This window comes from Maniola jurtina, chromosome 9, assembly GCF_905333055.1.
Source record: "Maniola jurtina chromosome 9, ilManJurt1.1, whole genome shotgun sequence".
Classification (NCBI taxonomy): Eukaryota; Metazoa; Arthropoda; class Insecta; order Lepidoptera; family Nymphalidae; genus Maniola; species Maniola jurtina.
Window position 1 is genome coordinate 5110911 of NC_060037.1, and position 72089 is coordinate 5182999.

The 72089-nt window shown below is 36.6% G+C and overlaps 4 protein-coding genes across 6 annotated transcripts; 1 reads left to right on the forward strand and 3 right to left on the reverse strand.

The window, feature by feature from the left end:
- Positions 1 to 5024: 5024 nt before the first annotated feature.
- Positions 5025 to 5863, reverse strand: LOC123868321. The gene is made up of 2 exons (XM_045910796.1): positions 5765 to 5863; positions 5025 to 5632 (listed from the first exon to the last, which is right to left on the reverse strand). Exons 1-2 carry the CDS (start codon positions 5805 to 5807, stop codon positions 5043 to 5045), a joined length of 633 nt encoding a protein of 210 aa, XP_045766752.1. The 5' UTR covers positions 5808 to 5863; the 3' UTR covers positions 5025 to 5042.
- A 252-nt stretch (positions 5864 to 6115) lies between these two features.
- Positions 6116 to 16135, forward strand: LOC123868317. 2 transcript variants are annotated; one of them, XM_045910791.1, is made up of 6 exons: positions 6116 to 6339; positions 7170 to 7338; positions 8275 to 8387; positions 8764 to 8856; positions 13819 to 13949; positions 15860 to 16135. In XM_045910791.1, the coding sequence occupies exons 1-6, from the start codon at positions 6205 to 6207 to the stop codon at positions 16050 to 16052; spliced, it is 834 nt and encodes a 277-aa protein (XP_045766747.1). In that variant the 5' UTR covers positions 6116 to 6204; the 3' UTR covers positions 16053 to 16135. The 2 variants fall into 2 exon arrangements, with proteins under 2 accessions (XP_045766747.1, XP_045766749.1); XM_045910793.1 differs by having other exon boundaries at positions 6117 to 6339; positions 7173 to 7338.
- Positions 16136 to 16915: 780 nt separating this feature from the next.
- Positions 16916 to 26754, reverse strand: LOC123868310 (palmitoyl-protein thioesterase 1). 2 transcript variants are annotated; one of them, XM_045910781.1, is made up of 6 exons: positions 26584 to 26754; positions 26244 to 26370; positions 24918 to 25155; positions 23487 to 23651; positions 18711 to 18987; positions 16916 to 17167 (listed from the first exon to the last, which is right to left on the reverse strand). In XM_045910781.1, exons 2-6 carry the CDS (start codon positions 26323 to 26325, stop codon positions 17042 to 17044), a joined length of 888 nt encoding a protein of 295 aa, XP_045766737.1. In that variant the 5' UTR covers positions 26326 to 26370; positions 26584 to 26754; the 3' UTR covers positions 16916 to 17041. The 2 variants fall into 2 exon arrangements, with proteins under 2 accessions (XP_045766737.1, XP_045766736.1); XM_045910780.1 differs by having other exon boundaries at positions 26588 to 26750.
- A 2237-nt stretch (positions 26755 to 28991) lies between these two features.
- LOC123868326 lies at positions 28992 to 58236 on the reverse strand. The gene is made up of 2 exons (XM_045910805.1): positions 57714 to 58236; positions 28992 to 31079 (listed from the first exon to the last, which is right to left on the reverse strand). The coding sequence occupies exons 1-2, from the start codon at positions 57869 to 57871 to the stop codon at positions 30770 to 30772; spliced, it is 468 nt and encodes a 155-aa protein (XP_045766761.1). The 5' UTR covers positions 57872 to 58236; the 3' UTR covers positions 28992 to 30769.
- Between the last annotated feature and the right edge of the window lie 13853 nt (positions 58237 to 72089).

The window sequence follows — 72089 nt, forward strand, 5'->3', positions numbered from 1 at the left end:
AATACTACTTCTACTTCATTTTCTTACTTTAGTAAAAACGATTTTTGTTTCGTGTTTATTGCAGTAGGCAAATCATATTTACGGAAACTTTGCAAGGCGTTTTGGTTGATTTTTCGTGATTTTAGCAATGTGTCACATTTTTTCTTTGGATAAATATGGAATTTTCGTCAAATCCGAAAGACTCTAAAAGAAGATCACCTTTTCAACTTGCTACACTATTTTTTGTTTCTCAAAACGTTTCTGTTTAATACATTAAACAAGGATAATTCGTGAGCATGTTTAGTGTATAGGACCGTTAAGGTGGAAACGGACTAACTTGAAGTGATGTTGTAGTTTAATCATGTGTTTAATCAGTGTAATCATGCGTTTTCTTTTAAAACTATTAAATTATGTTTTCACTTGTAGATACACTGATTTATATTATTTTAACAAATAAAACAACTACAAATAAAAGTTGTGATAAATATATTTTAGGCAAATAATGGGAACCAGAGTAGGTAACCAACATAGCCCTTCATTAGGTGGATCAACATCAAATAAGTTGCAGGCAGTCACTGGATTCAGGCGAAGCAAGATCTACGAGAGACCTATATTCAGCAGTTGACGTTTATCGGTTGACGATGATGATGGCAAGGCAAATACGCCAAAAACTGGCAAAAACTGTTCAAGTATCAAACGATTTCGTCGAACTACAGTGTCCAGTCGGCGCGAGCGACTTGGGCAGTTTCTTTCATTCGAGGCGGAATTCACAACTAATTGTGGCATTAAACAATAGAACCTCTTAGCAATGCAAGTAACGCGCTTCCATTGTGCATTTATATACAAATGTTTCGCATTGCACATTCAAAGAATAAAATTTTTGCGAGAAATTGTTTGGAACTCTTTTGAAAAGCGGGACCGAGGTACAGGTAATGATGAGCGGTATTGTTTGCATTAAAGTGGTTTGTTTTTTAAATTAAAAACTAGAACTAAAATCTTTGTTCACATTTCGCGTTAAATAATTGCTTTTTTTAGGGATAATCTAAATTAAAATTTCATATTGAATTCAGCAGGGCTATTGATTGATTGTCAATGGAGTGGTGGTGGGCTATTCCCTAATTTTTGAACTTTTACCTACATAATATTTTTCTTTTGAGGAAACATGATTAATTTAAGAGCTATTTAGTTAGGCATAGACAGAGATTTTTGTATACAATATTCTTACGGGTAGTTCTATTAGGTATATGTCTTTGCCTACGACCGAAATCGCACCAATCTCTAGTCTAGACTATCATATACCTATGAATGATAACATGCTAGGTATTAATATGTATATTTGTGTCTAAGAAATAATCTTTGAATTTTGAATACCTAAAACGGAATGTAGGAAGTAGAGCCCCTGGGAAAATCCCCCAGAAAAACGTCCCAAGAAAAACCTCTGAAAATTTAGAAAAGGTCACTTTATAATTTATTATAAAGTCTCCTTTCCTAGCAGGTTATTTTTACATATTTTTTTCAAACCTCTTTTTAACAAATCCTATTAATGATAGGTATAGCTAATTTATCAGTGGCAGGTTTAGAACAATGAAACTTCGTTGGTATATTATAAAAAATAAGCAATTCAATAATATTAATTAAATCTAAGCTTTATTTCTGAATTTCTGGTTACCTTTGGGTTGCTAGGTACTTGCTTTCTTCACTTCTCAATCAAAATTAGATAATAGGTATCATAAATCAGAATCTTATCAGAGATTTTGCACCACTCTTCGATTACACCAAAGTTTCAAAAAAATCCCTGAAATGTTTAGCTAAACAAACTTAGCCTGTAGACTTATAATTACTCCTATTAGCATCCTATCCCATTAGCAAAAAAGCAGGTTTTAATTAATTAAATTCATTGAAACATCACTTACTTACCAATGATTCCCAGACAAAGCTCAAAGTGTATTATTTTATGGACAAATCAGAACTTCGAGCCTATATTATATAAAATCATTCAAGCTGTAATAATCTTTACATATATAGCATTAAAGTACAGAATAATAAATTAATTAACAGTAGATAAGTCATTTCGGTATGCTAAATCAATATAATAGGGATGGAAGGGGCGTGTCCGTGGCTCCTCGCAAATATAATCAAGAACTGAAATTGCGTTGGAGAGGCGAATCGTTTGCGGTGCCTACATTTATATTTAACCCCCGACCCAGAAAGAGGGGTGTTATAAGTTTGACGTGTGTATCTGTGCATCTGTGTATCTGTCTGTGGCGTCGTAGCTCCAAAACTAATGAACCGATTTTAATTTAGTTTTTTTTTTATAAGTGGCTTGATCGAAAGTTAGCTGTAATCCAAGAAAATCGGTTCAGCCGTTTGAAAGTTATCACCTCTTTTCTAGTTACTGTAACCTTCACTTGTCGGGGGTGTTATAAATTTTTAATTTGCACTTGTAAAGTAATTACCTAATCTTAAATAATAAAACTAAGTATTAATGTGCTGTTTAATTCTGACTACCTTTCTAAACTTTCCTTGTCCAAGGCTAGGCGGGATAGTTCACCGATTGTTTTTATTTCAGTCCACTCTCTTATGTTTTGCAGCCATAACTTCTGCTTCTGCCTTCTATCACATTTGCAAAATATCATAAAGTAGAGCATGCCCGCGACTTCGTCCGCGTGGATTTAGGTTTTTTAAGATCCCGTGGAAACTGTTTGATTTTCCGGGATAAAAAGCCCCTATGTCAATTTCAGGGGCGCAAGCTACCTCGGTACCAAATTTCATACAAATTGGTTAAGCGGAAGGGTTTTTGAGAATCCCGTGGGAACTCTTTGATTTTCCGGGCCGGGTACGGGCCTATGTCCGTCCCCGGGATATAAGAAAGATTATATCTATACTAATAAATAAAATTGGAGTGTCTGTCTGTAATTTCGAAATAACTACCTCATATTAAGCTCATATGGTTATTTGAACGATACCAACACTGAATCACACGTTTTTAAAATTTTTGTCTGTCTGTCTGTCTGTCTGTCTGTCTGGCTGTTTGAAAAGGCTAATCTTCGGAACGGCTGGACCGATTTTGACGGGGTTTTCACAGACAAGTAGAGGATTGATCAGGGAGTAAAATAGGCTACTTTTTTAACCGACTTTCAAAAAGGGAGTTGTGTTTTTCTTCCTATGTACACCGAAATCTCCGAGATTTCTGAACCGATTTGCGTATTTTTTTTTTTAATCGATAGAGGAACTTTGTGACAACTTTCCCACGGGATTTCAGACCCTAAATCCACGCGGGCGAAGCTGCGGGCATCAGCTAGTATAAGATATAAAGAATCGGTTAAACTGTTGGGCCGTGAAAAGGTAGCAGACAGACAGACACACTTTCGCATTTATAATATTAGTATGGATATTTCCAAAATAACATGAACGTGTCGACTCCATGGCTCTCCGAGCACTAATCAGCGCTACGTCTGAGCGCGGCTCTATCACAATGCCGCTATTACATTTGCTCAATAATTGCCACCCCCCTGATGCCTTCTCCACCCCACCCCTGCACCCTCGCAGATGATCGCGTCTCAATGGCCACGTGGATGTGTGGGGTGGTCAATTTGTGCGGTTAAGGTATAATCAAATCTGGTAGGTATAGTTCACGACAGGTCGACATGGCAATCGAGGTGCGGACGCCCCGCACACCCGAACAGCCCCCGTGCTAATCCGGTGCGGGATAGCGCGGGTAACGTGCAGGTGTGCGGGGCGTCCTCCTGCCTCCGATTGCCATCTCGACCTGACGCGTACTATACTTAAGTATATCCTGTAACGAGCCCGTACTCTTATTATTTTCATTTTATTTGGAAAATCAGTCATAGATAGGTACTACCCAGCAAGATATGTCGGTTTTTTTTTCGGTTATTTGGATGGTTTGGTACTTATTCGAGTCCTTACTTCATTTATCCTACTACAAAACAATTAAGTAGTATTTTGATGTTTAGGTAAGTATTTAGTCGAGGCGATACTTAGTTTATCTACAAGAAAACGATTAGTATTTGGTGGATTTGGAAGGTATTTTTGGATAGACGAAGAATTATAAAAAACGGAGGCACATAACTAGGGATCGGAAAATTACCTATTGTTGTTTTCCAGAAGTTGTCTATACCTAGTCAGAGATTTTTGATACTTTTCAGAGCTGCAAGTTACAGAGGTTGGAGTTATCTATAGATAGATAAAAATCCGTTGATAAATTCTTTATTATCATTTGATTATCATACAAAATATCAGATACAAGGAAAACAAACAATTACAAAAATAAAGTGCGCAAAGACTTTCTTACCATCAACAGCTGTAGAAGAGCGGATTATGCACTGGCTACCACAGTAGGTGTGAGGTAGACACACAAAGGAAAAAATTAAGTGACTCGTCCAACCAATCCCGTGGGAATTATTTATTGAAATAGATTGAAATCCCGTTTGTATAGTAGATTTGCGGTGTGCGGTGCAGGTGGGTTAATTCATTAGGGCCTGATTAAGATCCATGCCACTCGTTTGCCTTGATGTCGCTAGACCGATATTTAGTTTAATTTCGGTTAGTTTGATTTGATACAGTTTTTGAAAATAGCCCTCTACTCTAAATTCCTCATCTCTTTAAATTACTTCTCGAATTAGGTATACATATAATTGAGACTCTTGACTTTCGTACTTTCTAATATGTAGTTCTATCAAAGTAAGTATCTTCTTTCGTTATTACTATAATATATATACGTTATTAATATAGCCAAACGTGGATTGAGAATTTTAAAGGAGGTAGACGAGAAAACAAAGAAGAAGAGAAGACATAATGCTTTTGTACTTGATATCACAAAAAAGAAAGTGATAATGTGGCTAAAGATGGAACATACTTGCCTAAAAGAAGCTTTCTCTAAGAGCCCGAATACATAGGTCTCGGTCCTTATCTACTTCATATTTATTTGAGTCGTATTTAGGTAAATCGTATCAAGGTATCATATCAAGGTAATCGTAATCGAATAGACGTAAATCTAATTGTTTGAAAGAGAAAGAGATCTTACATTAAAATTTACATCAACACTATTTTAATAATACCATTCTTTTCTTATTATCATCAGTGTGCGTAGAATTTAAGAACTGAACATGAACTTCAATGAGTTGTCGAATAAGATGAGTTGTATCCACATTGGTATGAACAATCAGTTCAAATATCTTCAACTGCTCCAAGGCCTTCCAATCGTCCTTATGTTTAACAGCTACATTAAAGAGCTCGCTTAGCATATCCTTCGATTTCTTTATCATACTCAAAATGAAACCAGCTTTGTAAGGTCCTTCATTACGTAGCTGCTCCTTCACATGAGAGATCAACTCTATTTTTTTATTCGTATCATGAACAGTTTGGTCTACAAGTGCCGAGATCTTTCTTTTGAGATTCTCGTCTTTTTCTTTTTCGTTGATGTCGTCTGATATCTGTGTAGATCTCAAATGAAGGTTTGGTGTGACCAGCCAATTTCTCCTGCCTTGTTCTATTTTCTTGGGATAATTTGGTTTACGGAGGCTATCGTCATATTGGCTGATATCAGAATCTATTTCTGTTTGATTTTTGTCATTTTGAATTTCTATGTCGATGTATTTTAATCCAAAACCATTTTGGATTATGCGAAGAAAAACTACAATTAAAATTAAAAGTTCACTAATAGTTGCTTTATTTTTTTATCCATTATTATTTATTATAGATAAAAACGATTTATGAAAAAATGTTTGAGCAGTAGTTAATATATAAAATTATGTTAAATTCTCACCTAAATATAGAAATAAATAACAACCATATTGTAGAGCAAACATTGAAAACGATGTTAATTAACTATCCAATTACATGCTGTGAGTTATGGCTGTGAGCTGTTTATTATTGGCACTTATTGGTACCTATACCTATTAATAATACCGAAATAATAAATAATTAATTAGAAATCTTGTGCCTCTTGTTGCTGGTGGTAAAAAAAATCACAATGTTTTCACCAGCCGTGATTTGAAATCTTCAGGACTCAGAAAAAGGATTTATTTAGACTCGTACGTAAGTATTAAGATCAGGTACATGTCAACCTAAGTACAGATCACAAAAAAATAAAACTTTGGCGTGGTTCTACTTGACAGAAAGTAAATAATAACAAGACCAAGACATTTCCAATTTTTACCAGAGTTAACTAGTGAACCAAAGGGGAGAAAATATTGTTATAAAACAATGCCAGTCTTGAATGAAATAAGACCTATTTACCTTTCTAAATTTTTACCAACAATTGCAAAAAGATTTCGTTTCATACAGAAAAGAAACTGCTATAGCATTTTTGGGATTAAGGATTTAGTCCAACACGAAAAAGTATGTATCAATCTAGTAAAGAATTAACAATTTATAGCATAGGCATTCCCAGGCAGGTGTTTTTTGCCGTCGTATACTTATTCTCCTCATTGCTGGTGGTCGTGACCCCTTCCCATTATTGTTAGTGATAATAAAAGTGTTAATCTCAGTTAATCTTGTAAGATAGTACGGAACCTTTCTTGTGCGAGTCCTACTCGCACTTGACCAGTTTTTAGAATTGGACTCTTTATAGACATAATCGCGGGTCAGGATCATTTTAAAAATATCGTTAAATAATAATCTAATGGCATCGAATCTGGGACCTTAATCATTTGAACCGATATGATAAAGAAACCATCACAGAAACCTCTACCAAAACAGTTTATTTGATTCGGAATCGACCGAGCCCCGTAGAAAACTGAGTAGGTGTTCGTAATATTATGTTCTAAGAATTATTTCTTCAGCCTGTTTAATTTTCCATTATACAATTGCAAAGCTCTAGCCATGAGAATATTATGCCTGATGGTCCGTAATGCCAGTCCATTTTCGTGATCCTTTCATTAACAATTATTAAACCCTCTAAGGATTATTTTTTCAGTCTTATTCATTTTACATTATACCAGTGCAAAGCTCCAGCCATGAGAATATTATGCCTAAAGGTCCGTTATGTCAGTCCATTTTCGTGATGCTTTCGTTAAATTAAACCTTCTAAGAATTATTTCTTCAGCCTTATTCATTTAACATTATACCAGTGCAAAGCTCCAGCCATGAGAATATTATGCCTGATGGTCCCCATAAGTCCATTTTCGTAATCTTTTCGTTAACAATTAAACCTTGTAAGGATTTTCTAGCAGCCTGATTCGTTCTCCATCGTACCAGTGCAAAGCTCCAACCATGAGACGGCAATCAGAATGGCGAAGCGCTATTTCCTCACCGAGCATGTTTTCGTGCGTGCTCGACACATGGACCTGAACAATGATCGCGCTATCGACGAATACATTATTGGTCTTCTTAAACAGGGTTTGTTATGTAGTTTAATAGACACGTACTAGCTGATCCGCATAGAAGATAACATGCACGGTAACGTGGCTATAGTTTATTGGTATTTATTATAATAACTCCTCATTCCACACTCCTTTTTCTACAACCGCACCGCACGCCACCGCAAGCAATTTCACTCTAACCACCTGGGTAAGTGGGTAGGTAGGTACCTGGTGCATATCCTTTGTTCCACGCACATGCAAACTGTAGAATCAACTCCCTTCTGCGGTGTTCCCATTAGATTACAGGTTACAACATTGGGTTATTCAAGAGGCGAACGAAAAGTTCCTCTGGTACTGTAAATTTTCATGGGCGGCGGTAATCAATTGACATCAGGAAACCCGCCTGCCCGTTTACGAGCTATTTTTATTTAAAAAAAAACTAGCTTTTGCCCACGATGTCGTCCACAAAGACTCGATGCTTTAGCATAAGCGATTAGCGATTTTGCGCCTGCATCGATGCTACATCACGTTTTGACACCTTCTACGTTCAATCGCTGTATTGAAATCGCGTGGTTTAGCGATTGTTTGGATGCTGCATCGCGTTTTGACGACTTGCTACTTTCGGTTGCAGTAAGTAGGTATTGAAATCGCACTGTTTAGCGTTCGAATGCGACATCAAGCTTTCGAAAATCGACTTGATCGCTGTCACTGGAGATTGTACTAAGTGTGCGGAGTGGGGCGATTAAACGCTGCATCGAGCTTCCAAAAAACAAAACTGCCAAACGCTAATCATCTAAAAACATCGTGTCTGCTTTGGCCCTTAGACGGATAATGTAGAACCTGTTAATCAGTGAAAGAATTTTTCAAATTGGATCATTAGTTCCGGAAACTATCCCCTTTTTCCGGAGATTTAGGTACATTGAAAGTCACAAACTAAGTAATTGTACCTACTTGTTTTTCAACTTACTTGCAGGCAATTCACTGTTCGCAAAAACAGCAGACGGTACGGTTGCGGGTTTCTGTATTAACTTTGCTGCCAGTCCAGTCGATCCACAAAATCTTCGCAACTATGCATATTATAGACAGGTAAGTATCTAAATTGATTCTTCTTTTATTAACCCCCAACCCAAAAAGATGGGTGTTATAAGTTTGACGTGTGTATTTGTGTATCTGTCGTGGCATCTTAGCTCCTAAACGAATGAACCGATTTTAATTTAGTTTTTTTTTGTTTGAAAGGTGGCTTGATCGAGAGTGTCCTTAGCTATAATCGAAAAAAATCAGATAGATAGATAGAAAGACTTTATTGCACACAAAAACACATGTAAAGGAATACAACACAGAAAAAAGAAAAACAGAAAAAACAATTGTGTGCAAAGGCGGCCTTATTGCTTAGAGCAATCTCTACCAGGCAACCTTTATATTTCGTTATCACAATGAATTTATAGAATAACTTTGTTACCAGGATCCTAATACGAAAGACTTTTTATATTTCACGGCAAAGTTGCAAGAAACCCCACATCTTTGGAATATTTTCAAGGAAGATAAAGTTTTTGAGGTAGGTAACCCAAACATCTTAAAAGAAACACTTTGTCTTTTTTTACTGACTAGATGATACCCGTGACTTCGTCCGCGTGGATATACGTTTTTTTTTAACGCGAGAACTCTTTCATTTTGCGGGATAAAATTATTATGTGTTAAGTCAGGATATAAGCTGTCTCCTTTCCTTTCAGCTAAATCCATCCAGTAGTTTAGAAAGAATACACACACACACAGTACAGACAAACATTACAAATTTTCGCATTTATGTATAAGTACTGTAGTGTAATTGTAACTATAATGTACTTGAGGGTATTTTGATAATAAATTAGTTGTTGGTCGCCCTGCCTTGTTTCATTACATGGTGGCAGCGTGCGAGAGTGAAAAAGGATAAAATAAAGGATAATTATGATGTTATATTGAAATAATAAGTCATAATAGTATTAATAGTAAAGTGATAATTAAAAAATAGTAAGAATGGAGCACGCTCGACCGCCACCCGAGCTGAACATTGAAGGAAGTCCGGCTGCACGGGCCGATGCATGGTCAAAATGGTGGAAGCAATTTGAAATATTCCTCAAAGCATCAGGGATAATAAAGGAAACTCAGGATGTGCAGGCCAGCTTGATGGTAAACCTCATCGGGCCAGACGGTTACGAAATTTATTCTACATTCACGTACAGTAAGGGTGAAAGTGCAGACGACCTGAAATGTTTAAAAAGTAAATTTGATGACTTTTTTGGAACCAAAAAGGCTAACGTGACGATGTTAAGATTTAAATTTTTTACAAGAAATCAAAGCGAAGGTGAGCCTATAGGTAAATATGTAACCGCCCTCAGATTACTAAGCCAAGATTGCAAATTCGAGCAGCTCACGGATGATTTAATAAAAGATCGGATCGTATGCGGTATATCTAATAATGTCGTGAGAGATCGCCTGTTGAGGACGGATGATCTAAATCTGGCGAAGGCGGTGCAAATTTGCGAGGCTGATGAGGCATCCAGACATGAAAGCCGTCAAATACAGGAGGCAAGTACGAGCATACAGGTGGATGGAGTGGCCGGTCGGAGCGCTCGCGAGGCTGGACGAGGCAGGGATCGAGGCGACGGGTCGGGGCCGAGGCGCGCGCGCGGCTCCTGGCGCGACGGGGCGCGCGGCGAGGAGCGCCGGCCGGCGCGGCCCGTGCGCCGGGAGTGCCGTGCGTGTGATCGATGCGGCCAGGATTTTTGTGACGGGCAGCGTTGCCCAGCTATTCAAGCTATTTGTTTTACGTGTAAATCCCGGGGCCATTTTGCCCGGAGGTGTAAATCAGTGGGAAAACGGGTTCACAAAATAAGTGAGTGTAGTAAATCGGACAGATCCGATGATGAGTTAATTTATGTGAATGTGATCGGTGAGGGCAAGCCGAAGGAATGGACTACGTTTTTGGACTTTATTGGTAAGCGATTAGAATTCAAATTAGATACAGGATCGATGATAAATATTCTGTCAAAATTCGATTATGAGGAATTAGGCCTTTATGTTAAAAATTTAAGTCCCTACAGTGGCCGTGTGCATTCTTACACGGGTAATATTGTGCCGATAATAGGACAGTGTTATGTATTAGTTAAGTATAAGCAAGTAGAATATAACCTAAAGTTTGTAGTGTGTAACATGAAATGTCAAAATATTTTAGGACTAAGTGCTTGTGTGAAGCTAGGCTTGATACAACGGGTAGATGCATTAGATATTGATAAGGATTATACGGATTTATTTAAGGGCATAGGGAAATTACCGGGAGTACACAGATTAACTATAGATGAAACGGCGCAACCGAGCATATGCCCAGCTCGTAAGGTTCCACTAGGGCTTAAGGATAAACTTTATAGTGAGTTGCAGCGTATGGAGGAATTGGAGGTGATTCGTAAAGTACAGCGTCCAACTGAATGGGTTAATGCGATTGTGATAACAGCGAAAAAGAACGGAGATATACGTGTATGCTTAGACCCGCGACCGTTAAATCGTGCTATTAAGCGTGCGCATTTTACTCTGCCGACGGTGACTGATCTAGCGACGCGACTTCGCGGGGCGCGGTTCTTTAGCGTACTCGATGCTCGCTGTGGGTTTTGGATGCTGCAGCTGGACGAGGTTAGCGCCGACCTGTGTACCTTCAGCACACCATTCGGCAGATACCAGTTCCTGCGGTTACCGTACGGAATAAGCTGTGCGCCAGAATTATTTCATTCGAGGGTGCGACAACATCTGGAGGACCTGGAAGGAGTCGATTCCTTTATCGATGATATAGTAGTCTGGGGTAGAACTCGCGAAGAGCATGATGTACGTTTAAAACGATTACTTGAGAGGGCACGGGATATAGGTATGAGATTTAATAAGGATAAGTGTAAATTCGGAGTTAAAGAAATAACGTACTTGGGCCATATTTTCGATGAACGCGGTATGAGACCGGACGTTAATAAAGTTAAAGCTATTTTGGAAATGCCTGAGCCTAAGGATAGAAAATCGTTGGAGCGGTTTCTAGGTATGATTAATTATTTATCGAAGTTCGTTCCTAATTACTCGCAGTCCGTAGCTGTCCTTAGGCATCTTTTAAAGAAAAACGCGGAATGGGTCTGGGATTCGGTGCACTCGGAGGCGGTGAAGTTATTAAAAAACAAAATCTCAACGGCTCCGGTACTAGCGTTGTATTCCGGCGAGCTGCCGGTGGTGTTGTCGGTGGACGCGAGCTCGGAGGCGCTGGGCGCGGTGCTGCTGCAGGGGGGCCGCCCGGTCGAGTTCGCCTCGCTCACGCTCACCGACACGCAGCGACGGTACGCGCAAATAGAAAAAGAAATGTTAGCCATCGTCTTTGCGTGTGAACGTTTTCATCAATATATATTTGGAAGATGCGATGTTACGGTACAGAGTGATCATAAACCACTCGAAGCTATTTTTGCAAAACCGCTTTCCTCGGTTCCCGCGAGGCTACAACGCATGTTGTTAAGGATTCAAAGATATGATTTTAAGGTCACCTATACTCCGGGAAAGTATATGTATATAGCGGATACGTTATCTCGTGCGCCGTTATCGGACTGTATGTATGAAAAATTTAATGAAAGTTTAGAGGCTCAGACTTGTTTTATGATTAATAATTTACAGTTCAGCAATCAAAAGTTGATGCTGATAAAAAAACATATAGAAAAGGATAAAGAATGCCAAGAAATACTTAAGTATATAGTAGAAGGATGGCCTAGAAATAAATACGACGTAAAAGGGGATCTTAGAGTTTTTTGGCCTTATAGGGAAAGTTTTCAATATGTAGATGGTTTAATATTAAAGGATTATTTGTTGTATATTCCAGCAGCCTTACGAGGAGATATGTTACAGAGAATCCACGAGGGGCATCTTGGTATTGACCGGTGCAAGCGGCGCGCGCGTCAAGTAATGTTCTGGGTAGGCATGTCGCGCGACATCGAACGCGCGGTGCGCGAGTGTGCGACGTGCGAACGGTATGCGCCGGCGCCGCGCCGCGAGCCGATGTTGCCACACGATATTCCGGATGTACCCTGGTTCAAACTGGGCTCGGATATATTTGAGTATAGAAAGAAGTACTTCCTCATTTTAGTGGATTATTTTTCTAACTTTGTTGAAGTTACCGAGTTAAATTCTATAAATAGTAAGTCTATAATAAAGGCTATGAAAGAACAATTCGCGCGACATGGAATTCCAAACGAATTACTGACAGATAATTTTTCGGCGTATGTATCTAGTGAATTTCAGGCCTTCCTTCGTGCGTGGGACATCAAACATGTCACATCTTCTCCCTTATATGCACAGAGCAATGGCAAAAGCGAACGGAGTGTCCGTACGGTGAAAAATTTACTAAAGAAATGTTGCGACTCAGGCGAAGATTATTATATAGGGTTGTTAAATTTGAGAACCACGCCACGCGAAAATATCGATTCACCCGCGCAAATTCTGATGGGTAGGAGATTAAATACGCGGTTGCCGACATATCACAAACTTTTTGATGAAACGGTTGATCGTAAAAGAAACTACAGCGCTATATTGAAGCATCAACAAAAACAAAAAGTATACTATGATAGGTCAGCGAAAACCCTTCCACCGCTTCACACGAATGATAAGGTTGTGATAGTAGACGGCAAGGAACGCAAGCTCGCAAAAGTGGTTCAGCAGACTGCGGAACCTAGGTCTTATGTTGTAGAGGATCAAACCAGGCGTAAATATCGGCGCAATAGGCGACACCTGGTAAATAGACAGGGCGAACAGGCGTCCGAGGGAAGGCACAATGAATGCGAGACACGTGCAACGGAAAATAGTACAAATGCAGGTGAGTCCGGTACGGTTACAGATGCAGATCCCATGAGTGCGGGTTCAGCCGGAGCACCGTCGAAAGACGCTGTTCCACCGCAGGATTTTGCCTTGCCTCGTCGCACGAGAAGGGCTTGCCGTTTATATGATAAAAATAATTCAGAATAGTGTTGTTGCGTAGGTTGTTAGTGTACACCATTGTTATTTTATCTTATTTTATTTTACTCAATGATGAATTTTAGAAATGAATTATTTTAATTTAGTATAAGTACTACTAATAATGTTATTTTGTGTTGTGCATTTTTACTTTATATTGAATATGTAATAGAATGGTTTTATACAGTAACAGATTTTGTAATATGATGAGATGAATAGAGATATTAAAGGATATTAATTTTTATGCATGTCTCACACACACATCAATTGTTTTTCAGTATAGAAAAAGAAAGATGTAGTGTAATTGTAACTATAATGTACTTGAGGGTATTTTGATAATAAATTAGTTGTTGGTCGCCCTGCCTTGTTTCATTACAGTACTTAATACAAGTGTGATTTTGTTTGGGTTGTACTACCTACGTCCACCTACGTCTAACAAACTTAAAAACTAATTAGGTATGCCATTTTCATTCTATTATTAGGTTCAATACCATACTTAGTCTAAGACTGTTTCTAGATAAAAATGTTAGCCGTGTTACCGGAGTACCGAAGACAAGGTTTGGCCACCATGCTTGCTCAGAAATCCAAAGAGCAAGCCAAGGATCAGGGATACAAAATCGTGCGCATGGACTGCATTAACCCTTATGAGTAAGTCTTTAGTGCTTCGTACCAAAATGGTAAAAATGAAACCTTATGGTGCGACTTTCTCCGTCCGTCTGTTATCTGAAATAATCATAGTCAATATAAGTTTGGCTATTTAACAGGAAAAATAAAACCGATGTTCTAACTAGCATAGTTTTTTTGATACTAACAATAAACCTCTACAAACAAATGTAAGGTTATTTTCAAAAAGTTGATTTGAGTTGTCAAAAATAATATAAAATTATTAATTTACCTAATGCAGGTAGTTTGATAAAATCGATATTTGGCTCATTCGATGTCATACAATCTGTTGCTAGGAGGCCAACAAGATTGAACTTGCATAAATACGGGTGTTTCGAAGGTTTTAGTTCAGTCTCCTTCTGAGATTCGGAGCGATATCGCATATTTTCGGTATTTGGATTGTGAACTGAATAATTAGATGTTGTGATAGCAATCACGCTCTAATTAAATTATTTATTTTGGCATTAGTTTGTTTAGATTAAAACTCTCGGATAACCTTACACATTAAACTTGTGTTTTTTTTGTGTTGGTTTTGGAGAGGACATTCCAATAATTCGATAAAAATATTTAAATAATACCTGCTTTTCTGAGTGACGCCAATAATTCAGAAGCGGGATGTGTCTCACGTTGCCTTAATTTCGCTTTGGTATCTTTTTGTAAACAACCCACATTTGATTAAATTTTTTATTGAGTTTGATTTGGTGATTAAAATTTTTAGTTTTTTTTTTAAAGAATTTAGTCTTTTGTGTAGTGGAAAGTAATTTGCAATAAGTGGTTCAGATTTTGTATACATCGAATGAGAAGTTAGTCGTTTGGATTAATTGTTGACTGGATATTAAAACTGAGAGTTCGGCAGTTCAAGGGTAGGTTTTAATGATTTGACGGAGGGCAGGATAGCCCATGATTTGGATTTGACTTAGGGCAAGGAAGCCCGCGACTGACATGACAAGATTGATTAGAAACACGAGGACGTGTTAAATTCAGGACGGCCGAACTGTAAGGTTATTTTCAAAAAGTTGATTTGAGTTGTCAAAAATAATATAAAATTATTAATTTACCTAATGCAGGTAGTTTGATAAAATCGATATTTGGCTCATTCGATGTCATACAATCTGTTGCTAGGAGGCCAACAAGATTGAACTTGCATAAATACGGGTGTTTCGAAGGTTTTAGTTCAGTCTCCTTCTGAGATTCGGAGCGATATCGCATATTTTCGGTATTTGGATTGTGAACTGAATAATTAGATGTTGTGATAGCAATCACGCTCTAATTAAATTATTTATTTTGGCATTAGTTTGTTTAGATTAAAACTCTCGGATAACCTTACACATTAAACTTGTGTTTTTTTTGTGTTGGTTTTGGAGAGGACATTCCAATAATTCGATAAAAATATTTAAATAATACCTGCTTTTCTGAGTGACGCCAATACAAAGTTTTGCTGTTCGTTAACAAAAGTGATTCTTACCGTTTTAGTTCTTTTATAATACGGGACCCAAGGTGCGTGAGTCGGACTCGCACTTGGCCGGTTTTTTAATTTATTCTTGAGTAATAGATAAATAAAACATTTTAGGTTAATTCAGAGGCATAAATACAACTTCATATTATCTATATGGTGACATCGTCGCAACTCAATACTTCGTCATCGGATTTTTTTTATTTTTAACCCCCGACCCAGAAAGAGGGGTGTTGTAAGTTTGACGTGTGTATCTGTCTGTGGCATCGTAGCTCCTAAACTAACTAACCGATTTTAATTTAGTTTTTTGGTTTGAAAGGTGGCTTGATCGAGAGTGTTCTTAGCTTATCCAAGAAAATCGGTTCAGCTGTTTGAAAGTTATCAGCTCTTCCATACCTTCACTTGTCGGGGGTGTTATAAATTTTTATTTACACTTGTTTAGCCACAAAATAGCTGAACGATGTATGCTGTCCTGCCTAGTAAAATTTCCTGTACACAAGTTGCGTGGTACAAACGCACCTTTCATCAAGAAGAGTTCTGACCACAACACATGCTTGCGGGTGTTCGTGGAGGCGCCAGTGAAGCAAGACGCGCCTAATATGAAGCAGATTGATTTTGAAAGCATGTTTGAATGAAGTATTTTCGTTATGAAACATTGTTATTGTTATATTTGTAATTTTTATTGTGTTAAATTAATAAAAATGTTGTTTTAAACTGATTTGAAAATATTAATCTGTCATATTAAATCTATTTAAAAAATGCAGTATGTATGTGATCTATGTAAGGAAAGGATAAGATCTACAGCACAATACCATTGGATCTAGAAACTTAAGTTTTTCCATGTAGGTCTTCTGAGTTCTGCATAATATTGATAGGGATTCCTTCCAAAGCGATACCGGGACCCAGGAATCAGTTTCTATATATGAATAATTAATACCTAATTGTGTAAAATATATCAGTGATCGAATTTTAAGTAAAACGATAGCTATTGGCCGAAAGTAACTAGGAAATCATACTATTTTGGCTTTCGTCGCGTAAAGAATGTTAGATAGGTGGGTAATTAATAAAATCAAACGATTCAAAAGCTTATAAAATTATATTTAGATATTAAAATCTTTCTATTTCTATTCCTAAACTACATCATAGAGTATTATTATTCTTTTAAATTATAAAATGGTAATCATGCTTTTGATCGTTACAAAGAGACTATAGTAGTAAACATCATAAAAAATGTGTGAGATATGATAAGTTGATCATTTTTCGACAATTATTGATTGAAACACACATTATAATTTCATACCATGGACTTGCAGCCTAACACTTGCTTCCCACGGTGCGTGAATCAGCTGAATCACGCGCCCTAGGAAACCGGTACGTATAAGGTTACAGCTTCTATAAGCTTTAAAATTTCTAATACGGTCTATGTCCTAAAATTAACCTAATTGATAAAAACATTTTCTTTAAAACTTTGGTCGGCACTGAGTTTATTTATTAATAGATAGACTATAGGCTTAGTTAACGTGACTAATGAGATTGGTTTTTAGTAGGTCTAGTCTAGTAATCTAGAAGTCTAGTAATCGAGTCAATAGTACTTATTCGAGTAAATTAAAGCCATAATTTAGATTCAAAGTAAATAAGGTTTTAGTATGTTTTCTATGAACCACTCTTCGGTAAAACGTAGATGATCCCCTGGTTGAGAGAGGAATATAAGTTTTCCGTCTTCGTCCATTTTCTTTAAGCCCAGGCGGTCCTGTAATATACAAACAAATAAGTAATTAAAAATTGCTAAAGGTTTATTTGTTTATTTATTTTTAAGGAAATACTAATTTATTCTCCACTAAATATATAATGCTCTCGCGACTTCGTTAGGTGTAGATTCCTCCATCATCAATGATTAGTATGGATTTAGTTTTTAAAAATCCCATGGAAACTTTTTGATTTCGCGTGATAAAAAGTAGTAGCTTATAGGTAAGTATATCAGTTACCAGGTTTTGCAAAACATCACTTCAAACCGTTGCTCAATCGCTTTACGGCTTGATTGAAGGACAAACCACACACACATTCACATCTATACTAATAAATAAAATTGGAGTGTCTGTCTGTAATTTCGAAATAACTACCTCATATTAAGCTCATATGGTTATTTGAACGATACCAACACTGAATCACACGTTTTTAAAATTTTTGTCTGTCTGTCTGTCTGTCTGTCTGTCTGTCTGTCTGTCTGTTTGAAAAGGCTAATCTTTGGAACGGCTGAACTGATTTTGACGGGATTTTCACAGACAAGTAGAGGATTGACCAGGGTGTAACATAGGCTACTTTTTTAACCGACTTTCAAAAAGGGAGTTGTGTTTTTCTAACTATGTACACCGAAATCTCCGAGATTTCTGAACCGATTTGCGTCATTTCTTTTTTAATCGATTGAGGAACTTTGCGACATTGTTTCATAAAAAAATTGGAGTCCAACTCCTCAATCCTGATGCTGCAGGGGATCTGACCAATCCACGCGGGCGAAGCTGCGGGCATCAGCTAGTTTATAATATTAATTGCTTTTTGCCTTACTTTGTCTGCTGGATATAATTTATAGCCTATATTTCTTGCAAGATTTGGTACAGAACCCTTCGCGCGAGAGTCCAAGTACTTGACTGGTTTAATTTGATGATTTAAACTTTCGATATGATACTACGTAGAAACTAATTAAGGTTTTATATATATTGTTTTGCTATAGTAAAACTGCATCGATGTAAAAACTGCCATATCTATTCCATCGGTTCCATCTTAGACTACGTAGTCACCAGGTGAGATCTAAGTCGATAGCTAACTTAAAACATCGATAACAAGTGTAAATTAAAAATTTATATCACCCCCGACGATCCAAAGTATTTGAGTTTTCCAAAACATCATTTTCAAATAAATAATTATGTATTTAAGCAACGTCCATCTTGACAGCTTGACATTTGTCTATTGACATAATATTAAGAACCTAACGGTTATCTAACCTTCTTTTCTACAAGAAAACTAGAAAAGAGCTGATAACTCTTAAACGGCTGAACTAATTTTTTTAGATTATAGCTAAGAACACTCTCGATCAAGCCAACTTTCAAACAAAAAAAACTAAATTAAAATCGGTTCATTCGTTTAGGCGCTACGATGCCACAGACAGATACACAGATACACAGATACACAGATACACAGATACACAGATACACAGACACACAGATACACAGATACACACGTCAAACTTATAACACCCCTCTTTTTGGGTCGGGGGTTAAAAATAATACAACATTTACCTCTTTATAAAGTTTCGACTGTTGCAAACTAATAAGCTTCTTCGCCTGTCCGGGCGCGTAGAAACCGAACCACTCTGTTTCTTTAGGCTGCACAATACTATCATTGTTAAACTTCACCATAACAAAATGCTCCAATTTGTTCAGGTTTTGAACATAGGTCTGGTTTATTTTTCTCTCGTTGTTAATGTCTGCAAGGAATTCACTGCTTTTCTTGTATGTGGCATCGTCGAGGGGATCGTGCCAGTACGTTGCTTGGACTAGGGATTTTTGGACCCAGCTGCAAATAAGGAAAAATCCAAACTTTAAACTCCTGGTATGTAAAATAGATAAACAAAAAAGCACAATACGCCTGTGAAGTCGTCCATACTAATATTATAAATGCGAAAGTGGGTCTGTCTGTCTGTTAGTTTTCACGACTAATTTGTTTAATCTTTTTTGACGTTTGGAACAGGGACAGTTTGCATCTAGGGAAGGATTTATACCTGGGTACTTAGGCTAGTTTTGTCCCATAAAATCAAAGAGTTCCCACGGGATTCTTAAAAAACCTAAATATACGTGGACGACGCGACGCGACGTCCGCGTGGTGGGTATCGTCTAGATCACAATAAATTGAAATTATGAAGTGAGTTCCAACTCAAACATACAGGTCTACTTGAGCACTGGGGAGAATTTTCTTTATTCTATTCTTTATTTCTAGATTTTAAAGTTTTACCGAACATACTGTATAGTTCATATCAACTTCAATTTTATAAACAGAAAGTACAAACCATGTCTGTAACGCAATCATAGATGATTTAATTCCAAGGCGATACAATCCACTTCTAATTCATCACTCAGGTAAACAAAGTGGAGAATGGAATAAAACGTTTCACAATTTGAATAATTTATATCAATAACTGGACGATGCCCGCTTCTTACTGGTCCGCGTGGATTTATGTTTTTGGTTTTTTAAGAATCCCGTAGAAACCCGTTGTGACCTTGACATCCGCTAAGAAAGGAATTAAAGTAAAATAGGGGTTTGAAAATTGTGTAGTCCACGCGGACGAAGTTGCGGGCATATGCTAGTCTCCTATAAATCCATACTATCCATACTTATATTACAAATGCGAAAGTGTGTCTGTCTGTCTGTCTATCTGTCTGTCTGTCTGTCTGCTACCTTTTTACGGCCCAATAGTTTAATCGATACTGACGAAATTTGGTACAGGGTCAGCTTATATCCCGAGGACGGACATCGGTTACTTTTTATCCCGGAAAATTAAAGAGATCACGCGGGATTGCTAAAGACCCATCCACTTAACCGATTTGTATGAAAGGTAACGAAGTAGCTTTTTATCCCGGAAAATCAAACAGTTCCTACGCGGCATCCTCTAGTTAATAATAAATTGAAAAATGTTATTAATACACAGATTGCTAATTTGCCTAGAATGAAGATATTTCAAGGTCTCATCAAGCATTTAAGAGATTTAATTTAGCCATAATGTGTTATGATTACAGTGTTCTTAAATGTCAGATTAAATTGGCAATATCGAATACTAGACCTCATATTATTAAAATAACAATAATTATTATTTATGATTGATGATGATTAACAATTTAATTTTTTATCTTTATAAAAGATTATTGGTCATTTTAATCATAACCAACATTCCCCTTTCCCCTCCAACTAAGCGTAAAGCTAGTGCCAGGAGTGGGTACGACAATAGTGCAAAGGGTGCAGTTTGAACCGCCGACCTTTCGGATTTCAGTCCGCTCCTATAACCGTTGAGCTATTGAGGCTTAATTTTATGGTCTACTTATATAGACATTCTGCATTTGGACGTGGTTTTGGACCTACCTCAAAGTCTACAGGCGAATCCTTTCTCAGATTGTAAGTAGGTATACCAATACAAAATCTGTCGGTAAAAGTGCCCGCTTCTTATTTATTTTGTTTACAGCAGCAGAACCAAAAACTGAGGATAGTGGTATCTGTGCTGCCGCGTTATTACCTACACGTGAACGCCTTCATACAGTTCTTCTAGAAAACATGAAAGTATGTATTATATCCAATACTAAAGTACTTTATAGAAAACCTATGAAATATTTACGCTTGAAGTAGGTATCCACTCAAATACCTACTTTGAATAATGCAATAGTATATTATGTGGTCTTTGTTTAAGGAAAATATACCAACGTTAAGTGTGACCTCAGTTTATTTAGGTAATTTAGGTAAATATATCAAGTTGTATGCAAGTCAAATAATCTGGTTAAGGTATCCAATAATAACGAACGAGATGGAATAGTCCCGAAATATGGAGTAAATTATGGAGTTACATGAGACCTATAGAACTCAAGGCATTGTGTGGAATTCTGTGGGTGGTTCCGTAACAAATAAAATACAAGTGTAAATTAAAAATTTATAACACCCCCGACAAGTGAAGGTTACAGTAACTAGAAAAGAGCTGATAACTTTCAAACGGCTGAACCGATTTTCTTGAATATAGCTAAGAACACTCTCGATCAAGCCACCTTTCAAACAAAAAAAAACTAAATCAAAATCGGTTCATTGGTTTAGGAACTACGATGCCACAGACAGATACACAGATACACACGTCAAACTTATAACACCCCTCTTTTTGGGTCGGGGGTTACAAATAAAAATATATGCACCCATAGAGACATAATATTAGATTAGTATTATGTACCCAACTAAATATTTATTTAACATCGGTAAAATTATTTCGGTTTCCATACAATACTTCTTTTCAAATTCAAAAGTGGTTAGCGTCATACGATACGAGTTTATAAATTGATCGAGTTCTGCAAAATAAAATAAATAATAATCACAGAATATGTTTATTATTTCTATTGCCGCTGTAACAACAAATATTTACTAAAATTTTAGCCGAACATAAAAAAATGCTATTTCTTTTAAGATGGCACGGGACCATTTGTGTGCGATTCCGACTCGCACTTGGCCGGGTTTTTTTTAAATTCCGTTGGTTATTGTGTGGACCGGCCCATTTTTGTTCCGTAGTAGGTTTATTATTTTTAAAATATGTGGTTACCTTAGTCGAATATTATGTTTGCATCCACTACATACTCGAAACATAGGTCACACGGGCCGTTGTAAGTGGCTGAGTGCAAATAGGTTATCGTGAAGTCGTCTACACTATCTTGTATAGAAATGTTATGTTTTTACGTAAAAACATAATACGAATAAGTAATATGAATTACTAGCTGATTCTCGCGACTTCGTCCGAGTGGATCTAGGTTTTTAAAGATCCCGTGGGAACTGTCTGATTTTCCGGGATAAAAGTTGCCTACGTCAAATTACAGGGACGCAAACTACCTCGGTACCAAATTTCATACAAATCGGTTGAGCGGATGGGTCTTTAGGAATCCCGTGGGAACTCTTTGATTTTCCGGGACAAAAAGTAACCGATCCGTCCCGATATAAGCTAACCTTGTACCTTTCGTCAGAATCGGTTAAACTGTTGGGCCGTGAAAAGGTAGCAGACAGACAGACAGACACACTTTCACATTTATAATATTAGTATGGAGTATGGATAAATTATAGCATATTTGTAGCTTTATATTCCTCAACGAAGCCGCAATTCTTGGTCCGTACCGTATTTAGATATAGGTAGGTACCTAATAGAGACACCGGTATAAAAGTAAGTGGAACACATTTATAATAATAAATTGCAAATGAGTTCCTATTGCACAATATGCAGTCGTAACTCGTAACCATAATCTACGCTTTACGGAAATGCAATTATAAAAGACTGCAGCAACTGCAGCCATTGTTAGACATATTAAATAAGACATCGTTTATTTACTAGCTTCTAGAAACCCGCGCTGGTTTCGTACGGGTAGCATTGATCACCTATAGGCGAATGACTCCGAACTCCGTGAATGAAATCCTTACAAAATTCTGTTATGCGTCAAGGATCCTTTTGGCACGTGGCCAAAATCGGAACGCCGCCATCTTATCAATTTAGAAAAACTGGCCAAGTGCGAGTCAGACTCGCGCACTGAAGGTTCCGTACTGGGGTATTTTTTCCAACATTTTGCACGATAAATCAAAAACTATCATACATAAAAATAAATAAAAATCTGTTTTAGAATGTATACGTAAAGCCCTTTCATATTATACCCCACTTGGTATAGTTAGTTATCTTACTTTGAAAATTGAAACACATTTTAATTTTTTTTAATGATGTTTGACCACAAATTCGCGGTTTTCAGATATATTCCTGTACTTGTGCTATAAGACCTACCTACCTGCCAAATTTCATGATTCTAGGTCAACGGGAGGTTACCCTATAGGTTTTTTGACAGACACGGCGGACGGACGGACGGGCGGACAGACAGACAGACAACAAAGTGATCCTATGAGGGGGTTCCGTTTTTCCTTTTGAGGTACGGAGCCCTTAAAATGTAGCTGCCGAATCGTTGTCCTTGTCATCAATCGATAGACGTCCAATGCTGGTCGTAGATATCTTCCACATGTTAAGGTCTTGCGCCGCCTGAATCTGGCGGCTCTCTGCGACTCCTTTGCTGTTGTTTATCAGCAAATGCCACTTTCTGGTACGTGGTACAGCAATAGGTACACCAACGCCTAATGGTGCTACATTGCTTGGGATACCAAGATTCTGTTCTTCAAATTATTCCTTTGAATCCTGCCGGGTAACAAGCACGAAATTTCCCACCTATACTACACCACTTACCGTAGACAAGTGGCCAGTATCGCTCAAAAAGGATTGTAGCGGTTTTGATATTAGTAGTTCATATTACCTGTAATACGCAGCGTAGTTAAGCAGCTTCCTCACGTAGTCGCAAGTCTCGTGCTGCAGAGCAAAGCAATGCGGCAGTCCGTATACACCCTGGTGTTGACCTCCCAGTGTGATCAGGTTCTTTACCCGACCAATTTTGTGACCGCAACGCTGCACCACTGCTCGTCTGAAATATCACATTTCAATGACCTCTATGTATATGCTACGCTTTAAAAAAAAATTGCGGGTTCATTTTTGTGTACAACTTGGTATCCAGCAACATCCTAATTTTAGCAGCTTTATAGGGCGTGATTTTTACTTGAAATAGCTACTAATAAGTACCTACTTACTAATGCTACATTCAATGGCTCAATCTCACGGCAAGACCCTGTACTGTGTAGGACTCCGTTTTTTGCAAGATCCAATTTAGTGGAGGTGTTTTACTGCTCTAGTAGCGTTATAATAGTGTATAGGGTGATGCTAGCGTTCATAAGAGCATCTTGTTTACGGGATCCAGCAACGTTTGAACTAAACTAAACGGAATCCTCCAAAAAATCATTCCTGCACAGAAAAATATGTTGCCGCTGGAACGGGCCGAAAAGTAGACTTAAATAGGCCAATAACAGCTATAGGAAACTTGTCTGCAAATCCAAACCAATTTTTTTTTAATCTTTCTTGAACGAGAAAATTCCCCCGATAAACAACTGTTTCTGTTTTTTAAAAACAACAAGCGATTGGATGGTCAATAATAAATAATTTATCAGCTAACAATTGAACAATAAATAATTGATCCAATGCACAATCCAACCAAGTATAGAGTTGGACTATGTCATTGAACTGCGAGTTCAAACTTCTCATTGATCCTTGTGACTGTGGCAGCCTGCCTACCCAAACCATAAGGACTGAAGATAAGACAATTTTGAATAGATATTTGTGGCTGATTCTGTTGTACACAATCTCTAAACGCCTCTAAATAAAAGATTTAAAAAAATCTCTAAACTAAAATAAAAGGTCTAAATGTGGTCTATCCTTTTCATAAAACTTCTTGCACAAAAAGATAGCATTAAATTTAGACCTGTCAGTTCCGTTTAGAGACTACACTTATGTTAATTTACTTTAGTTACCTAAGCTTTTGTGTACAGCTGGATTAGCACCATTGTTCATATTTTAGTAGCTGTACACATAAGCAATTATAACATGAGATCATTACGGACATGGCGCATGCCTGTAGGTAATAACAATGTCCACAATGACATTCTGTAAATGGTAAGGTACCTAAATTGCCAATGAACCGTGGTTTGTATGTATGGTATTGTATGTGTTTGTTTTCAAGGCAATAAGTCGTCATTGACATCTCAAAATAATTACTTAGGGGGGTTTTATGTTAGGCCTTTTATGTTAACCTGGCCTAGGTTTGGAATTAAATTGGCTGTTATGTTCCAAATATACTTACAAGAACTGACTTCCCTGCGAGAAACCAATAGCGTTGAATCCATCCTGAAGTTTAGGGTCTTTGGCCAATACTTCACACACATATTCTACTTGCTTGTTAGGGAACATGAAGTAACCATTTTCCAAATCTTCTATCGCGGAATTTCCTATTCTAAGAGATTGGACGTATACCCCTGGTATCTGTTTTTGGAGAAACATTTTGAACATACCCAGGCTGTATGCGAAGCAGCAAGTGTCACCTAAAAAAAATATTTTTACTACAGAAAAAAAAATCAATTTCGTATAGGTATTCCTATCTTTACAATAATAGAAACTTTTAAATATTTACAACATTTCTTATCTAATTTATTTATTAATTTAACGCCCCACCCAAAAAGTGGGGTGTTATAAGTTTGACGTGTGTATCTGTGTATCTGTCTGTGGCATTTTAGCTCCTAAACTAATGAACCAATTTTAATTCAGTTTTTTTGGTTTGAAAGGTGGCTTGATCCAGAGTGTTCTTAGCTATAATCTAAGAAAATCGGTTCAGCCGTTTGAAAGTTATCAACTCTTTTCTAGTTACTATAACCTTAACTTGTCGGGGGTGTTATAAATTTTTAATTTACACTTGTTATGATACCTGCTATTGACTCGCGTTCAAATCACGGAGCGAAAGCATCTTTACTCATACGGCGAAAGTCAGTGAACGGTGCTAAAAACAGTATTGATGGGAGTTTCTCATCGTTCATGGATCGTTTACGGGCTTTCGTGCGGCAGTGAAGAGCGGGCTTAAGGATTTTTTACTATTATGATTTATCAATTTCCAGAAATTATACAAAGATAATATGCAGGTGAGTATACATAGTCCAGTGTCCAAACATTTTTTTTTAATTTTCAAGATGAGAACATTTTTGTACAGAAGTGTTTTTAGGGTTCCGTTCCTCAAATGGAAAAACGGAACCCTTATAGGATCAAAATTCAAGAAAACCTATAGGGTATTTCCCGTTGACCTAGAATCATGAAATTTGTTGGGTAGGTCTAGGTAGGTCTTGAATTTGTGGTTACATCACGAAAAAAATATTTAAATGTGTTCATGAAGAATTAATTAGTACATATTTCTAATTTTAAATAACTATACCAAGTGGGGTATGATATGAAAGAGCTTCATCTGTACATTCTAAAACAGTTTTATTTTTATTTTTATGCATGATAGTATTTGATTTATTGTGCAAATGTCGGAAAAAATACTCGAGTACGGAATCCTCGGTGCGCGAGTCTGACTCGCACTTGGCCGGTTTCTTATCCAAGGTTTTTAAAATAATTAGACACTGTATAACTATTTACTTACCCATTCCATGCCACAAGACTATTGGAGTAGGTTCAGCCACGATAAACTTAAATAAAAACAGCAAACCCAACCAAGGTTTCATTGTTTCCTTTCCAACTCGGCCTTTTATAGATTAATTGAAGTAAACCTATTGAAAAACAATATTGAATTCACCATATTTACATACACAACCTGTTCACAACCTATTCACAATTTTTTTAATTTTCATGACTTTAGCCGGTGCGTGTAAGAGAAACAAAACAGTTGTTTTTATTTATTTGTGGAAATTTAAAAAGGTAAGTATATTAATTAACATGAATTTGAAACTAGAACTCCTAATGAAATGAAACATTTTGGATACATACCGTATGAGCTTTCGTATGGTTAATTTTGGTTTAAATTTAAGAACTCGCATTTATTTTATTTTTTGTTTCGTGATACGTCCAATACTGTATGGGCACAAGCCACAATTTCGCAAAATTAAAAACACAGCTGGATGTCACTGTCAAAAATATTGTCAGTCATTCTCAAGAACTTTGACAGGTACTGCTGCCTGGTGGGTATATGTTGAACTACAATACAGCTTGTTTCTAACATACCATTATAAAGTCATAAAGCATATACGGCGGCGCTTTGTCGTAGGCTAGGTCTTAACTAATGTAAAAGATGGCGCTGGCTTGTAGTTCAACTTCATTGTCATCGATATCGAATCTTGCTCGTTGTTGTAAACTGTACTTACAATACTTAGATAATATTACACTATTTGGTTGTAAACCTCCTCCATTAGTCCGTATTCTTGTTCTGGTCAAAACTCTTATCCAGTCAAAATTACTTATAAGTTTTAACTGAAAAAAACAATTTTAACCTACGTCGTTTGTCAAATCTAATTTTGGCTGGTTTTTTTTAGTAATTATTCGTATTTATTAATTCGTGGACTGCCAAAATACTAAATAATTCTTTTTTGCCTATCGTAATTAATAATAATAAATATCTATCTATTGAAAATATTATATTAAAACAAACATTTAAGTATTAATTTATTTATTCTAATATTCTGTGTATAATGAATATTAAAACGAAATGTAGATATTGTACCTTATAAATAAAACAAATCATTATACCTACTTAGGATTGTTATCCTAAGATGAATAATTTATTAGACGACATAATGAATACTGAGGCATCGTCTGGTATTTAATATAATATTATCTAAATGATAAAACCATAAGTATAAACCTGAAGTAGATAGGTCCAGTTTGGTAGGATTCCGTCTTGTTTTGGAACGGGTTTGGTCTTCGTTACGATTTCTACTTATCCCAACTTAGGCAGGTATAACCTCGTAGTTTAGCTTAGTATCACCGTAATTTTACTTTATTTTATAACCGAGAGTGTATTGATTGGAAATCATCAAAACCGTATAGTTAAAACAATAGCTGTTGTACAACCTGAAATCAATTGAATCACTTCATCTGCTATTTTACTTCCTAACATAGGTTTTTTGCTGTGTGACGATGTGGCAGTCTACTGCTGGACATACTTAGGTCTCAGGTGCAGGTCACACGTCAATGTCTTATACTGTCTCAATCCAGCGGCTCCCAGAAACTCGTTTGATGTCGTCTGCCCAGCCAGTAAAAGTTCTGCTAACGCTACACTTTCCAGTGCGATGTCCCTAATCGAGCACCTTGAAACCCCCAACGTCCATCGGTTTTTCGAACTATGAGCCCTGCTTATTGCCATGTGGCAGCTTAGTAACCTAAGTAGGTAGGTATATTATTTTGGGATAAGTACCTAGGTATGTGAAATTTCTTACGATTGAAAAAATAAAACACATCTTCGTTTTGTACGTCATTTTTATTTTCCGAAGTGAAACAAAAGCTGTTAGAAGAAATTTTATTTTCGTGCCATTTTACATACTTTCTGAAATACCTACTTACTAGGTACTATTGTTTGTAAATTACGCTAGCCTAGTACCTTTTGAAGAATGTCTACTCAAGTTATATTACGTGGTAGGAGACACCTGCAAGTTTCAACTTTCGTGACGTGATCTGAGAGATTTGTCGAATATAGAGCAAGTGAATAGTATTATGTAGGGTCATATTATTAAGGCGAAAGGTGCTATTATAAAGGCGAAAGTTTGTATGTGTACGTGTGTGTGTGTGTGTGTGTGTGTGTGTGTGTGTGTGTGTGTGTGTGTGTGTGTGTGTGTGTGTGTGTGTGTGTGTGTGTGTGTGTGTGTGTGCGTGTGTGTGTGTTTGTGTGTGTGTGTGTGTATGTGTGTATGTTTGTTACTCCTTCACGCAAAAACCACTGGACGGATTTGGCTGAAATTCAGAATGGAGATAGATAATATCCTGGATTAGCACATAGGCTATTTTTTATCCCGGAAAACTAAAGAGTTCCCACGGGATTTCAAAAAACCTAAATCCACGCGGACGAAGTCGCGGGCGTCAGCTAGTTACGAATAATCCATACTTTATACTTCTTACAATATTATTTATTAATGCGAAAGTATGTCTGTCTGTCTGCAAGCTTTTAACGGGTCGTCTACTTAACCGTTTTTGACAAACTTAATAATATTGTACTACTGTAGCTTTAATACTATGTATAAAGAATATGATTGAACCTCAAAATCTTTAAAAAATGAGTTATACAATGTTTTTTCCTTGCAGGTGTCGATAAAAACCAATTAGGTACTAGTTGGTAGATAGTTTAACAAAATTATTTAAAATTATCGCAATCTACAAACCACTTTCAATAAGCAACGAAAAATACAATTAAAACAAGTTTTTAATATAATATTGTACTATAGTAAGTAAGTAGTTATGAACACGTTTTTTACATCGTTGTGCAATTCAGCAGCGACCTTAGTTAAATTAATATTATGAATATAATATATGTAGAAAAGTAAGGCAGTACGTCGTAGAAATAATTAATGTTAATAGCAATACGTAAGCAAAATAAGTATCATAAAAATACATGAAAAAATACATAAATATATAAATAAATAATAATTGAAGTTCAGGTTACAAACTTTGCACAGGTATCCCAAAAAGGGGCAAGTTACAAAAAAATAACTTAAAATTATTGGTGGCACAGCGTACTTTAAATTGATAACTTTGTAACTAAGTAATATTTATTTTTATTTTTAATTGACTGATAGGTATTTATTTATTTATGTCTAAGCGTCGTTCTAAAAATATCTTAAAAAATAGTTTTAAAATCTAAATCACTTTTCATTATTCTGTTTTACACATAAATAGCCATACTTAGCTCTTATTATCCTACTATTCAAATGCTAACAATGACAATCACGGTTTGAGACCCCCTTGTCATTTCTTACTAGGTGGTACCAATTAGGTATCTATTGTACCTACTTTGAATAAATGATTTTGACTTTGACTTTTGACTTTGACTTATTTGTGTGTGAAGTTAGCAGGAGATATCAAATTGAACCTGTTAGCATTTGAATAGGGTTAAACAATCACAGTCTCATGTAAATCACTAAAACCGATCACAATGGGTTCATGTTAACTAGAATTGCACCATCCTTTACATTTAAGACTACCACAGTTGAGGAAATAGGTTACCCCTTTTACTATCTTCTCCATACAAACGTATTATCTACCGAATGTTCAAAAAGCGACCGACGAGAGCACGCTTAGGCTGAAGTCTTGATTTGATTTTGCTCAGACTTAAGACACTGTTAAAACGAGACAGCGTTATAGAGCTGGCATAAATCTGTCTCGTTTCAACAGTGTCTTAAGTTTGAGCAAAGTCAAAGTGGGCTCTATAGATTTCAGCCTTAAGCACACTTCGTATCGCTAACTATTCGCAACAGGCGCACAAATCGCATTTTTCTACACTGAAATTGCTAATGACGTCAGCAACACAAGTTGACCGCATCAGAATCATTGAATAGATGTGCATGACGTCATCAGAGGTCCGCGTGGTTGCGATAGTACAGTCATCATTGGATTTTTGGTGGCTCTGACAGTTCTGGATTCCGTGTGCGATCATCTTTTTATAAGCTACTTTCACACTAGATCTCATAACTCTATTATAAAGTCAAGACAATATACCTATATTATATTTCGTGATCTTTTTTTCTGATTGACAACTCTACTTACGATAGTTTCAGAAACTGATCAAACCGAGAAAAATGAGAGGGGTTTAGAAGGTAGGTAGTTAGTCTTCATCCAGTATAGCATTTTTGTTTTAATAAACTTATTAAATCAAAATGAAGTTAAGGAGTAGAGACCTATTTGATACCTAAAGCAAGAAAAATATTGTCTTGAATTTCTTTTTTACATATTTCGTTAAAGGACAATAGTAAAACAGTAAAACCAACTGTCCTGTCCTAGAAATTACAAATAAATGTACCTCTTTTTATAAAAATTGTATCCTTTTATAAAGATTGTCCTTATCATACTATCTCACTGCACTTACTATAATATTGTCTTTGATATTAGATAGTCAGTGTAAACTCAACTTTATACACTAGTTTTGAACTAGATTAGTCAGCCTCACTCGTTCAGATCTTCATAAGCTCATAGAATCCTCATAGAGTCCGAATGTTTGACGATGTTGTGTTCTATGCTTAAATACTTCGGTGTTTCTAAATAGTCACTTGAGTCTGAGGAGTCCTGAAATCTTTGCCTGTATGATGCTATCCTTTTCGCACGCGTATCTGAGTCGTAGGTGAGAGTGGGGTGTAATCCTTTTCTCGATCTGAATGTGAAATGGTATGGTGTACTGCTTTGCACATCCGACATTGATCTGATATGTCTTCGTTGCTTTGATTCTTTTGATAATGGTGGGAACATCAACGATTCTTGCGCCTTCTTTTCTTCGACAGACCTGGAAAGAAGAAAAATAAGATTTAAAAAAACATCTTAAGTTTTCATTTTCATGTGGGGAGGCTTTCTGTGCTCATTGTGGTATGCGTACAAGAATTGAAAAAGAGGGCAGTTATTGTAATTTTTCGGGGGTAAAAACTTCAAGGCCGGGGGGATGTTCCAATTTTTGAACTACCTAAGCACCGCGGGCCAACAAGACGACGTGATGACAGCGACGCGCGAATTAACTGAACTTCAGCGCGCGTACTCGTGTATGATTTTTAAAACAAGGACTGCGTGAAGTACGTGTCACTATATCTATACTATACTATAGCAGCAGCGCGAAGCCTCATCCAAAATATTCAAAAATCTTTGTAGGTATAAGGTAGGTACAACTTCTTAGAGACGCTTTGAACATCCACATTTTCGTCAAGTAGGTAGGATCATTGTTTTTGTTCAAGCTTTTAACAGGGCTCTCTCCGTCACTCGTTTCATACAATCGTAGTTCCAATTTCATTTGAATATTAAGCAACCAAAGTCCATGAAATTTTGTAGACATATTGTAGAACCTAATATCTGTGTCTGTGGTGTTTTAGATTTTTCTAAAAGTATGTCGTTTTAAAATTACAGGGGCTCAAAGATTTGTATGAAATTTTTTAAGACCGCGTAACTTTAAAACCGAATATTTTAACAGAAATCTGGAAAACCACAGACATACCAAGATATTAGTTTGTAGAATATGTCTGCAAAATTTCATGGACTTTGGTTGCTTGATATTCAAATGAAATTGGAACTACGATTGTATGAAACGAGTGACGGAGAGAGCCCTCTTAATGCGCAGTTTCGTAAAACATAACATAAGTCACTAGCAAATATTACTAACTTTATTAATATTTGCTCAAGTGTATTTGAATATTCCACAAAACAAGCACAAACTGAGCACAAAACAATCAACGCGCAGATACCTACTCGTAAGTAATAACTGAGTACCTATTAATTATCATCAGCTGTGCTAGTGAATAATAATTCCCAACTAAGCATGACTTTAGTTTTTTACTTCGTTTCATATGTGTGTCGTAATATTCATGGTTGTTCCTGGCACACCTCAGCAAGGCCTTTCGGAATTATAGGTAAGTACCTATCTACTTTTCGTCCAAAATTGATCAGTGCCTGAAGGCTTAAGTCTTCAGTCTGAAGAACGACGATCCACGGATCCGAAACATGCTCGCTCACTATGGGCCTCATAAGAAAATTCAGTCACTCAACGGGCGATGGAAAGAGCTACGCTCAAGTTTCCCTACGGGATCAAATCAGAAATGAGATCCGTAGAAGAGCCAGAGTAATTGATATAGCCCAAAGCGTAGAGAAGCTGAAACGGAAAAAAGCGGGGCAAATAAACCAAAAAATCAGTAGACGTTGGGGTCTCAAGGGGTTGGGGTCTGGAATAACAACTTGGCATCAGAAAGTGCAGCCCCTCCCCCCAGCAAACCTATTAATCAGTACTTAGGCAGGTATCTCCTTACTGCCAAGTCATCCAGGATAATGAGAATTAAGCTACGAGTATTTCAAATAGGATAACTCTTTCTTGGGTAAGCAGTGCTTTTATGCGTTTATGAGCTGCACGCCACTGTGTACTTATTATGTTCTAGTTATGTAGCGATGAGAACATAAAAGGTACAGAGCTGGTTATTTAATATTATTGTGTAGATAGTAAATAATATGAATATACTAATCAACATTGTGGAAGGTAGATAACATTTGATATTATCAATTCATTTACTGTGCTGATACACACGTGATTGAGATGCATAAATAAGGTGTTCGCTCTATCTGTCTTACATAATAAAACGACTGGACGATAATTACATAGGTAAGTAGGTAAGTCATTTCGAAAATTATTTTAATCGGAGGAAGCATTATTATCGATACATAATCAACCGTGGCTATTGTTTTTCATGTCTGTCTGTTTTTTTCAGCCTAATCTTTGAAATAGCCGAACCGAATATGAAGGGTCATTTACAGGCTCAAATAAATTAAAAAATATATATATCTGGACTATTAACTTTGAATTCATAATCTTAGACGGACAGAAATCCGCGTAGATGATGACGCGAATCGCGACAAGTGCCGATAGGTATTCGATACAAAATAAACTAGGTAGGTACATTAGGTAGGTACCTACTATCAGATATAGCTACCTGCCTAGTAAATACACGTGTATGTTGAACAGCTGCCCGCTAGTCCATTAAACGTGGTTGTTTTGACTATAATAATGAGGTTAATTAACCCATTCCATTATCTTAATGGGAAATAAATGTAGCCTAGCATTTAATTTATATATTCACTAGAAAAACATCTCACAATGAAGTATTTTCTAAAGTTTCTAAATAACCATTACGTAGGTACACACTACTTTTAGCTACGATTGTTATGATTTATAAGTTTCATCTTATATAAAATAATTTTTTCTATTTTTTATTTGGGACTATAGCTATAGCGCAAACATAGTACACATAATGAAACGCAACATACAGAAAAAAAAACCTGAATGCGTGTCTGTGGCGCAATACTGTCCCAAAAAGGGAATCACCTCAGCATAATGCTGTAGTAGTTAGTATACGTGGGTACACTACCTCAGCGCTGTTTTCAGGCAGCTCCTGAAAAAATTGGCTCGACATCCCGGACCGATCCAGATTTTTTGCTTGACCTGTGCGGTTGACCTCCCTATGTAAAACTGACTAAGTCCGAAGATAACCGAATTTTTTTCTTTTTTCTAATCTCTATCTAATTTGTAGATAAAATCCTTAGGAAGCTCCCTGCGCTATTTTAAGGCTGCTTTATCAATTTTTAAATCTATATCAGTTTACATGGATTATGAATATTAGCGTATATTTAAGTATTTTTACATAAAACACTCTAATTCCCACCTTATGACTTATGGTTATGTTCCAAAAAGTTATGTAAGTTTGTCATAATACTAGCACCTTCAATGAAAATGTATGTATGTATGTATGTAGGTAAGTACCTACTCGTATGTATGTAGCATGATATCTATTTGATGAAGGCTGTAATTAATAACCATTTATGATATTCGTGACATTAAAATATTAACCCATAAAATACCATGCTAATAATTGTAGCAACTGGCAAGGCTAGATAAAACAAATATTTAAACTCCATTAGCTTATTGTCTATCATTCCATACACATGGTGTCTGCATGGTCAATTGTAATTGACGATCTACAAATAGATAAATAGAAATGGTTGGTATGTTGTGTGATAAATTATGCTATAACGCACCTAGGAGAGGCGATGGGGTTGGGACAAACTATTGGGCCAACGTATGTCTTTTAACTTGAAAAGTATAACTCAAAAATTCAAAAAACCCCCGACAACCTCTATAAGAAAACTACAAAAGAGCTGATAACTTTCAAACGGCTGAACCGATTTTCCTCGATTACAGCTAAGAACACTCGCGATCAAGCCACCATTCAACCAAAAAACTAAATTAAAATCGGTTCATTCGTTTAGGAGCTACGATGCCACAGATAGATACACAGATACACACGTCAAACTTATAACACCCCTCTTTTTGGGTCGGGGGTTAAAAATGGGTACCTACTGTTAACAATTAAACTCTCAGATAGTAAAATCAACCCGTATAATGCAATGTAAATCGGTCGGAGCGCAAACAGCAACTGCCGCTTGTCGTTCCACGCCACGTCCTCGCCCCAGCGCCATCTTTTTTGTCTCGATGGAGGGGGCTCTGACGTCACGACCACAGCATAACCACCAACACCAAGCAACACCGAACGTGAGAACGAGGTGTTGCCAACACGGCCATGCTGCATGGTGCCCGCCCCGGGCACCCCACGAGTCGGGATAAAATTACTGCAAAATAAACAACCGTTAACACCTGATTCACATTACCTACTTGTAAGGATCCTTCCTAACTTCCTAAGGAATATTGCCCATTCATTGTCACTTATCACTTCACAATCATACGACAGCTCGCAACTTAACAAGACACCTCCACTATGTACTCGTAAGATCCAGGAATATTGTCCATTCGTTATCACTCATCACAACAACAGCTTTCAATTTAAAGAACAAAACAACCGCATCTAAAGGGACTTTGCCACACTTAGGGGACCAGATTTGTCGTAGTTGAAAACCAACTGCACTTAAAGAGCGTTTCGCTCACTTAAATGCAGCAAGTTGGTCAAGACCACTTGCACTTAAAGAACATTTCGCTCACTTAAGCGTACCAAGTTGGTGAAGACCACTTGAAGATCACTTGCACTTAAAGAACATTTCGCTCACTTAAGTGTACCAAGTTCACCTTCAAGTTCCAAGCATCATAGAAGACCACTTGAAGACCACTTGCACTTAAAGAGCATTTCGCTCACTTAAGCGTACCAAGTTCGCCATCAAGTTCTAAGCATTATAGAAGACCACTTGAAGACTACTTGCACTTAAAGAGCATTTCACTCACTTAAGCGTACCAAGTTCGCCATCAAGGTCAAGCATCGTAGAAGATCACTTGAAGACCACTTGCACTTAAAGAGCATTTCACTCACTTAAGCGTACCAAGTTCGCCTTCAAGTTTAAGCATCGTATTCCAATGTGATATTTTATATTCTTGGTACAATATTCCCAATTATCTTTCGAATATTTTATCAAAGTTCAAGCTTCGTATCCCAGTGTGATATCTTATATCCATGGTGCAATATTCCAACTAATTAATCTTCCAAAATTTTATCACGGCTCGCTGTATCAATTATGTTGCTATACATACTTAATTTTAAATAGATTACTCAACATAATACACAAGGTAGCCTTGCCAACACGGTTTTTAATACTCCATGAATATTCTTTAAAGAAGCAATGCATTAGCACTCACGATTAAAATCAGATCATACCTCTTTACTAAATCTCAAAATTCTTTACTAAATTCTGAACACATACTCAATGTCATAGCATCGTGCACCCACACAGTGCTCCGACACTATTCATCCACGTATGCAATCACCACACTATCTTTATCTACCGCGCATCCACGCAAGGGATCACCGGTGCCTAGTTCACCATAATACAAGGTATTTGATCTCATAAGAATCATATTTGATCTCATCCATTTTATTTTAACTATCAATGCTTTATTATTATAAACGGATCATTTGATTGTAAAGCTGGTGCTATCAAAGTTAACTTTAAATAATTATTATCATACTAAAACTATCACTTTTTAAACTAATCAATATCTTAACTGCAGTTATATTAATGATTTCACTAGTTCACTGCATTATTAATTACGAGGGTTGGTCACCAAATATAATCTTATAACCCACAAACTATTTTAATTCATGAATTACTCTAGTATCAAACAATAATAATAATTGGTATTTCATATTCCATATATGCAAATATTAATTACGCTATCTCAAATAATTATTAGGCTAATTAAAAATGATAAACAGAGAGTCATGGATTATGAGCGACACCGATGCATGCCACTGCCAAAACCAAGACTTTCTTTTTAACTCATTCATCTGTCCATTCACGCAGGGAATTCATCTACTGCCACTGTATGCTATCTAATATTTCTATTCGCACAATATACGCTTACTGTCACTCTTTATTATTTTCGGCCTGTCCTGATTATAGCACAGAATTGCAGCTGAGAGCATAAAAATGTTGCATTTGTCTACCCTCTTATTGTAATCTTTTAAATGAGAATTTCTCAAGTTAATAATACCCACTTAGCTATCCGGACAAGAATATTTCTTTGTTCAACGCAAATGTGAAGCTTTTACCCAAATTTGTAATGTTAGGTATTAACTACCAACATAAATCATAGTTATTTTTTTTTAAATATTATTCTAATTTGCATTATTAATGATATACTATGACTTTACAAACTAAATAAAGCTTCATTATCATATTATACACACCACAATCCGTAATTATTATTTGTTTTTGAAGCAGGTACCCAACAAATGCAACAAAACTTTTGAATTGAACAGACTACAGGCAATAGTTCTAACTCTGAAGAGAAATATTACTTTCATCGTTACTAGTCTGTCTGTGTCTATTTTATTAAAATATAATGTACAATCCTTTTACCTTCGTTCTAGTTCAATCTAATCGACTTGTACATGTATACAAAACGGTTCTCTGTTTGGATGGACAAAAAATAGCTAAAATGCTTTCAGAGGTCAATGTGTATACGAGTCTACTACTATTACATTACTTTTCTCGGCGATAAACCAAATCGGATCACTCTGTTACATTCCGTCCAAGCAAGTTACTACTCCCTAGTACCCAATAGGTACATACCTATAACGTAAAAATAAATTCGCTTAACGCAATTGAATCAAAAGGAATGTTAACACATTTCGTTTTTTATTACCTTTTGTAATTCTGCTAAAAACCCTTGTATCAACAAAAAAATTCAGCTTTATCTTTAAATAGAAACCTTACGTAAAATTATTCATCTTGTATGCCAAAAGTACGCCCTAATATTATAACGATCTAGTCAAACATCATATTGTAATGCATGGTAAATTATTTTGACGATTCAAAAGCATTTGTAAAAGTTTACTTGAATTATTATATCATATTCTATTCTAGTCTAGTCTATTCTATTCTATTGTATATTGAATAGTATATCGAAAAGGGGATGCCTATGTCGATGAGCACGCAGAATATAAAAAAAATCAAACTAAAACTTCATATGTAAATAATCTTTACTGTAATAATTTAAAGTTATTATCTATCTAATTAATTATTTACTTAGGTGGCACTAAGGTAAACCTGTACAGTACTTATTTAAAACTGCAACAAAGGCTCTTTTTTAAATATTTACTGATTTAAATAACCTGTATAGCAATAATAATAGATGAAACAAAAGAAACAATATTTAAACAAAACTAAAAAAATGGCTAATCCAAAAATGTTACTACAGTGTGCATGAACTATTGAATGAATATACCTCAATAATATGATAATACGATATAAGAAGTTAAAGTCTGATTAGTTATAATAGGACATAATTTGAAAACTCCCATAATCTTTATTTATATGTGACCTTTTTATTTTATTTTTATTTAATGACCATATAATTAATTCATAATTTTTGCTATTCATATTTCATAAGAATTGTAATATTACCTTTGATTATTTACATATGTTTTACTTTGCAACGCCCCAACGGGGCTTCATGTTGTAATATTATGATATTTTTTTTATTTATGATGTAAGACATGAATGCAAATAAAGAAAGAATAAAGAATTACCTCTATAAAGATACGAAAATTCTAAATATAAGTCACTCGTACGCGCTTCAAACTTGTATTCCTATCAGGAAAATAATAACAGGATATATACAATCCCAATTAAGCTTTAAAAGAAGAACAGTTACGAAAACTTCCCTAAAAACTAGTATTATAAACGTATGGATGTTATTACTTACCCACACAATTATTCAATGTAGATAATATGAAGTACTAAAATGGATACTTGATTTCATGTGCGTAAGTACCTACCATTTTAAATGTAAATAGCTGTAATTCCTGATATCTAAAAGACTGTTATGCTCTTTATTGATAAATAAATGTTTTTAAACTGAAATCCCTTTACTAACGATTTTGATATGCGCGGACAACTACTTCCGGTATCTATAAACGCCTCGTGACATGTATCAAAAATATACACTTTTTAACCCCATATATTATGTAACATTTACTTACAATTAATATAATAACTTATTATTATAATATTAATATTGACATTTAATTAAGAGACATGTTACTATAGAAATTAATTCACTTTTTGGTCTCATCAGGATTATTTGTACGGATTATTCCTGATGAGTATTAAATATTTGCATGCTTATGAAGTAGAATATGAAGGTCGCTACTTAGTTATAATTTTGAACTCAACAACTGATATTCAGCAAATAAATAAATTTCATTTCATTTCAGTATACGAGTTCGGGATTGGTTATCATGATTTATATCTGAGCTAACATTTCACTTGTGAAGTTTGACTAACCTAAGACATTCTTCGATTACTTTTACCACTACCACTATAACATTTTAACTTGTTCGTCACGTATACTACCCACATGTTTAATATTTTTATTATAAAAACTTCTATGTAAATAACTAGCTCAATCGTCACACGTTTTTAAATTATTATCTTCTAAGGACGTATATTACTGATGCTACTATAATAATTGACCCACTATAATTTAAATAATATTTTGTTCGAAAAAAGTTGAGACAAACGTGAATTTAACATTTAGTTCCAAAATAAAATTCGAACAAACTAAAAATTAACCATTTTAAAAACATATTCCTTTGAATTTGGAACTAAAAGACAATTTCGTTTACCGATCACTATTCCCACGAGGACCACTTATAGACTGTACGCAATACTAAATCGTGCCAGACTTTTAGCTGATACCTTCAACTTAGTTTAGTAACGAATTATCTCACCTGACTATACAAAAGTTTGAGAATACGATTTAGTAATTTAAACCATATTCACTTAATCTTTAATAATTATTCAAAGTACTCACAGTTTCGGTATCTTTACGAGATACCTTATTGCGTTTCCATCGCGGCCGACGGTGTCCTGGCACTTGAAGACCTCTAGGTGGAAAAGTACGTTTGCGTTTCGACCGATTTTTCCTCAAAGCGTAAGTTACTACACACTTCTGATGTTAACAATTAAACTCTCAGATAGTAAAATCAACCCGTATAATGCAATGTAAATCGGTCGGAGCGCAAACAGCAACTGCCGCTTGTCGTTCCACGCCACGTCCTCGCCCCAGCGCCATCTTTTTTGTCTCGATGGAGGGGGCTCTGACGTCACGACCACAGCATAACCACCAACACCAAGCAACACCGAACGTGAGAACGAGGTGTTGCCAACACTACTTATAATAATTCTCAATTATTCCAATCAAGTCCTTACGTAGCACGTAGATCTACATTATTTCAATATCTTTCAAAGGCAATGACGGGCGATTTTATTCTGCGAAGGACGGCGATTCAAGGAAATATAAAATATCCAAGTGGGTAGAGAACAAAAACCCTAGTTTGGCATTCTTTTGTAATCCATCGCGATTCTGTTGTTCAATTTAGAAAAGAATGTTTCTTTAAATTGGCCTGATTAAAAAAATAATTGGCCTGTTTTTGTAACTCTTAGTCATACTTAGTTACACATAATATTATTATGAACGTGAAAGTAAGCATATTTATATATAAGTCATCTATTTTAAATCGTTTGCACTTCCCAAAAGCTTTCAGGAAACGTAAATATCATGGCAGCAACTCAGAAGAAATCAATGAAAACAAGTTCATTAGCTACGCAATATGAAACGAAAGAAAACGATGTCTTTAAGGACATAACAAGTTTAGTAGATACCTACGCATTCCAAACGTTCACAAAAAGCAATAAAACTAAACGTTCTTTAATGAAAACAGAGCAGCAGATAAGATTTTTTACCAAATTGCTACAGACGTAAGTGTAGCGATATGACAGTATAAAAGGATAACCACTTAGTGTAATCGTGGCAATAAGTTTTACCGATATACAATAAACAGCCAAAGTCGATGAAGTCATCAGTTCTTATAAGTCGTAACATTATAATGGATACAAGGAAACTCTCAACCAAATCGCGTAACTAAGAGCTTAAGATTATCTCCTTCTTCTGAGTCTATTACATTAACTTTGGATGTATTCAATAAAACTATTGCTGGCATACCTACTGACACACAGCTTTCAAGTCTGAAATTCCGAGTTGACTCTACACTGACCAATCAAAGTCGCCTTATGAAGCTGAAGTTTCATGCAGTACCTTTTCAGTAGAATCTGCTTTTCAAAAAAGTGCACTTGATTGGCCTCACCTATATCAATATTCAAGATTTAAAAAAAAATATAGGGAAGTGCTTGACCACAATCACTCCTGATGCAAAGTGACGATGTGACCTAAGATGGGACGTGTTTATCTAGAAGATACCTATTCACACTTGTTTTAAAGATACCCGGATTGTAATTGGTAGGAAACACAGATTTCTTATAAGCGATTTTATACAATGGTTTACGGTAGTAAATATCTAACTGCATTTTTAGCACCCTACGTTTCTGTACTAAGGATTCTTCTACTACTTGATGTTATATTATTGCATCGTAAGATAGGCTAACTCCGTTATCCATCATAAAACAGCCACCCTAGTGTATATATACTCGGAAACGTGCGTCTGTCTTTCTACCCCAGATGACAGATTTCTACATAATTTTTTAGTCCGAGATGGATAGACAGCCATGTGTGGCCTAGAGTAGCTATTTTAGGACGGAAAAACGGAGTAAGCCACAAGATATTAAAGTTCTTGCGTGTGAAAGCTAAAAATTCTAAGTTGTACCAAGACAGGGTATAATTAATATCAAGGTTATATATGAAAAGGTACGAAAATAAGCTCCACCTAAACAGGTGCTTATAGAAAACTAGATGATGCCCGCGACTTCGTACGCGTGGATGTAGGTTTTTGAAGATCCCGTGGGAACTGTTTGGTTTTCCGAGATAAAAAGTTGTTTATATCTCATGGACGCAAGCTACCTCGGTACCAAATTCATACAAATCGGATGAGCGGATGGGTATTTAGGAATCCCGTGGGAACTCTTTGATTTTTCGGGATAAAAAGTAGCCTATGTCCGTCCCCGGGATATAAGCTAACTCGTTGGGCCGTGAAAAGGTAGTAGACAGACAGACAGATAGACAGACGGACAGACTGATACAATTTCGCATTTATAATATTAGTATGGATTATAAAGCCGATACAGGTTTGGTGACGACATTACACGTTATCGCCTTATTTGTAAGGCGCATAATAATATTATTATGTATGCTATAAGCTGTTTTAAAAAGAGATAATATTCATGGTTTATGGAGGTAAACAAATATTTTAACTATATTCTTGTAAAGCCAAAACACAGACTTCCGTACTAGGTAGGTATGTATTTTTATGCCAGTGACTTTTCCGCGTGGATTTTGATTTTTTAGAATCCCGTGGGAACTCATATCTGGGATAAAAAGTAAGTTAAGATAAGTTTAAGAAAAGTCTTAACTTTCCTTAAACTTATCTTAACTATCTATACCTAATTATCCATGGAAAAATCAAGTCGATCCGTTGCGCCCACAGGTTGCGCCGTTGTTACGGCGTGATTGAAGGATTTCACATTACATGGATAATGATTTCATCTTATAATGTGAATTTGTTTTAATGTGAAATTCTTCCCAACCCGTTGCGTTATGTCGGTAAATCTGGTTCTATTATGGATCTCCTCATTTCTGATATTTTGATTGCGTTCAGAACATTTGACTCCTTGCATTTTCTAATAAATTAGGTAGGTAGGTATGAATTTTAATTTTGTCCGCTTACATTCATTTAAATTAAAATTCTCAAAATTTTGCAAGTTGATTGTTAGTTGATCGTAAAATAATAATAAGTAGGTAACTACCTAGGCAGATATTTATCGTTTATCGCAAAGTTGCCCACTACCTACCTAAATCGTGTTCATAATCAAAATCAAAATATTATTACAGTTTTATTTATCTTTAGCATATTTTACCGATAGTTATAGCCATATTGACTTTCAACTTGATTCATAGTAATAAACTTGGTAATTTATAGATCTGTAATTCTATCCAATAGGACTTGTCTGGTTCCCGAATGACTTGTTTTTGTATTTAACAATTAGCACACTTCTATATTTTCTATATTTCTCTATTCCTCAATGCCTGAAAAAAAGTCTTCAACGTAGCGTAGTGTGGGACGCCCTCCAGCATGGACCGCCGATATAAAGCGGCTGGCGGGAAGTGGCTGGATGAGGAAGGCTGAGAACCGGGTGTGGTGGCGCTCTATATGGAAGGCATCAGCTTGTGGACGTCCAACAGTGGACGTCCACAGGCTGATGATGTTGATGATAACACTTCTATAAAATCCGGTAAACCTAAACACATCTGAAGGATCAAAATTTATGTCCTAACCCGCATACTTTCTTCTTCTCGCGTCGGTCCCTCTATTTGGGGATCGTAGCTCCCTCGAGATATTGCCTTCTTCACGATGTTACGCCATTTTTCTCTGTTAAAGGCCTAGGCCTGCATACTTTACACGAGCATAATATATCTGCAGTAGGTACTTACCTAATAGGTGCGTTTTGTTTTCGAATGGAAAATTTCAGAACACTCGTTTCGCAAGCAATTCAAATTCAGAGCCCATTAGTTTGGCAGATTATCGTAAAACTAAAACCGGTGGTGATAAAATGAAAGACGTGCGATCTTGTAGCGTCTTAATTATAATAGTTACCGCCTACTTAATTATTACGAGTTTAATAATGATCCAGAGCCTCAATAGCTCAACCGGTAAAGGAGTGGACTGAAAACCGAAAGGTCGACGGTTCAAACCCCGCCCGTTGCACTATTGTCGTACCTACTCCTAGCACAAGCCTGACGCTTAGTTGGAGAGGAAAGGGGAATATTAGTCATTTAACATGGCTAATATTCTTTTAAAAAAAAATGGGTGTAGAAAATAAGTACTTAACAATGTAAATACCTATGTTCCTATTTAGCTACTAGCTAGATAGATAGATAGAAACACTTTATTGCACACAAAAACACATGTAAAAGATCACAACACAGAAGAAGAAAACAGAAACAATTGTGTGCAAAGGCGGCCTTATTGCTTGGAGCAATCTCTACCAGGCAACCTTTGCTGAAAGGAGAAGTGCTAGGGTTGGATAGTACCAAGTTGCAAGGAATTTTTTAAAAAGATAGCTAGGTATCAAATATCTATTATTATTTTTATCTCTTGATCTTTCGAACTTGAACTTTGCAATAGAATAGAAATAGGTTGTAGGTACCTACCCACCTACCTATCTACGTAATACTTACGTTGGAATTGGAAACAATCCAAATTCCATAAACAATAGGTTTTCTATTGAAAATGTATTGAAGTTTATCACGCTTTCCTTGAATATAAAACGCTTCCCTTATTTTAGATATAAGCAGGTAGAAATGTTCGAAATATAACTTTTCCTAAGTATGGATTAACGGCTGAAATTAAAAACCAATCTATCTCTAATGTGTTGATAAGTTGCTCAGCAACGTTGTTATTTGTCAAAAAAAATAAGACTATTTGACAAGTAACAATTATGCTAAGAAACTTATTGACAGATTACAGATAGATAAGTTATTAATTTCGGCCGTTAATCTGTTTCGATAGTTTCTATTAAAAAAAATTGGCATCTATAATCTTCGAGAATTTTGTATACGAGTATTATGACGTCATTGCGATTGACACTTGCCAAATGATTTCAATTATGTATTGGCTAATTGATCATGTAAATTAGTAGACTTGGCAGTGATAAACAAACCTCAACATCAATATTCATTCACACTACAATACAAATACTATACTTGTAAACACAGTTTCAATCATCTCAAATCACTGAAATGGACTTATACAAGTAGGTACGCTGGAAGAGATGTGCCACACAAAATAACAATAATTATTTCGTGTGCTTATTGTAACTATCAGCGCCAAAATGATGAAAATCAAGTTGCTTCAAAAGCAGGTTGGCAATAACAGTTCTAGCGTACTTGTATTAGTAGAGGTCAGTCTTTAATTCAAACTTGAAGCTCTCAAAACTTGCTTCACTGCTTACGGACTCCGATTTCTGAGAAATTAGTCAGTCTGTCGATAACCAAACCACCTCACGACCTCGAATCGCTCAAGTATTACTCACACCATTAAAGGTTTTTAGTTCTACGACTTTTTAATGGCTTTAGATATTAGGGTAGGTATTTTAACCGACTTTAAAAAGGAGGAGGTTCTCTATTCGACTTTATTTGTTTTTGTATGTTTGTGATGCGATTACTCACTTTTTGGAGTCGGTGCCAATGAGGTGTCAATATGGAGTCACAAACAATATGAAGAGTAGAAGGTTCATGCGGCTAACTGGCACCGGCTCCAAAAAATGTATCTAAGAACTACATTAACTCCTATAACCTATACCGAAGCTAAACTCTAACTCTTGTTTATACATAACATATTCGGTAATAATTTTTTTTTACTTTATAGTGTTTGTAGTTATATTTAATATATATATTTTTTTATTTTTTTTTAATAAGCAATTTAGTTTCTATCTAAAGTCAACTAATTATCCACAATTTAGACATTATATATTATATTATATAGCAAGACTAAGGATATCAAAGTGATAACTTTATAATAATTAATTCTTTTGAGGCACAAAGTATGTATAAAGTAATATAACGCTACATACAAATTACAATACTTCCTACAGATTTCAATTTGTACTTTGAGGAAGTAAATGTAAATCAATTGTAGTTCTTTAACATTATACAGTTGGTACAAGTATTCTCAATGATGATAAAGTACGGAAATGAATTCCAAACCGATAAATACTTACCCATTTTGAAGCCTACATTATAGTAGCCGAGCATTAGGTCATAATATCTGCCAGAAGGAGGAAATGGAAGTATTTCCTGTAGACAGCCAAGCCTAGGTAAGGCCATTAGGCTAAATGGTTACCTACATTATGTAAGAAAGCTTTTTACTACCTGTCTAGCTCATCAGTACGAAAAAATATAGAAATAGGTTCTTTACACTAACTCAATAGCGCAACAGTCAGGGTGCGGTCGAAACCGAAACGTAAACCTACCCATTACACTATCGTCACATTTACTGTCGTACTTACATACTCCTAGAAGGTATCGACTACCTACAAGCTTTACACTTAGCCTGAGAAGTAAAGGGAATGTAGTTAATGTTCTTTAAGCTAACCATCAATAAAGACTTGCTGAATTTCCAACCCCGTTTTATCTTCTTCATCATCCTTATGTTTCTGATCTTTATTCAGAGTTTGCACATTATTCTCCAGTATAGAATCTATGACATATCCAGTGGTCTTTTTACATGACGCTAACCGTGAGATCGTCAATCAGGATACCCCTTGACTTTGAATAAAAATAAAATAACAGTTTTACGCAAGGGCAAGACTGAGGTTCATTAATGTACAAGTAGATAGGAAGCATTCGTTGTCACCACATAAATCTGTCATATGAATTAATTATAGATTATTAATTATAAATTACATTAATTCGCTCTCATTCTCTTCCAAACCCTTCACATTCTGGTAGGAGGGCGATGGGTTTATCACGATGTCGTTGCCAACGAAAGTTCTGGTCCATTTACAAGACCTTATGCTTTAAAACTAGATGTTGATAACAAACTCGGAAGTCACACATAAGGCCTTCACTCGCAAGCATCTGACTCACCCGCTCGGTTATTTTTAGACCTACCTTTAATAGCTTCCATTACATTCCAATCAAATGCATCGAAATTGTGGTATGCTGTTTATAAAACACTAGCAAACATTGCACCTTAGTGTGCTGTGTATTTCATCGAATATCGAGTAGTAACAAAATTGGCATTATAAAGTCCAGCAAAACATAAATTAACATCAATCGAAAACTATTTATATTTATTATTATCACTATCCCGACGCTAATATGACTTGTATAATATACCATATTCTTTCTTACGACGTCCCTATATAAATTAGTCGTTTTGTTAAATAATCCAGAATCACTAAATTCAACAAGGTACATAGTTGTGAATTTGCAAGGCATGAACATCTGATGTATTGTCTTATGTTAGAAATATAAATAAGACAATGTGATGAAGCTTAATTACAATCTAACTTGATCACCTAATTCCAAGGAATTAGATCGAAGGTGCAGATATTATTATTGATAAAAAGGTAACTAAGTACATAATGCTTAATGATTTGAAATTCCTTTATGCTTATGGTACATTGTTTCCATTAATTTCTACTAATTTCCTGTGGTAGGTATTTAAATCTAAATGATTGGTAATGCGAGACCTTTTTAATTCAATTGACCAAAGTCTATTCAGAGCATTGAAAGTTGATTGTACCCTCCGTGTTATTGTGAGTTTCTCATATCAAAGGTTGTCTGTAACAGATTCCTGTAACTGGAGATAAGAGTGCCTTTACACGCTTCTCTTTATAATGAATGTTTAAAATACATAATTTTCTATCTTTAATATAAGTTTAATTCAGAAAGTAATAATACAGATTTTCACAAATATTAAAAGTACTTAAATATAAAAATTATAAAACAAAAATATCATCTAAATCACTGTAACGAGGCAGGGTACCCAGAATTGATTTTCTATCTACAATATATTATTGTCATTTTCCTCTGCTGCCGAGACGTTTTCCAGAGACTCTTATGTTTTCCATCCCTTGGCTATTAATGTCAAATATCATTGGTCTATTTCTGTACCTATTTTTTCCTGTCGTCCAGCCTCTAATTTTCATTTTTACGCCTTTATAAAGTGAAGATCTGATGAAGGCCTTTGATAATATAGAATTGAACTTCCCAACACAAAAACTTATCGTGATCAGTGTAACAGTTTATGGAAAAGCCCCTATTTGTCAACCATTAGTACAATATTGAAGTTCGTCTTCTTAAAATCTTACTATCACGTATTTTTAAATTCTTAATATTACGTTCACGTTTCTGTCTTTACCTATTGCACGATGCATGACCTAACACATATTCGTCATTCTAAGTAACTAGTTTTTTTCCCTGAGACTTCATCCATGTGGACTTCTATTATACCATTACGCATACCATTATGAACGCTTTTTTCCAGGATTAAAAGTACTCATTGCACTCTCTGATTTATTAACTATAGATGGGTACCTAACAATCCCAAAAGCCTATGTAAAAACTACATCGACTCTTTGCTCCTTTGCTAATTGTACCTACATAAAAGAAGGGCAATCCAACATACACACTTTCACATTTATAACACTACATAAGTATTGTATGGATAATATCATACAGTCACCACACGAGCTATTCTTATTTGTTTATTCATATAATTCACATGTTTATTCATTTTAAGTCTTTCTACAGAGTATTAAAGTTCTATTTTCATTAATTGAGGACAATAAGATAGTATGAATTCTTTTACATACGGAGAATGGCCTCCACTTGATTGCACAATTTGTTTGATAAGTGACGTGGGTTAATGAAGTCAGTTGAGTCGGAAAAACGTTGATCGTAAACAAATAATCTAACTACATACCTGTTATAATAGGTACGGAATTATTTAATACTAGCTGATGCCCGCAGCTTCGCCCGCGTGGATTGGTCAGATCCCCTGCAGCATCAGGATTGAGGAGTTGGACTCCAAATTTTTTATGAAACAATGTCGCAAAGTTCCTCTATCGATTAAAAAAGAAATGACGCAAATCGGTTCAGAAATCTCGGAGATTTCGGTGTACATAGGTAGAAAAACACAACTCCCTTTTTGAAAGTCGGTTAAAAAAGTAGCCTATTTTACGCCCTGGTCAATCCTCTACTTGCCTGTGAAAGTCCCGTCAAAATCGGTTCAGCCGTTCCAAAGATTAGCCTTTTCAAACAGACAGACAGACAGACAGACAGACAGACAAAAATTTTAAAAACGTGTGATTCAGTTATGGTATCGTTCAAATAACCATATGAACTTAATATGAGGTAGTTATTTCGAAATTACAGACAGACACTCCAATTTTATTTATTAGTATAGATTCCTACCGGGAAAGGAATCTCTCTGGTAGAGACTAGAGAATAAAATAAAAAAAACTTTTTAGGTTGGTAAACTCTACCTATGTACTTTTATCCAAACATGGCACAATTGGCTTTTGGTTTAGTCTTTTTAACCCCCGACCCAAAAAGAGGGGTGTTATAAGTTTGACGTGTGTATCTGTGTATCTGTGTGTCTGTGTATCTGTGTATCTGTGTATCTGTGTATCTGTGTATCTGTCTGTGGCATCGTAGCGCCTAAACGAATGAACCGATTTTAATTTAGGTTTTTTTGTTTGAAAGGTGGCTTGATCGAGAGTGTTCTTAGCTATAATCCAAAAAAATTGGTTTAGCCGTTTAAGAGTTATCAGCTCTTTTCTAGTTTTCTTGTAGAAAAGAAGGTTAGATAACCGTTAGGTTCATAATAAATTATGTCAATAGACAAATGTCAAGCTGTCAAGATGGACGTTGCCTAAATATACATAATTATTTATTTGAAAATGATGTTTCGGAAAACTCAGATACTTTGGATCGTCGGGGGTGTTATAAATTTTTAATTTACACTTGTGCTTTAGATATTAACTACAAGTAAGTTCTACTTGTGACAAGTTTAATCTTTTGGATTATGAGCCACTAAGCAGGTATCTTAGAACTTAAGATTTTTAACCTGATGGATATCTACCTACCTAATTTGAATTTTAAAGTCTCATCCAGATAATAATTAATTAGTTCAGTAGCCAACTTCAAACCATAACGAAAATATCCATAATCTACTAGGTAAGTACCTACATCATACTATAAGCATATTAAGTATACCATGGTTATCCGTGATGACTTGACTTTTGCTTTATGACTGCAGAATTTATGTAGTTAGGGTGAACCGGTGAGAAGGAACTCATTCCCACTGAAAATGTCGTGCACAATCACGAATGAAAATGTCATGGCTAAACCTTAATAGAAGGGTAGGATATTGCGATGTTGCTTTGGTTTATTTATCTCTATTCTCTACCTAATGTCAATTTAATTATACATAATACAAGACAGTAAAGTCTACTATTAAAATGTATAGGTACAAAATTATTATCTCTGTTATCACCACATATCGGTATACTACCTATCGTGCTATTATCAAAACTAATGAAAGGCTCTCTCTCACTTGTATTAACTATTATTTACTAGTTTGTTAGTGTGTTTGATTCTATTGTACCTACACAAACTCTAAAATATACTAAAATGACAGGTTTGAATATTGCTGTCCCTTTCTTAATGGTCCTTGGGAAAGTATCGCATTAGATTTCTAGATCTATTAATTTTGTTTATTTAATTTAGAGATTGTGTGCAACAGAATTAGCCACGTTTACGTTCAGGCTATAATTCTGCAAAGCTAGATAAAACAAAATGTACCGAATTTTCAATGATAGGTTTTACTATTGATAAAGAGGGCGGTAGAAAGCTTAAATAAAAAATCTATTGATTTGACTGTACCGTCGTTCGAAGCTTAATTAATTATTTTAAAGCTTCCAATATGTTTTATTGGTAGGTAAGTAAAACGCGTGCATTTTATTTTTAGCTAGATAGGTACTATCCTTGAAAAAGAGATACCTCAGGGATAAATGAATTGCTTTGTTTTTTAAATAAAGATTCCGTTTTTATTTTGAGGTACGGAACCCTAAAAATTGTTTAAAAAGGGTTCAATTCAATGTCTACTCAAAACATCTTCGATTACTGTGACACAGCTATAACAGCTGGCTTAGGTTAATACTTAATAGCTATTATAATTAAGTAATTATTTTAACAATGCATTACAAACTTAAACAAAAACATTATGTTTAGATCAAACAATGACTGAGAACAAAAACGTCCAACTCGCATCATTAGATACTGAAAGGGAAACAACTACGTAAGTACATTATTTATCGATATCGATCGGATGTTTAATGTTTATTATTTATTTATTCAAAGAATACATAATATAATTTATAAGGAAATGATCTCATCAGCTTGTCGATAAATGCCACGATACCAGTAATTTTGATTCAAAACATGTTTTTCGGTAAAGTGGGTATTTTTAACCCCCGACCCAAAAAGAGGGGTGTTATAAGATTGACGTGTGTAGGTATCTGTGTTTCTGGGTATCTGTCTGTGGCATCATAGCTCGTAAACTAATGAACCGATTTTAATTTAGTTTTTTTGTTTGAAAGGTGGCTTGATCGAGAGTGTTCTTAGCTATAATCCAAGAAAATCGGTTCAGCCGTTTGAAAGTTATCAGCTCTTTTCTAGTTACTGTAACCTTTACTTGTCGGGGGTGTTATAGATTTTTAATTTACGTCGTAGTTATTCAGTTTATAATACTAGTGAACTAGCTGTTTCCCGCGACACATTCCGCTACTTTCCTGTTCCACTATTCAGTGTTGTAACTCTGAACTAGAGCCCTGGGAGCAGGATTGCTAGGTGTTCGCCTTTAGCCGGACATACAATATAAACTCTATAGGTATATAGCAAAACTAGATGATGGCCGCGACTTCGTCCGCGTGGATTTAGGTTTTTGAAAATCCTTGTTTTGGGTTTTTGAAAATCCCGTAGGAACTTTTTGATTTTCCGGCATAAAAAGTTGCCTATGTCAACTTCCGAGATACCTCTGTACTGTATTTAAATTGGTTAACTGGATGGGCCTTTAAGAATCCCGTGGGAACGCTTTGATTTTCCGGGATAAAAAGTAGCCTATGTCCATCCCCGGGATGTAAGCTAACTAAGTACCTACCAAATTTATCAAAATCGGTTAGACTGTTGGGCCGTGAAAAGCTAGCAGACAGACACAGACAGACAGACGCACTTTCGCATTTATAATATTAGTATGGATTGAAGGGACCGGGTACCTATTTATGAGTAAAAACGTGAAAAACCGATCAAGAGCGATTAGGAGGCACTTGAAGGGTTCCGTCATCCGTGTCATTGTACAAAAATATCAATTTTTAAATATTTTTTGTGATGTTCGGCAAAGTTTCGCATGTTTTATAAATATTCAAATAAACAATAAAACAAATAACTATAAACTTATAACTGTAGTCGGTATAGTACCTACTATAACCCCAATATAGTCATTGGTGACGCATTACCGGTCTGGTCATCATCAAGCCATAACGATCGCGTGAAACAGCACCAATAAATCAACTTACAGCATCAACCTACCTAGTGCACCTATGCAACTAGAAATCGAATGTCAGAAATAAAGCTAAAGTTGCAAACTGAATTTTAAACGAGTAGGTTCCAAAGTCAGTTTGCAACGCAAAGCTAAACTGGGTCGTTTTCTTTTTTTCGTTTTTGGGTTCGGTAAACAAAAGCTAAAAACGGAGCCCTATTAAAGTAGTTTATAAGCTGTGACCAAAAAACAACCAAACATATTTTTCGTTTTTTTTTTTTTCACGGTTTACTGCGACCAATATAATCCTACTCTATGACTGCGACATTCTAGCTCAGAAAATAAGTATTTTATACACCCAAAACAGATATTCATTATTATGTACGGAACCCTAAAAGAACGAGATTCGCCCCTGACCGTTTTTTTTAAATTAAGTATAAAAGTTAGGCAAATGTCCAGCTTTAAAACCCTATGTCCGATTTATGGGGCGAAATGCTTATCCTAAGGGCAAAGTAGGTACCTACCCAATATAGGGTTGAGTCCGGCGTTTGTATTTGAAGGCCTTGCTACCTTATCTGTAATCTATAAATGCACCATACTGATAACACGGTTTCATACAAAACAAACTATCGTTATCGGTCGTCCTTGGGCTTCGATCACACAGATAAATAAAGAATCACTCCCTATGTAGGTACAGCTATCTACCCATTAAATAGGTACAAAATATATATTTTTATGTTGTGCAGGTAGTTATTAGTTGAACTATTTAAACTGTTAAAATGAATAAAGTAGGTACCTAACATAAACACCCAACTACCTATACGTATTAGATTTAATTGAGGAAATAACTTCGATGATAAGTTATAATTAATAAAACATTTCGACAGTAAAATATTGTTAGGTAATACTTTACATAATGTCAACCAAAAAACCCATGAAAATAATTTGTTCAAACCCACTCAATCATGGAGATAAGACGAAAATAAAATATGCACTAATTAAAATGTTGTAAGTAGGTAGGTAAGTAGTAGGTAGGTAACCAATTTAAATAGCCAACACTGTGTCCGTCGCCGTATAAAATATTTCATGACGATACCTAAAGGACTTGGGAATTACACAATTGGAACTTGGAAGAGCACTCCAGTTGCGATAGCCAGCAGTGTTAGTTAGACTTACAATACAATGTTGCTGATATGTACCTAGGTAAGTATCTATTGATTAGGTTACAAAGATAAACACCAAATTCATATTATGCTCGTATTTCATCGTTGCGTCAGCGTTGAAAGCAAGGTTGTGTTCGAAAATTAGCAGACAAATTCTATTCTAAACTAGCACGGACAAGAATGTGAACAAAAACTTCTTAAAATCCTCATGTATCGTGAATAATAATGTTGATGAAAACTTCATTGAAGTCCGTTTAGAAGTTATAGGCGTAGGTATAGGTACTTACACACAGACAAACGTCGATTGCGATTTGCTTTACAGGCACAATTGCTTGTTTAGAGATATAAAAAATATTATCTAAGGTAAAGGTACTGTCGTATATTATACTCTATGGTATTAATGATTAGTGTGTGATGGAACGTAGGCGGTCTATGCTCTATGGGCAGATCGTCCATGTTATAAGGGATTGATTAAACCAAGCATGAACAATGGTTACCGAGTTTTATTTAATAATCTAAATCTAATACATGGCGCAGCCTATAAACATGGCAACAGGATATAATTTACCCGCAAAACTATCCTTAGTGGGAAATTTAAGTGAAAACTTTAGAAAATTCAAGCAATCTTTTGATATATATTTGGAGGCGGCGGGTTTGTCATCGGCAACGGAAGTAAGAAAAATAGCGATATTTTTAAATATTATAGGTGAAGATGCACTGAACGTGTACAATACTTTAAAAACGGATGATTTAAAGACATTAAAAGACGTACAAGAAATAATAGAGAAGTATTGTAACCCTAAAAAAAATGTGCTCCACTCGCGATACATTTTCTATAATAGGTGTCAAAAGCCTGGGGAAAGTTTTGATAGCTTCCTAACAGAAACAAAACAAATGTGCAATGACTGTGAATTTAAGAAAGGCAGAGAAGAGGCGCTCCGAGACAGGTTGGTGCTTGGGTCAAGTGACATTGATTGTCAAAAGAAAATGATTAAAAAAGGAGATCCAAACCTAGAAGAGGTTATCGAAGCCTTCAGAGTGGCTGAACTTACCAACTCTCATTTAAAAGAAATGAAGCAAGTAACAGAGATAGATGCGTTAACATTTAATAAAGTGAATAAAAAGAGGTGTTTACATTGTGGTACTAATCATCCATACGGTCAGTGCCCCGCATGGTCAAAAACCTGTGTAAAATGCAACAAGAAAAATCATTTTGCCCGGATGTGTCGTGCTAATAAAAGTATGAGTGAAGTAACTGTTGAAGAAGGGACAGAACATTACATAGAAACTGTAACTTGCAAGTCATCAGTGGACTCAGTAGCATGGTACCAAGAAGTAACATTACCTGGACAACATAAAATCAATTTTAAACTAGATCCAGGAGCCGATGTCAACATTTTGCCGGTGCATTTATTTGAAAAAATCACTTCAGATCACCCCATAGTATTGTCAAATACATGTGCAAAACTTGAGAGTTGGAATGGTTACAAGACACCAATTAAGGGATTGGCCACTATGGAGATAAAAGTAAATAACAAATTATATAAAGAGACATTTTGTGTAGCAGGTAATGCAAATTCTATGCCTATATTGTGTCGTGATGCATGTGTGCGTTTGAACTTAGTGAAACGAATATCATCTGTGGACACAAGTAATAAACTAAACAAAGAGGACCTAATTAAAGCTAATAGTGATCTATTTACTGGTATTGGTAAGTTTAATAAGCAGTATGACATTAAGTTGAAAAAAGACATTATTCCCACTTCAAAACCCCCATACAGAGTACCCCTTAAGCTAAGACCTAAACTGAAAGAAGAGTTGGATAGTCTGGAGGGTTTAGGCATTATAAGCAAAGTTAATGAGCCTTCGGAATGGGTTAACAGATTAGTAATTATTGAAAAACCTGATAAAACTATTAGGATATGCCTAGACCCAAAAGACCTAAACAATGCAATTGTCAAAGATTATTGTTATATACCTACTGTTGAGGACTTGTCGACTAAGTTAACAAAATCAAAATACTTTTCTGTTTTAGACCTTAAAGATTCCTTTTGGCATATTGTTTTGTCTGAAAAGAGCTCTAAGTATTGTACTTTTGCAACTATGTTTGGTACATACAAATTTAATCGTTTACCTTTTGGTATATGTATTGCCTCAGAAGTGTTTCAAAAATTTTTATCTGAAATATTTGGTTCTATAGATGGAGTTGTAAACTACATTGATGACATACTTTGTTATGCTGAAACGGAGGAGCAGATGAATAAAATCTTATCCCAGGTATTTAAAAGAGCAAGGGAATATAACATAAGATTTAATAAAAGTAAGTTTCAATATATGTTGAATCAAGTAAAATATTTGGGACAGATTTTTGAAAATGGTACAGTACGTCCAGATCCAGATTCAATTAAAGCTATAATGGAATATGATATTCCGAAAGATAAGAATGATTTGCAAAGACTGCTTGGTCTGATAAACTATCTGCGCTCCTACATTCCCAATCTTGCTACTATAACTAGTCCTCTCAGAGATTTATTAAAGAAAAACACTATATTAGAGTGGCAAAAAATACACACAGACTCTTTTGAAAAAATAAAATCCATTTTATCTACTTACCCTGTTCTGCATACTTTTGACCCCAATAAAGAGATAACTATCCAGACTGATTCTAGTAAAACAGGGATAGGGTGTGTTCTGTTACAGGACAACAAGCCAATCTATTATGCTTCTAAATCTCTTACAGAGACTGAAATAAACTATGGACAGATAGAGAAAGAATTTTTAGCTGTTCTGTTCTCTTGTAAAAAATTTCATACATTCATATATGGGAGACAAATTGTTATACAAACAGATCACTTACCTCTCATTTCAATAATGAATAAGTCTCTTTGTGACATTCCATCAACTAGATTGCAACGAATAAAATTGAAACTAAGCATTTACAGCATTACTTTAAAACATGTACCTGGCACTCAAATGCATATCGCTGATGCTTTGAGCAGAGCTTGTTGCACTGCTAGTGTACATCAAGACTGTGACAGTGACCTTAATGAAATAGTACACAGTGTGAATGTATCTGATGACATACTATGTCAGATTAGGCAAGAAATAGGTAAGGATCCTATAGCGTTGAATTTAATCAAATTTCATAAAAATGGATGGCCAAATTCACACACTAAAATCCCTGCAGAGTTAAAATACTTATATAATTTAAAGAGTTTAATTTCTCTTGAAGATGGATTAATTTTTGTGGACAGTAGACTTTATGTTCCCAAGTCATTACAAGACTTAATATTAAATAAACTTCATGGATGCCATTTTGGAATAACCAAAACAAAAGCAAGGGCAAAAATGTTATTCTATTGGAATAACATGAATTTGGACATTGAAAAATATATCACAAATTGCAAAACTTGTAAAAAATATTCAAATAATAACATAAAAGAGCCAATGGTCATTAGAGAGCAGCCAGAACTCCCATTTCAATTTGTCTCTATAGACATATTACAGTATGGCAATAATGACTATCTGACTCTAGTAGACCATTATTCTAAATGGATCGAGTTGCATAAATTAACAAGTAAGACAGCTGATGCTACAATTGCCATCCTTAAGACCATATTTTCTACACATGGCATACCAGAAAAAATATATTCAGATAATATGCCATTTAACTCATTGGCATTTTTAGAGTTCAGTAAAGAATGGCAATTTAAACCTATTTTTTCAAGCCCTCATTACCATCAAAGTAATGGTGCTGCTGAAAGAGCAGTAGCAATTTGTAAAAATTTCTTGAAAAAATCAAATGAAACAAAGATAGACATAGAACATTTTTTATTAGAATATAGAAATACCCCAGTTCTTGGTCTCAATATATCACCAGCTCAATTATTGTTCAGTAGATTATGCCGCACAAAACTTCCAGCTAAAGATACTTTGTTAAAACCTAAAATAATTCCTGAAATTAAAGATAAACTAGTAGACAATGCATTAAAAAACAAAATGTACTATGACCGACACACAAGACCTAGGACAGACACATTTAAGGAGGGACAAAAGGTGGTATTTAAACAAAATGAGCATAGTAATATATGGAAGCCAGCCACCATTAGCAGAATAAATGAGAATCCCCGTTCTATAACCATAAAAGATAACATGGGAAATGTTAAAACCCGAAACACATGGTTTATTAAAACAGACAAGAGTCAAGATAGAACAGTTGACAAAGTGAGCACACAATCAGCATGGGCTCAAGTGGCTACACCAGAAGAACCAACTATATCTGTCATGACTCCTGCTGATCCTACTCCTCCAGTTCAGTTAAGAAGGTCTAACAGAAACGTTAGACCTCCTTCACATTTGTCGGATTTTGTGATGGATTAAAATTAAAATTATTTAGACCTATGTTATTATAACTTTACTATTAATAAGTATATATTTGTGTGTTAGTTATAGTATGTAAGTCTAATATGTAGAATTTACTATTATAAAAAAGGGAGATGTCGTATATTATACTCTATGGTATTAATGATTAGTGTGTGATGGAACGTAGGCGGTCTATGCTCTATGGGCAGATCGTCCATGTTATAAGGGATTGATTAAACCAAGCATGAACAATGGTTACCGAGTTTTATTTAATAATCTAAATCTAATACAGGTACTTACTTTGGTTTAAAATAATCCGATATCTGGCTGACTTTCCAGAACATCTGCACAAGCAGCATCACCAGGGTATGGTTGATCCACGTGTACAATTTGTAACAGCTCTCCATGGCTCCACCTCTTTCTCGGTCCCAGAGAAACGGTATCGCGACCACAGTCATCCGTCAATCCACAAAATCCAAGCCAAGAAAGATTTCCCACAAAGAAATCGATTAAAAAATAGGCGCCCGTGAGTCCAAGTCCCGTATATTTAAATAATTTAAGCGAATAAAAAACTCGATACGCGCCCGAATCAAGAACAATAAAGACACAAAGGCGAATGAAAATATATTCGATCACGAATTGCGCGCCCGAATAAAAGATATCGATTTTGAAACGTGCTACACGTTCCGCGCGCTGAAGTTGATTGTTGGCTTATCAATACTCTACACAGTGCCACGAATAAAGTGCCTTGGACTCGAAATAGCAACCAATATACCAGTTGACCGCACTCAACCACCGGTACACGCGAACTGAAGTCTGAACCGAGGTACCTAATCACTCGGTAGAACCGATGACGATGACTCAGTGATCCAATGTTTGAATTAAACGTCTCGATATACGGATCCCCTTCAATGTCAAAACAATAACGCGCTTGTATCAAAAATGAGGAGTATGAACAAAACGGTGCTCGAAAATTGAAATAGGTAATTACCTTATTTAATTTATTTTAATTGCGCATGCCTATTTAAGGAGCACTTTATTTAATTACGATTTTGATCGAAATCACGAGCTTTGGTCTCAGTTTTTTTAGCACCGCTAAGCCGTTTTGCTTGAAAATGAGTTAAAGTGTAAAAAGAGCATTTAGTGATAGAAATTAGAAACTTTGAATTCCAAAGCACTGTTTTAGGAAATGAGTTCAGAATTGAACTGTAATTTAGCTCAAACATCCAGATTGAAGAAAAAAGTAGGTATTTTGATCAGAAGTGTAATTATACCGTTTTGTTGAAGCTGAAGATAACGAGGAGCCTATCTTTCGGTCGATATCTATTTGATATTCAGTGTGATAAATTATATCTTATCCTACTTTGACATTATTACAGAACTAGCTGATGCCCGCAGCTTCGCCCGCGTGGATTGGTCAGATCCCCTGCAGCATCAGGATTGAGGAGTTGGACTCCAATTTTTTTATGAAACAATGTTGCGAAGTTCCTCTATCGATTAAAAAAGAAATGACGCAAATCGGTTCAGAAATCTCGGAAATTTCGGTGTACATAGGTAGAAAAACACAACTCCCTTTTTGAAAGTCGGTTAAAAAAGTAGCCTATGTTACTCCCTGGTCAATTCTCTACTTGTCTGTGAAAACCCCGTCAAAATCGGTCCAGCCGTTCCGAAGATTAGCCTTTTCAAACAGACAGACAGACAGACAGACAGACAGACAGACAGACAGACAGACAGACAGACAGACAGACAGACAGACAGACAGACAGACAGACAGACAGACAGACAGACAGACAGACAGACAGACAGACAGACAGACAGACAGACAGACAGACAGACAAAAATTTTAAAAACGTGTGATTCAGTGTTGGTATCGTTCAAATAACCATATGAGCTTAATATGAGGTAATTATTTCGAAATTACAGACAGACACTTCAATTTTATTTATTAGTATAGATATGCATAACTTCAACCTGCAAATGGAAATTTCAATGCTCACGGCAGCGACGTGAGGCGGCTGTAGTAAGACAAAACGTCGTGAAAGGCATGCCTCATAATATGGAAGGTCCAGAAGAATTCGATTCCCGGCAGAGGCAATTCGGGTTTTTTATTGTTTCTGAATTGTGTCTGGTCTGTTTTGGTGGGAGGCTTCGGCCGTGGCTCGTTACCAACCGGCAAAACCGTACTTACCGCCAAGCGATTTAAATGATCCGGTACGTTGCCGTGTAGAAACCGATAAGGGGTAGCTATGGGCGCCTATGGTTTTAATAAACCTACCCGTTCCAAGTTAACCCGCGTCCATATTAGACTGCATTATCACTTACCAGGTGAGGCCACAATCAAAAGCTAGCTTGTAATCGTCAAAAAAATAATAGATACCGTTAATTGTATTACAATAAGCTCTAGAAAAAGCAAATGGAAAAATGGTTCTTCCATGAGTCCTAATACGCAGGTCAATTACCGATTTATGAGTGTTATAAATTAGGTGGGCTTGTTTTGTTGTGAATAAATTTTATTATCACATGTTTTCAAAGCAGACGATCCGGTATTATAATACTAATAATAAATAAATTCTTGAGATAATAAATAAATGAGAGAAAATAAATTGTTGAATAAATGAGAGCGTTCACATCAAACTAAGCCCACAGTGGAAAATTACGCGAAGCCTCGAGGCAAAACTGAAATATCATTCAACTAATTACAGAATATGTAGGTGTGTTAATAAACTTATCAGGTGTCACATTAATTACATCCCATTTATGAAATTACCATTAGTTTATTAGGTCACACGCAGACAACCGCATTTTGTCTGAAACAGATTTTGTTCGACAGACGTTGTTTAGACAACTGAGTCTAATTTTAGGGAAGATTTCAATGTACTCGAGTGGAGGGAGATGTGTGTTCACAATCATTATTTCTTATTCTGATACAAGCCGGCCCTTGACTGCGATTTCATGTTCTGATAAGTGATGAAGTAGGCTAACTTGGAAAGGGAACTCTGATCGGTTTCTACGCGGCATCGTACCGGCACGTACCTCCCACTTAAGTATACAACCACTGCTTACCACTGTGCCGACCTTCCTGTTCGTCATTATTGCCAGATCAATAAAATAATCTGATTGGTCTGTTGAACACATATCTACTCCTCTTCAGTGGATAGGTGGTAAATAAATAAATAAAAGTTTATTCAACTCAACAAAATCACAAAAAAAAAGAATAAAAATAAAAATACAATTCATACAAATAGTCAACTAAACTTATAACTAGAAAATACTAGGACCAATATTGTGTATGTGAGCTAAAAGGGCTCTGCCTCAGCAAGATGCTGCAGTATTTGGCTACCGCAGCGCTGATTTTCAGGCAGTACCTACCTTACCTTAAGTAAGTACCTTTATCGGTGCTTCTACTTCGTGCCTTATAAATACCGACTCACCGCATATTGTCAGTGCGGTCTGCGTTAGCGCGTGCTCTCTGGCATGTTTATATATTTTCTCCCCAAATAATCGAGTCAGGTCGGCGAGGGTTGTCATACCTATATATCTATATTGAATTTATTCCAATTTTCGTAGAGCCGTTTTTTGTGAGCCGTTGCGATAATGTAGGCTTTTGTGTTCTATTGTCATCTTTCGTCGGACGAATTATACTATCGGACGTCTACGAGCGGCATTATGTTGTCCTTCATGGCGACTGAATGTTAGTTTGGCACTTTATTGTGGGACTTAATTTTATGCTTTTGCGTATTGTATTTATAATTACTAGGTATATACGAGAAAATACTACCTGATGTCTGCGTCTTCGTCCAGGTGGTATTTTATGGTCAAAAAGGCCAAATTAGGACCTCTATTTTCAAACACCAAATGCGCTAAACCTTAACCTATAACGTGGGCATTAGCCACAGACCACCTCCATTCCATGACATTAGCTAATAGGTTCGTTATTAGCAAAAGGTTTGATAACGTAAAATTATTTCTGCAAAATGCTACTCGAGCTCGCATAAAAACGTCAGATGAATTTAATATATCGGCAACGAAGCCAAGAATAAATCGCCGAAATAAACAGTCGACTATTTTTCCTGCACCGAACCTGGCAACTATTTAAAGAAGCACACTTATTATTATTTAAAACTGACCAAATCATTTACGTAGCACGTAGCATGTAGACCTGGGTCCACATGGGACCTGGGACCTGGGATCTGGGTGGGTAGACCATTCTAAAATGTAGACATTAAAATTGCCATACAAGCGCTGTACCGCATGAAACTGTACTAGATAGGTAAGTAGGTAATAGGCGACAGAAAATCATAGGAAGCTAGCGGTTTCAAGGCAGGTAGGTATTGACTGACAACTATGTAGAAGTAAAAGGGCATAGTAACCAACTGTTCTTCGTCTTTTTCTTCTCGTGTCTCTCTTTTATTGTAGGTTAGCCGTCATCTCCTAATTTCCTGTCTTTCGACAAACAGAAGCTGTGCTACGTTGGCTTTCCCAGTCCTGAATCCATTCTCGGATGTTCCTACCTAAGCCATGACTATCTTCTTCCACCCTCTTTCTTTCCCTCAATGTCCTGAAATGTCTGAAGGAAGCGGTATTGGTCATGTCTGAGAACATGTCCGAGATAATTGATCTTTGATGGTCAAAATTAGGGCTCTATACAACCAAATCTTGAGAATAAAAAAAATATATTTCATGTGCTTTTTTTTTTTTGTTCTCGTGAGGAAAATCCATCATGGATACCACTGACTACGGGGGAGCACAGTGGTTATGTCGGACTCCTACCGACTAAAAACCTCACGAAGTTCCATCCCACCGCTGATGACGGAGCACAAGGGACCGTAAACACCTCGTTACTCCGCCAGCGGATGTCTGCCTCAGCGGACCCACCACTGGGACACTACGTCCACCCGAACACCGTTAGAGGCTTGCCGGAACCACAGCACGCCAACCAACCCGAGGACCACATAGTGAGCGACAGACCACCCCGTGTCCATCACCCACAGGTCCTCCTGAGGCCTAGGGTTCGCGGGAAGGGCAATTCCCTTTCCACGTTCCCTATCCTCAACATCTCCTTCGCCCGTCACCAAACTGGACAGGCGAGAGACCGGTGGGGCAGCCAGTGACTGGATGGGTGATGAAGCCCCATCACCAACCACCCAACACAGCCGCACCCTCCGCTCCTGGGGCTATGCCCCATGGGTGCGTCTACTGCGCCCTCTGCTAGGGACACCCAGAGGGACGCGCGGACAACACCCCCTCCCCGCCAGGTCAATTAGCTATGGCTAACAATATCCCATGAAGAGAAATTGTTAACCATGTTACCAGGGTACACCGGCCCAAGCGCTGCTCTTCCCGAAAGGGACTCGCAACACTCAGGCACACGAGGAGGTTACCTGGCTGGTACCCCATATTTCATGTGCCTAGCCTAACTTATAATATGGGGCTCATACTTTATACCTAGGTACCTAATTATAACAATTATGATGAGTCAAGACTATAAACTCAAAAAGAAAATTCTACTAAGAAGAGCCTTTTAACAACAAATCTTTTCATAACGCACAATATCGTGTAGGTAGCTCTAATATTAATAACAATTATCAAAATGTGTTCTACATAAGTATAAGTACTTTTTGGTAATGGCACATCGCAGTTTTCTTTCCGATGGAATGGTGTTACCTTTTAAATTAGCTATTAGCTGCCTAGGTCGGGCCATTTTGGTCTAGACGTAGGCGTTGCCCTGTTTTAGTTCCTAACATAGAGAAACGATAGTTTATTAATAGGTACCTTTTGTTTTAGATTGTACCTAGTAGAATTTTCCATTCAGTAAATGAATAAACATTTGTCATTACAGCGGTAAAGGACCGACTTTCGCGTCAGATTATTTATTTAGTTGATTGAATGACGTCTTTTAGTCATATTTGTTATGCTATGACAATATCAGCAGCCAAGCACAATCAATCCGACAACCATGCGACAACTCTTTCTTTCAACTTCATCATCGACATAGCGTTACAAAAGCAGCGAGAGAATTTTTCGCATTGCGCACCGGTTGTACCGACTTGGGTTGTAGAGAACTAATATTGTATAGTACGCGACAGGTTGAAATGGTAATCGGGGTATGAGGCGGGGGACGTTCTGAGTAGAGGTTGAATCCCGCACACCCGCACGTCACTCGCGCTATCCCGCACCGGGTTAGCGTGGGAGGTGTGCGGGTGTGCGGGACGTCCCCACCCCGATTGCCATTTCGACCTGTCGCGAACAAGCAAGGGCCTCCTCTCAGAGTTAGAAGGGTTTTGGCCATAGTCTACCACGCTGGCTAAGAGCGGTTTGGCAGACTTCACACACCTTTGAGAACATTATGGAGAACTCTCAGGCATGCAGGTTTCCTCACGATGTTTTCCTTCACCGTTAAAGCATGTGATATTTCACATGACTCCGAAAAGTTATTTTACAGAAGGTTATAATATAATAATACCTACTACAAGATGATGAGTAATGATGACAGTCAGTTACTGTATGATTGTAAACATTTAGTTAGCTTTGGGCTTGATAAAATTAGAAATAGTCTGTTTAATATTTACTCATAACATTATATTATAATCTTTTATTAGCATAGGTACATAAAAGCTTTAAGTTTAATGAGGTTGTAAATAATAATGTGTGCGACAAGGTTTACTAACTCATTGTCTGCAGTCTGCGTTGACAATAATCAGTTTGAGATAAGTATGTATATGTGTATCAAATATATCAATGTTCAACTGCTAATTTCTACCAGACAGAAGACTAATTGAATTTAATAAACTTTACTACAAGTTATAATAATTGTACATTCTTCGAATCTACGCATAAAAAAACAACAAAATGTATGACGAGTTATGGGACAACACGGGTGCGCAGTGCGCACGCAGATAGGTGCTTAAATAGGGTAAATTAAACATTAAACATGTACGCAACGCACACTTTCAATATGACGTCGAGACGTGCAGTTGCGTTTGCGCATGTTTGTGTATGGTTCAAGATTTAGCTTCAACGCGTTCAAGGAACTTGGCAAAATAAAAAGCAATGTGAGACCCTCTGTTACCTCGATCGTTAACACTTACCAAAATAACTGTCGTCAAATGCAAAGCCTAACTACGTCGCATCTGAACACAATGTAGCGAAATAAGTACATCGACCTCAATAAAAGAATTCTTGGCAAACGGCCCCGCTGCTCCCAAACCGGGTGGCCAAGGTCTATGTTATTATTGTACGCATCTGATGAGTGATGTATTACGATAAGCTCATAGAATCTTAGCAGATGCCTCGATAAATCTCGGTAATAATAGGCTTTGAAGCTTTTCTTCTGACTCGCATTCTCTGTGTCGTATTGCTCATTGATGAGAGTCGTGATAACTGAAGGTGAAAGCACATGCAGCCATCCAATATAATTACATAAACGGCCTGCCAAGTGCCAGTGATGTTGAAGCCTCGACGTTTGGTTAGAAGTTCGCTAACTGTAGTGATTGAGGCTAGTGTGGAGTCCACACTGTGGATTATGAAACGACTAGGTGACTTTGATTTCTCGTCACCCCTAGCCTAATATTTGACAGAGCCGAGAGTTTCCTCACTCTAGTTTACTCTGCTTTGAATGACTTTGGTTTAATGGCTGTTATTACATGGTGTTTGAAGGAAGGATTAAGTTTGGATTCGGACTTTCAAAGCCAATCACCCATTTAGTTACCAATTTCGGTCAACTATGATTAACCAACACAACCGTTGCTACTTGTTTATTAAGAAACGGACAGCACCAGTAAATCTCAGAAGTTTGGCACTCCTATCCCCAAGTGACCTTAAACGCCGGGGGGTTAATAAATAACCGAGTCGGTCCAGTTTCGGTTTGATTGGTAGTCATTGACCTTCCGAGGGCGGGTCTAACCAAGCCCTGGTGAAATGGTGACACACAACGCACGAACGCAGCGACTCCAAAGCGATTACTAGAAAATGTTTTAATAGAGCTACTACTCATTGCTACTGTCACACACCGCTGTGAAGTGCTTCAATCACCAGTTCCTCAACAAATCTTTAAGAGCTACTGACGTGCGTCGTGACTTCTTATTGCGATCACGCATTCAGTAAGACTTCCTGCAGTGCTGCTGTCGTCACGCGTCGCTGTAATTCTGACTATGGCTTTATATGAGCTTATCGGTAAGGGGAACATATTAATACAACCTGTATATACCGGTATGTAGGTTTACAAGCCATTGTGCCGTGACCACGAACTAACCTCGCCGACCTTGGGGCTGGACAGATAGTCTGGCCGATAGGCGAATGTTTTATAACACGCAACGCTGATTCTCGCAGTGGTGCGAATACGCTTGGCAAGCAAAGGTTTCCGGGTTCTATTCCTAATAGAATAAACGATGAAACTACTTTTTTACTTTGTAGGCTTATCGATATATTGCGAAGCGATTTACTAGAGTTCTAGACACCAAATATTAGCCATGCTAATCATGACTACTACTCCCCTTTCCCCTCCAATTAAGCGTAAAGCTTGTGCCACGTGTGGGTACGACAATAGTGCAACGGGTGGGGTTCGAACCGCCGACCTTTCGGAATTCAGTCCGCTCCTCAACCGTTGAGCTATCGAGGCTCTAGTTTTACAGGCCGGTTTGTTATTTTAAGTCTAGTTATCAGTCTTATTCATAAAAATCCCTTATTATAGGTTTAAAACGTTCATTAGCTAAAATGCTCATTAGGCCTATTAAACGTTTCATAACTTTCTTTATTCATAAAGGTTCAATAAACCTCTCACAACTAAATTCTCGCTATAGGCTAGTTTCGCTTTGTTATGTTGTCGTTCTGATGAATTCATAGACGAAATTGCAAAAAAACTGGGCTCTACACAGAAAAGTGACGCAGGTGTGACATTTGTTTTCGGTCAATTGTCTGAGTTCTGGAGGATAGTTAGGTATTATCGTTCGGAGTTTTGTTCCGATTTATTTAATTAAAAATGGAAACAGGAAGGAATTTAGAAATTAGCGTTAGATTTTATTATACTATTTTAAAAAACATGTATTAGGTAAAAGTATGTATTAGATACAGTACCTGGACATTCATGGAATAAAATCCTTTTTTTTTAATTGAAAATATTACAATAAAACTTAAAGCTAGCCTTATCTAATTACTATACAAATCATGCCCGTGTGGAATGGTGCCAAGAATACTGGCTGCATTTCCACGCTGGACAGCCAGGCTGATCCGTTGCGCAAAAAATGAGCCAGCCCTTTTTTTTACCCAAATTCTTCTCGGTTTATGTAGTTAGGTACTGAGCTGCATCACCGCCATATTTCTTACGTTAGAAGAAATCACATACCTATGTAAAGGAATGATTACATGAAAAGAAACTTCGAAATTAAGTAGGAACTTTTTGGTACCTACTACACGACGTCCCTAGCATCTTATGGCAGTTAAAACTTGCAATTCTGGTCAATTACCACAGCCTCTCGAATCCAGAATAAATAACATACATTAATCTATGGGCATGGCTCAGTAAGTTGCGAAGCTGGAGTGGCAATAAGCAGGGCACATAATTCAGAAAAACAAATAGACATTACGGAAAGGTCCTGGAATGACGACCTTGCACCGGAAAGAGCAGCGTTGGATTGGAAGACATCCCACTTAATGGACGGATGACATCAAACGAGTCACAGCCCTTATGAAGACGCTGGATCCAGGCGGCATAAAACCGTGGCGTATGGAAGTTGGTTGATGGTGATGATGACGATAATGAGACATTCAAGAGTTCATAGCTGGAAAAACTGTTAGATGTTAATTCTCGAAATGATGATCCTAAGGTACTTGAATAGCGAGTCTGCACCGAAAAACGTAGTTTTCATCTTCTTTCATCAGATCATTGGTCTGAATATTTCAAGCAAAAAGAATTCGAACAAGCTCTGGACCAGCAATACAAATGTGGACCAATATTGGTTAACCGAAGATTAACCGATATTGCCGCCACTGGGATATTGCACTTAAGCCGCCAATGGGATAAGTAAGGCTGATGGCTTGAAGATGAAGACACGAGGACTATCCGGTGGCTTGAATTCGCAATTTGTTCATGGACTGCTTCCACATGCTAATGTAGAGATCCTTTCTTATGTTTCGAACATATCCATCGGCTTTGGAACAGTATGCAGATTGTAGAGTCAGAAAAAAAAAAGTATTATAGGTACTTATGTATGAATTCGTCAAGCGTTGTGATATTTATAATCACTTGCTCACAAAATTCACAGTTTTTGTACCAAAATGTGATGCAAAAATAGTACGTTGGTCTTGAGCCAAGATTTTTAAATGCGAGTGGTTGGGATATTATCACAAACAAGTAGGTAGCAACTAGCAAAACAAAGCTCTCTCAAAATCGTTAAAACATTGTGAAAATGGATTGCGTAAGCGTCTTATTGTGATCGATTCCTGCATACAAAAACATTTACAGCTTTTCTTTTACTCAACGCCCGATCGTCAGTCCGTTTGTTTGTTAGCAGGCTGTTTCTTATGAACTGTGATAGATTGAGAGTTGAAATTTTTGTAGAGTGTTCATATTTCTATTGCCGCTATAACAAAATGGCTGCCATACAAATTAAAGAAATCAAAAAGTATATAATCTTGCACGATGGTACAGAATACAGAACCCTTCGTCTAACTCGCACTTGACCGGTTTTTATGTAGGCGCAAGCCATGAGGCCGATCACCTGATTATCTTTGCGCCATCTTAAACATTTGCAGCGTCAGAAGAAATGCTGGTTATGAAGGAGTTTATTTAAATTAGTATATCTTGAATAGACATATTTCGAAGTTTTGTAAGAACATAGACGACCAGCTATTCTTTCAAGCTTTGGTTGGATGTCAACTCTTGCAGCTTGCTTTTCTGTTGGTATAAAATATGGCTTATGCATAAAGAGTGGTTTCCTCTGGACCAATATCCTTATATCCTTATTTAACCTGGTGAAAGACCACTAGTTTTCATTTTAATATATTGTCTTGTTTATGCTAATGACTAAGATTCTCAGCTAAGATTTCTCCTCGACGTCACTAGAAGGAACGCTATGAAGAAGAATTATTGTGGGAAACAAAGAAAAAGCGATATTTCGTAGGTAATGAGTAAACCTGGTTTATCTTATTTTCTGTGATTACATCACCTATTTCATAAAACATAATATGTAGGTATGTATCTTATCAAGTGGGCAATACCAATTTAATAATAAGATTAGATATGTGTTCAGCTCCAAGGTCTTGGGTTAATTAGAGGCATTAATTAGGTAGTTACGGTTTCAATGCATTCCTTGAAAGGAACTAACTATTCTAAGGATCTTTGGGAACCAATAATAATTGAGCTGCCAGCCAACCAGGGGTATAAAACTACGTACTTGCCTATGTATGGACCAGAGTCGGGGTCTCTAGGCAGGGGGTAGGTCCTAGACTAAACGAATGCCTTTTGGAAACAGAAATTTCTTCAGCCAATCATCATCATCAGCCTGTAGGCATCCACTGTTATGCCTTCCCTAAAGAGCGCCACTACACCAAGTCCTAAGCCTTCCTCATCCAACCACTTCCCGCCAGCCGCTGTATATCGCCAGTCCATCGTGCTGGAGGGCGTCCCACACTACGCTTGCTTATACGCGGTCTCCACTCAAGGACTTTCCAGCTCCAACGGCCATGCCTCTATGACAGGCATGGCCTGTCCACTGCCACTTCAGCTTGCTAATAGTTTGGGTTATGTCAGTGACCTTGGTTCTCCTGCGGATCTCCTCATAAAGAGAAAAGTAGTCCAACGCCTTTGATATGGATAGGACACCCTTCAATATAGGGCCATAACTACGTAGACCAGTTCAAGTTGCTCCTTCGTCCCACACTTACCGCACGATTACTCTGTCTAGACGGCTTCATCGTAGCTTTAATCTGTGACCGAGCATAGGTGTGGGAAAGAACATAATATTTTCTTCTGTGATGAATTTAGGTCCTGGCCTTTTTGCCTTGAGTTGGGGCTTAGTACTTAAAGTGGAATATCAAATTTTTCACAAGTCACAGAGTCATCAAGGTGATTCGATTGTAATTCAGTTCAGGAAGAAAACTGAGAAGCAAATTCAGGATGTAGCTCTAAACCGTTTTCCACAAAAACGTACATAAATCTATGTACTAGTAAGTAGCCTGTAGATGGATAAAATCATGATAGTCACTAAGTTTCTACCCACAAGTTTTACTATAATATAATACATACTAATCGGCGTACTAATACCTAAGGCATTAGCTCACCTAATCACCTAATCTGAATAACATAGAGGATTACCTAGGTAAAACCCATGTCTTACCTAGACATTTAGCTCGGAAATTTGGATGATAACGTTTTTTGGGAAAAATTACTACTTATAGTTCTAGTTCTAGTATAGCTAAGTTTACTTATTTTTACCTTAAAATACTGGATAAGTATAATATTTTTATCTATTTTCCGCTGGAAAAGTAGGTACATAGTACGCGACGGACCGTACAGCTGTTGTGACGTGGTGGTGACTTTACCGATTATTATTTACCGATATAATATTATACCTACCTATATATAACCAAAATACTTATAGGACTTAGGTACTATAGGTTTTTTGGGTATCATTTGGGTACCACACACCCGCACGTCACCCGCGTTATCCCGCACCGGGTGTACCATATCGATGGGATAGAGTATAGGACTATGTATATTTATGAATGGATAATATGGATCAAGAACTTTTTTACAGCTTTAGTAATTGAGTGTTATGGATTTTTTAGGTAACGTGTACCACTCTATAATAACTACATATCTCTTTTGTTTTCGCAACTAGACTATTCTACTCTGATTACTAAAAACCTATTAACAGAATAAATTGGTAGTATAGCTATATACTAGAATGTTTATGTAAAAACTCTTAAAAAACACTATTATATAATTCCTCGGTCGCGTGAAAACAATTGACTCGGTCGGTAGATACTTAGGTACTCCGTACCAATGGGTGACCTCTACTGAAACCAAAGCGTCCGCGTACGAAAAAACTAGTCTACACAAAAACTTGTTTGGATGTCTGTAATCCACATACGTACTAGGTACCTACTTTACAAAAGTCTACCTTTTATTAATGACATCATGGTCTAAAAATTTAATCTTAGCTATGGCACAGCTCGCCTGAGCATATATTTTGTTCTTCCTATCTGTTGGGTTCTATCTATTGGCTTAGTTATGTCAAGTAGGTAAAGCGCCACTATGACATTTAAGGTGCCCACGCACTCGAACGACGTCATTGCCGCGCGTTGCGGCTGGAGAGAATATCGTGCGGGGCGCTGACGCGACGCGCAGTTCAGCTGCAGTTCAGTTCGAGTGCGTGGGCACCTTTACTTTAATATTACCTAATGTAGCAGCGTACTTGAGGAGGAAAATCGTGTTCCTTGCTTCAACCAAAGTATGACCTTCTCCAAATAATTACCGTGTTCTAGAATCTAGATACAAGGTAAAATGAGCGTGGGAATGTAAAAAAGAAGTGGTCTAAAAGAACCTGTGCCAATTCTATAATAAACTTCCAAGATACCCACCAGCAATGTTTTTTTTTCCGCTTAATAGACATCGAGATATTTTATCCTCCTTTTCACCGTGTATTGGCTTAAGCTACCTATACTTATTCTGAAGTTTTTGAGGTCCTACCTAGAATATAATGGAATGGGATGGGATGGGATGGGATTGGATGCGATGGAATGCGATGTGATGCGGCGCGATGGAGCGCAATGCGATGCGATACGACGAGATGCGATGCGATAAAATGGAGATGCATTTTTCAATGGAAAATACGTCTTACGACTTATCGTATGATAACTTACCGATTCGTGTGTTCTGAATCGCCCGGCAGGTCCTCCATCTATCAATTTACATATTTCATTCTATACATTGTAAACTCTATAGTAGTAAATTCATGCAAATTAAACAAAAATAAAACCGCCCGTTGCTTTGCCACGAGGTTTTATAATTTCCAATAAGTACCTATAATAATATTTACAGAACAAATCTGCGGATCATCATTTTTAAATTGCATTGGAATTGTTCCAATACCATGTTATAGGTACATATCATTGTATCAGTTACATTTTATATTCCTACCTAGATTTTTTTTCTAATCAGGCCGAGTGCGAGCTTGGTGCACGCGCACTAACTGACTCATGCCATACCTCGGGCCAAATGATCCTTCAACTTTACGAGCACAATCAAGTGGCGTTATAAAGACGTTGGTACCTACCTAGGCAGTAGGGTAAATCTCCATTACCAAATACCTTCTAGCTGATTCGCCTGCTTCGCTCGGATGAAACTATACTTATAAAAAAAACTAGCCAAGTGCGAGTTAGACTCACGCACCGAGGGTTCCGTATTCGAGTATTTTTCGACATTTTGCACGATAAATCAAAACTATTATGCATAAAAATAAATAAAGATCTGTTTTAGAATGTACAGGTATAACCCTTTCATATTATGATACCCCACAAGATATAGTTATCGGAAATTGAAACACATTTTAATTTTTTTTTGTGATGTAACCACAAATTCACGGTTTTCGGGATTTTTTCCTATTTGTGCTATAAGACCTACCTACCTGCCAAATTTCATGATTCTAGGTCAACGAGAAGTAGGTAGCCACCTTATAG

Bases quoted from the DNA above. Each gene is read 5' to 3' on its own strand.
- LOC123868321 (XM_045910796.1), bottom strand. From the start codon at position 5,807: ATGTTTGCTCTACAATATGGTTGTTATTTATTTCTATATTTAG. The intron at 5,633-5,764 runs GTGAGAATTTAA...TTTTAATTGTAG, and splicing joins TTATTTATTTCTATATTTAG to TTTTTCTTCGCATAATCCAA.
- LOC123868317 (XM_045910791.1), top strand. From the start codon at position 6,205: ATGCCAGTCTTGAATGAAATAAGACCTATTTACCTTTCTAAATTTTTA. The intron at 7,339-8,274 runs GTTTGTTATGTA...ACTTACTTGCAG, and splicing joins TATTGGTCTTCTTAAACAGG to GCAATTCACTGTTCGCAAAA. The intron at 8,388-8,763 runs GTAAGTATCTAA...CTTTGTTACCAG, and splicing joins ACTATGCATATTATAGACAG to GATCCTAATACGAAAGACTT.
- LOC123868310 (XM_045910781.1), bottom strand. From the start codon at position 26,325: ATGAAACCTTGGTTGGGTTTGCTGTTTTTATTTAAGTTTATCGTGGCT. The intron at 25,156-26,243 runs GTAAGTAAATAG...TATTTTTTTTAG, and splicing joins AGTCTTGTGGCATGGAATGG to GTGACACTTGCTGCTTCGCA. The intron at 17,168-18,710 runs GTAAATGTTGTA...TGTATATTACAG, and splicing joins AGTCGAAACTTTATAAAGAG to GACCGCCTGGGCTTAAAGAA.
- LOC123868326 (XM_045910805.1), bottom strand. From the start codon at position 57,871: ATGACTGTGGTCGCGATACCGTTTCTCTGGGACCGAGAAAGAGGTGGA. The intron at 31,080-57,713 runs GTAAGTACCTGT...TCTTCTTTCCAG, and splicing joins TCGGATTATTTTAAACCAAA to GTCTGTCGAAGAAAAGAAGG.